We start from the raw sequence: 72089 nt of genomic DNA, 5'->3' as shown, positions 1-72089 counted from the left end.
TTTCAATTTCTTGCATTGACCAGTAGGTGGGAACATAATAATTTTAATCAGAATATGACAAGAATGCATGTAGAAATCCTGAGGGTAATCACTAAAATAATAGCAAAGTAATGTAGAATTAACAAGTTTATGAAGTATGTGTAAAATAATACAAACATGATTAATTTAATAGATGACTGAAAAAAGGAGAGGTATAGAAATAGAAAACAGTAGAACTAATACAACATAAATGACAAGATGATTTATAAATCCAAATACATCAGCAATTACATTGTATTGTAAAAGAGACCAAATAATTCTAGTAAGATATCAGTACTTGAGAAAAGGAGGGGAAAAGAAAAACTTCATACTCCTCAAAAAAAAGACATGAATTAAAAATAATGATACAAAATTTTACAAGTGAAAGAACAAAATATATACCATATAAACACTAGGTAAAGAAAGCTGTTGTAACTTTGTTTTACAACAGAGAAAAGTAGACTGTAAAGCAAAAATCATGAAATGTAAAGATGGATGTTTCATAATGATAAAAGGATCACTCCATGTGGAAAACTTAACCATTCTAAATTTATTTTTACCTAACAATAGTCTAATATATACATATATATATATTAGTCTGCGTGACCAACTGAATTTATCCAGAAGTGTAGATTACTTTGACTTTTGAAAAAACAATGCAGTCAATACCTGTCTTATAATTATTAAATAGATTCAGAAAAAAAATGACATAAAACTCTTAGCAAACTATAAAATGAAAAGAAGTTTCTTAATCTAATAAAGTACATTTAGAAAACTCTACAACATATGTAATGATTAATGGTCAAATGCTTCAATTTTCCACTGAAAATGGAAACAAGAAAAGCATCTACAATATTGCCACCTCAGTGTAACGCTGGGATGAAGTACATTGCCAATAAAGTAAAGTAAAATAAAAAGTTTAAGTAACATAAATAAATAATTTGTGTTTATAAATGGTGTGATTTTATATGTATAATATTCAATAATAAAATAATTAAATTTATAACTCACAAGATAAATATAAAACTGAATTTTACTGATATCCAACAACAATAGGCAATTAGAATGTAAGCTTTTGAGAAAAAGTGCCATTTATGATATCATCAAGAAACATAAAAATACTTATAAATAATAATAAAAATGTGCAAGATTTCTAACAGAAAGTATCAGATGGTTATTTAGCATAGTAAAAGAAAATATAAATAAATAGATGAATATATCATGCATTGATTAGAAAACTCATTATACTTTATTATATATTTTTAAATGTTGATTCTCCCAATATTGTAAAATATGTCAATTCTGTGTAAATACGATCCTCGGATTCAATATAGTATGAATTAAAATTTGATGCTCTTTTGGAAATTGAAAAGTTCAATGTGGAAACATATAGGTTTATCCAAGTTAATTTTTCATTCTTGACAATTAAGTTAATTGCATTATAAATTACAAGCACAATGTACCCAAATTTTAGGTGTACAGCTTGTTGAATTTGTAATATATATGTAACCTAAGAGAAATTAATTTTTAGTATCACAGAAGATCTCAAGTCCCCTTCCAGCCATTACCTACATGGTAATCTTTGTTTTTATCAGTAACACCATAGATCAGGTTTCCTTCTTTTTTGAATTTCATATAAATAAAATCAAGTAGCAGATGTCCTTTTTATATCTTACTTTTACTGAGCATTGTATCTGAGATCACATATGTTTCTTCATGCAAAGGTCATTTTTTTTCTTTATTATATGTGGTTGGCAATATTTCAAAGACCAGTTTTGACATAAAAATATATTTTTAGTTATCTGTAAATTATACTAAGTTGTGAAAGTTGAATTTTAATATTGTATTTCATTAACATATATTTTCAATTTTTTACTTTTGCTCAGTGACACTGTGTTCTCCTAGTCTCAAAATAATGCAGTTATCTTTGGACACCTTCTATTTCTCTTTCCATTTTTAGTCACTGACTAATGCTTCAATATATCCCTATGATTTCTCTTGCTTGGTAAATATATACTTATCTTTCAAGGCTCAAATCATGGGGCAGCACATCTCTGAAACCTTCACTGATTCAGAGTTGATACACTAATCCCTTGTGTTCCCACTCTAACGTGCACACTTCCAGTTTATGAAGTCATACTATTGGTATACTTACAGTATCTATCAAAATGAGAACTCATAAATATCAAATTAATGAATAAATTAATCAATAGTTGACTTTGATTTTCTTTTACAGCATACTATATTGAGCAGGATATTTTAGGGAAAAAGAATATAATGCTGCCATAGCTGAGTGTTGAAACAGTGTAGGATCCAAAAAAAGTATCTGGGAAGATATGTTATAAAGTCTATAAAGTGATTAACGTGCTACACACAGGAAAACCATAAACCGAATGTCTGATTTCATTGCTCACTACTTCCTTAAACACTAAACAGTTGATTTATTTAAAAACTTGAAACACAATGTGAACTTTCCTGTCTTTGAGCTTTTTGCAGACAAATCCCACTTGTTCCATTAAATCTTCCAAATACATCTCCACCAGTGGCCAAACCTGTCATTTAAAGATTGCATACAAAAAAATCATTATAATTCATCAGTGACAAACTATATGCTTACTGTGCTGTGGTATTTCTTACACCATTTCCTAGAGTCATATATTCCTTTTAACTAAAAATAATATTGGCTTATATCTTGCTTATACAATTAGATGGAAATGCCCTTGAAAGTATGACTGTTTTATGCCTATTGATTTCTCTAGATCAGGGAAAATATTCCGTTTATATTTGTTCCTTATTTTATTAAAGAGTTACAGAAGAAAATTGCGCATGTGTGTATAATGCATATAACTCGTATAGAAATTACCTCTCATGTCAATATAGACTATTTTTAATTACTGTAAAAATGTGACTTAGTTTTATTCTTGTTGGTTATGCATTCATTATTGCCAACTTGAAAAAAGTAGCATTCAATTTTCCTGATTATCAGTATTTCAGTCATTAAGGCACCATAACATGAATCCAGTAAAATACTCTGCAATGACACTGAACTAAGCCAATTACTTCACATTAAGTAGGAGTGGTATTACTTGGTATCTCAACTGCTGTAAAGAAAACATTATAATTAAATGGTCATGTCCATCACTTGCTTTGTATCTATCCAGAAAACTACACACATATTGCATACTACTTTACAAGCATTACTGGTATATTACTTAGTGTCTCTTTCTTAACCAATACATTTATGCTGCCTCTGATTAACAGGTTGCCATGCAGTTAATGAGCAGCATCAAATTTTTTATTTATTTTAACAATAATTCTCCTGTCTGTTTTTGTCATCTTTGGGCAATGATTAGCTATTTGTCATCTTTGGGCAATGATTAGCTATTTCATTTTCTACTTCATAGTTCTTTTCTTATTCTTATCTCTCTTGAGTATTAAGTCTAGTTATCTGATGCAACAAAGCTTGTTCCTGAAAAAGTTCCCCATACAATCATGACATCAGCTATTCTCTATATAAAGAAATATGACATAACAAAAAGATAGATTTGGACAACTCATAGATGCTCCATAGTAATAATATATATAATCAGATTGGTGTGACAGAATTAATTTAATGAAATGAATAGTATTTACTTTTGAAGCTTTCTTATTGAGATTTGTAGAACATTCACTCCACTCTGCACTCATTTTTATATTTTTTAAATGTCAAAATATTAAATTTTTTTAACTTTTGTTTAATTTTCATCTGTATAATCTAAACTGACCAACTAACCAACCTTCACTAATATAAACAATAAGAAAATCAACTTAAAACAAAACAAACAAAACACCAAACAACCAACAGTTGAGATTTTAAATGGAAGAAGGTTAATCAACAGTATAATTTTTTTAGAAAAATCAATGCTGAGTAACCCCTTATCATAATGATAAAAGGCAAGCTTTTGATTATTAATTTTCTCCAGTGATCAACCCATAGAGTTAACTTCTACTGCAGAGTAGCTAACACTTAAAAAGTAGTGTGGAGGATATCAATATGGTGGGATAGACCAGAATCCCAAAAAACTGAAAAGTCTTTGACTTTGTTTTATGGCTGAACTATTATTATCTTGTCTTACTTGACTGTTTTCCTTTGTTTCTGCATTTTCTCACTACTCTGCTTAAATTTGTTCTTTGGAACTCAGGGAAGGCTTAGGAGGCTAAAGCTTTTCCATAAACAAGAGTCAGGGGACTGTGGGAGCAGGGGGACAGTGTCTGTCTCCTGAAAGGCCCTACAGGGTCTTTCTCAGTTTCAGGTTTAGTCAGACACCTCCACTACCAATCCCCAGCTAGCTCACATTGAACATTAAAAATTTGTTAAGAGGTGGCATATACTATATACATACCACTTCTTCTCATTTATAAATAACTGAATGCAAAATGGGTGTTTTACATATGTCAATTGTAATTATGTGTCCTCTCTATTGTCTTCCTCTATTATTTTTCTGAGATTGTAAAATTCTCTCTCTTTTCTCTTCCTTTCTTTCCCTATTTCCTTCTTTTATCATTCATTTTTTTCTTTCCTGTTTACCTACTAAGATTTATTTTGAGTAATAATTTTCAGAGACTATCATTCTCAGTAATCTCTTCTTTTCCATAGAAAAGTGCATCATAGAAATGCTTCCAAGTATTTCAATATGCATATTCTTGTCTAATTCCTTTTACAGATTATATACAATTCTAAAGAGGAAATAAAAGCCAGTAACTGAAGAAATTTTTGTCTTTTTCACAGAGGTAGCCCCAGAATATGCTATGATACTTAAAATACTTTATAATTTTAGATGATTGTAAAATCTCACTTCTATTAGTTTACTGTAACTGTTTTATACCATCTTGACCAACTTTATAGCTGCATTATTTTAACGTGTGCATTCCTGGTTATTGTCCCCATATTTTCTCAATACTGGGCTTTATGATCACAGTTGCACTTGAAGTCAAGACTTAGCTTTTAATTACTTAACATGTTAAACATTCAGCATATGAAAATTTCTGGTATTTAATGCTTTACATTTTCTCAAAATTATCCATCTCTTTTTCTTTCTCTCTCCCTGTCTCTATCTCTTCCTCTCTGTCTACTCTCTTTCACTCTCTTTGTTTCTCTCTCTCTTTATCTTGTTCTCTTCTCTTTTAGTGGGGGTGGTATAGTGAACAATAAAGAGAAATGAGACAGGGGGAATTAATGAAGATACTGAATAAAAAGATGAATCTGAGCTGGAAAAGAGGTAATGGAGGCCATGGCCTGCACACCTAACAAATTAACCATACAACCACTTTCTTTACCTTTTATTCCACTCATGTTGTATTGTTCTTTCTCCATTTTACCACTGAAGACTTACTTTCCCTGCTGTAAAACACTGGCTTTGGGTCAATTGAAATATGATCCTTTCCATTTCTTATAAACACCATTCTCAGTATAACTACAAAAAAGTACAAATCAACAATAAACCAATATATAAATAAAATAATACACTCATAAATACATAAAACTGGAAAATGTTTATATATACATATATGTGTGTGTGTGTGTATAGATAGATAGATAATTGATGCTGCAAATTGTTATCTTTTTACTTCGAGTTCTCAGTACTCAGTTAAAATTTTGCATGACTGTTTAACTTCTGCTAAAATTCTCCCTCATTTGCTAATCCAAATTTTTTACTTAATCTTAAAATTTCAACTTCATTCTCATCTCATTCTGTTTTCATTATCAGCAGAGAAAATTGCTCACTAATTTGCAAACCAATAGCATTAAGCAAAATTTTAAAAATTCTGTTTCTTAATATATTTATCCATCTTAATTTTCAGTGACCCCCTTCTATTGTCATATAATTTTTATTTTTTTGTTTTTGTTTAAAAAGTACCTGTTTTTGTTTTCACATGGGTTCCTTAATTGTGTTTAGTTTTCAAGATCTTGGCTTCTTGAATCACTCTTCTTCTTTAACTTCAATCTCATCTGTAGTTATCTTTGTTTTATTTAATATAAAAACAGAACATCTCAGATAGCACTAGTAAAATTCTTATCTTCATTTAGCTTTTGTATGATGTCTCCTCACAGATCACATTCTTAAATAGGAGCCTACATTTCCCTTATTATCTCCTACTAAATAAAATTCATATAATGTTATCTATACAGTAACATTGCATAACACTCTAATTAAGATAGTCAATTTTTTATTGCTAATTCTGTTGAAAGTGTTATGTACTTCTATTGATTTCTTAGGACCACTGCATATCTTATTTATTATTAAAAATGTCCTACTTTATTGATGTAATCACTGTATCTTTTCACATTTTCTTTCTTTGTCATTCCTTATCAGATATCCTTTGTGGGGCCATCATTTTCCAGTAGTTTATTAAAAGCCAGTATGTTCTTTCTTCTTCTCTGTGGTGATATATTCAACCCTTGTCTTTTCTTTCACTCATAGCTAGATGAATCCCAATCTAAACCACTAAATTCGCCTCAGAATACATATTCAGTGTCTAATAAACATCATCAGCCGTTTTTAATAGAAGGCAGTGAAGAACCAAAGATGAGCAAAACAGATGTCTTTCTTGCCTGCATGAAGTACACAGAAAGATATGAAAATACATAGCCATGCAAATCAATTCATACTTCAAACTCTGATAAGTGCTGCATATAGATACATGGTAAGAAAAAATTTTACAGTAAGATAATTTGACCTAGTCAAGTGTGTATGGAAAGATTTACCTAATGAAATAAAATAATTTGAATCTTAAATATCCCTGGGCTCAATCCTGGCAAAAAGAAGAAATTTCCACACAGAGAAGAGTAAGACGTGTAACGACTCTGGGATAGGATGAGCGTGGTGCCCTATAGGATTTATGTGTTTAATATTAAGTTGAAATGATGAGAACAAAGAGGTGTGTTTGTTGCATGGTGAAGATGGGTAGAGGTAGGTAACAGAATATAAAGGCATGTTAAAGTTCCTTTATTCTCTACGAAACAATAGTAAATAATTTAAAATGTTAAAATATAGCAGTTATGTGTATATTTAAATTAATAACTTTGACTTCTGTGTGGACATTAGACTGATGTGGTTCAGAAGGACAATAATTAATATAGAGGCTATTGCTGTATTTTGGTGTGGGGAATATAAATTTCTGTTGGATACAGAAGTGTTCAGGATACAGAGAAACCTGTATTATCTGACACATATTCAGAAGTTTCTATTGAGAGGATGTGGTGATAAGTTAGATATGGAAAGTGATGGTAAGTTAAAATGTCATAAAATTGTTAGTATCATGTAAGTGAATTGTTAATCATGCCGTTGCTCAGATATCTGGAAGGAAAGTTTATTTGTGTGGGAAGAGGACACTGATGCTTGATTTGTTTTTGAGATTTCAAAGAAGATACGTAGGCATTTGATATATGTGTGTTTGGAATAGAGTGAAGTATCTGGGAAATATAAATAAACTAGTTAATTATTTATATGCAGGTGGTAATTAAACATGTGTGAATAAATGTAATTCCTTAGGCAAATATATTTCTTAGGCAATATTTGAGAAGAGAGACAAAGACAGAAACTTTAGGAATTTAATCAATGTTGGGGAAGAAAACAATGATTCTATAAAGGAAATATGGCAGTAGCAACCAAAGAGGAAGAGAAAGTGGGTCAGAAAAACTTTAAAAACACGTGTATTAAAAATGATGCAGCAGCCATAATGATAAGTGCTGCCAAGAAGATGAAGATTGATAAATGGTGTCTTGTTAAATACTATTGTCCTTAGCAGATACTGCTTCTTTAGGAGGTGATAAAAATAGATAACACAAGTGTAAGACTTAATATGATGCTTTTTAAAGTGCATTAAATATAATTAACAAATTTAATTCTTAGAATGAGATAAGAAGTACATAGCATTATTATAAAGACTCACTACACAGATGAGAAAATTATGGTATAGTTACTCTAAGTATATTATGAAAGGTCAAGTGGCTAATGAATAATTAGAAGCTGGGTACAAGCAATCTGTCCAATGAGTCCATGATCATGTGTGATATTAATAAGGGCAAGATAGTTTGGTGTAAAGTGTGATGAAATAGGAGGAGAGTACAGAAAAAGATAATTCTTCAGGAGCAAAATGAGCCACATGTTTGCATAAATGTAAATGAATATTGTAAAGTAGCAGTTAACATGTAGAAACAATTAAAACATACATAAAATGGCATGTAAGTCAAAGCGGTGTTGTATGTGAAATGTTCCAAGGTCTTTGTGTTTTCTGGGAAATGTATATTTGCCTTCCATCAAAATGTAGCAAGTGTTTTTTTTGTTGTTGTTGTTGTTGTTCAAACACTAAAATAATGATTAAAAAACCCCTCATAAATACTAAATAGTGGGATTGAATAAAATTCAACAAAAGAACAGAATAGGATGATTAATAACTAAATAACAAGGAGGTCAAATGGGGGAGAAACATAATTGATAGATTTAACCTCAAACATTAAATGTAATTGGATTGTATCCCTGGAAAAAAATATAATAAGCAGAAGCAAGACAGTGATCCTGTTGCCACACAGAAATACAGGTAAATTACAAAAATAATAATTTTAACTACATTTGAGAGCTATGGACAGAACAATAAAGTAAGATTCCAGAGAAAGAAGTTCTTCCTGAGTGTTATGGTATCAATGGCTGATTTCTCCATAGAGTATTTATTGGTCTTTATTTATTGGTCTTATGTTAGGCTTTTGAAGGATAGGTGAATCTACCAGGGAAAATGCAGCAGATTATATTAATCTCTTACATAATAAAACAGTAAAATTTATACTAATAGTTTCCCTTCTTTTACAACAAAATCATCCCTTTTCCCTATATCAAATGTTGTCATGGATTGAGGTACAAATCAAGTATTAAGTCTCAGTTAACTTTAGATTCCAAGATTCTTCTATGCATGACTATATAAGACTTTTTATTATTTTACTAAATTTTCCTATGTAAACAAGCATAGAAAAACATAAATAGGAAAATTCTGAGTGAATTAAATTAATGTAGCTAATTATGGATGATGTGCTATCAACAGACCACTTCACTAGTTTAATCAATATCTCATAGTTTGCTCTCTCTTTTTTTTTTTAATTTAAAACTTTAAACTGATCTCTGCAGTAACTATGAAGAGACACAAGGGAAAATAAATGAGAAGTAAGTATGACAAATTAAAACATCACCTGATTTAACACAGAGCATTGACATTTGTAAATAATTTGTCAGAGAACATTTGGTATAGGGTAAGCACATCAAAAAATACATAAATCTAAAATCAGCTAACACTAGAGATAGATAAAATGATAGGGGACTGAGCATATGAACGTTATAAAAAGGCAATTTAATTGCTTGAAATTTTCATTGAATATGGATAATACATGTCACTTTTTATTTGCAAGTATATTGATTTGGTTCCTTCATTGCTGTAGAATTTCATGAGAAATTATATATGATCATTATCATTTAATTTATAGAAACATGAACAATTTTGTGAAATATTTATATTATTCTTTAAAAATACAGCACTGAAGTTGTACCAATTACCAAATATTTTATTGTGAAAAATTCATATTTTTAAAAAGTTACAAAAGTACTTCCTGAATAACCGTTACACATAGATTTCCCAAATATTGTATCATGTTTACTTAATTTATAATTTATTTCTTCCTCTTTTCTTTCTCCCTCCTTCTTTCTCATCAATATTAGCATATGTATATATATATATTTATATATATAACACACACTATACTGTAAGTACTGCAATGAGTATATTTTAAAAACAGGAGACAGGAGACTTAAATACTGTATATAAAATAGATAAAACAATAAGTTTCATCTCCATAGCACAGGGAAATATATTCAGTATCTTATAGTAACCAGTAATGAAAAAGAATATGAAAATGAATATATATATATGTGTATGTATAACTGAAAAATTATGCCATACACCAGAAACTGACACATTGTAAACTAACTATACTACAATTTTAAAAAAGGAGACTTTTCACATTTTTCTCACTAATTTTTTTTTTCTGATCTAAGATCCAAAATAATATGTCACATTTTTTGTTAAAAAAAGACATACGTTAAAAAAAATCCTTGGCCTACAAGACAGTTTTCTATAGAGCTACATGAAGAGGGATCAGTCATTAAGCTTATGTGTGTGTGTTTACGTGTGTGTGTCCATATAAAACAGAAAGACATTTTGATTGTACACCATTTCCTAGTTAAGTACTGATTATGTGACTCCTGTATATGGGTATTTATGATTCATCATGAGAATTCTTTAATAGTAAGTAATTTTTAAGAGGTAAAATTGAGAAATATAACAGAATATAATTGAAAATCAAATATATAATGAAAATACTTATTCCAAATTTGTGTCAGTGGTGGTAGATTTTGCATTCACACCTACTAGGGAATACTTCAAAATCTATGTTTTTAATATGACATGCCCACATTCACTTTGAAAGTGTTACAGTGAATGAATGAATTGATCATTTGGCCACATAAGCAGAAAGCTACACTAGGCTTCGGGAGTTTAAAACACCTAATTTAAAAAGTTACTTTTGGAAATCATCTCAAAAATTTAACTGCTAAGTACATTTCTTATTTTTAATATTGTTGCTTCAATATGAATGTAATGAATGTGTAACAAAAAACACTGGCAATTTAGATATAAAGTCTATAAAGCTGTCAATTGCTTTCTAGCTTAAGACAATTTCAGCATCACTTTAATACAGTAGTTATTCCATTATTCAAAGTCTCAGGTGACTCATCCTTATGAGTGCATTTTTTTAGCAAAGTGTAATCAACTATTAAATAAAAGCAAGATGGGAAGTATAGAAAATGTATTTTAATCAACTGAAAATATACAAGACAGAATGTTAGAGTGCTCTTTACATAGATTTTTAAAAATAATTTTTAATCAGAAATTTGCCAATTTTCTATAATACCAATGATTTTACTGTTTATATTAATAAGTCGATCAATAATTTTCTTCTCTAAGCTTTTCATTTGTTAAAAGATTTATAAATGCAATTATCACCCTGATATCACAAATATGAAAGAATAATAATATTTAAAAATTCTTTATAATGACTATTACATGTTGGTATGTGTTTACAGTTTTATTAGTATCTTTTTTATTATAAGCTTACTGTGTATCACACTTTTATTAAAACAGTTTAGCTATATTAACACATTTAATTGCATAGCATGCTACTTTATGTCAATTATGAATCAAGCTCCACTCTAAAAGTTTTACATATATTAACTTCTTTAAATTCATGGTATACAATTTTTGAAATAAATGTCACTGTCATTAGAACACTGTTAGTCATATTGTATATTGGAGAAATTTTGCCTTTATTTTTTCATGATATGCAGCAAATTCATTATAAAAAATAAAGCATTCAAATGAATTATTTGTGAAACTTATACAAGAAAACATAGGAAAAAAATCTTCATGTTTTTAAGTTAGGCAGATTTCTAAGATATTATACCCCAAACACCATATATCATTAGAATAAAAAAAATTATGTTCCTCCAAAGACACTGATGGAAAAATGAAAAGACAAGAAAGAGACTGGAAGAAAATATTTGCAAAACACTTATTTGTTAAAGGACTTGTATCAATGGTATATAAAGATATCTCAAAACTCAATAATAAGAAAACAAACAATACAATAAATACTGGGTAAAATATTTGAACAAACACTTTACAAATAAGCTATATGTATTGCTGATAAACACATGAAAAACTGCTAAACATTAAAATCGTTAGGAAAACTCAAATCCTTAGACATATAGAGACATGTTAGTAAGACAAATAGCTGGGGAAATGGAATTTATTGTTGAGTATAGTTAAAGGGCAGACAGGCAATTTTTAAATTATATTCATATATTTCTGTAAGTTTTAAGTTATATCAGAATAAAAGATTACAAATATTACAAGTATTTTCCAGAAAAAGAATTATATATCACATAACATGTCACTTTTTACCACAGAGATTAGACTGTACATGACTAAAGAAAGATGCAATAATACTTCTATTTCTCTAAATCTCTACATTCTCTTCCTTTTTGTAAGATAACCATTCATTTCATTTTTATGCAGCACCCTGTTTTAACATTGCCAATTTATCATAAACTATTTAATCTCTTTTAATGTTTAAGGTTTACTTGAAAATTACCAAATATATTACATATTACTTCTTTTTCCTCCTAATCACTATGACATTTTTGGTTTTAAATGCAGTTGCACAGGAATGCCCCTAAACAGATTAGCAGCGATAAGGGATCTTAATATTTTATCATTGAAATATTCGGAGAAAAGACTTAATTTGGAATACATGAAAGTAAAAGCATGATGTTAAACAAGTAATTTTTTTTCAATTAATTTTCATATTGTGGAAGTGGTTCAAGTGTTATTTCAAAATCATTAACAATTATTTTCACAAGAGTTGTGCTCTTAATTGTTAAAAATTAAAACTAAATTTCCGATGACTTAGCATTAGAGTGAAGTATCTACACCAGGCTGAGAGAAGAGAGAGCTTCTTCTAGAGCCATGAAGAAGAGGGTGATATCCCACAATGTTTTTTTGTTGCTTTTTAACTAGATTGGGCTGATTGGTTCAGTTGAACTATTGAGTTGAAATAAATCCTAGGATTTACTATGAAAGCAGGTTTGTATGGATAGATTTATTCATAGAGATTTCTTAATGAAAAAGAGAGAATCATTGAGAAACATGAATAAATAAGTCAAAATATAGGGTAATTTTGTCAAAACCGTGAAGTCAAAACAATTTGACAGACTCAAATGAGATCAGTAAACCAAATCATCAGAACTAAAAGTAGGAGATTTACAGTGAAGCAATGAGTGCTGGAACTTTCTTGTATAAGAACACTGATCATTTTATGTGGCCTGAAGTTAGAGTCTGAAAGAGATTATCCTACAATTAATTCTTGGAAGAAGGGAGTCCAGAAACTAGTAACTAAACCACAGAGTGGTGTTTTAGTTTTGGTACTATCCAAAATAAACTCAAGACAGGGAATTGAGTCAGGTAGTTTGTTTTTTAGGTCAAATTTATTGGCTCAAATTGCAGTTATCAGTGTTCAGTGCTATCAGAAAAGCTGGATAATTAGCATGAGTTGGGGTGGAGAGTGTGACTTTGATGGTAAGAGAACTGTAGAAAGGGTAAAACTCCAATGCTGAGCATTAACTTTGCCCAAATCTCTGCTGACTACCAAATATGAATGCCTAGAGGAAACACCTGGGAGTTTTGCAAACAATCAACCAGAAAGCAAGGACTCTACATCTGAAAGACAAAAGTGCACCAGATGAGGTTTTTGAATTTTTGCTTTTATAGTGAATTCAGTTTTCCAACCTGAATGCATCTTAGGCAGCATCAAATTGAGACTTTTGTAGCTTAAGATGTCTAAACACAGAGCTCTGAGATGACAGGTCAGCTGGAGATTTAGGGGAGAACTGAACATCAGAAGCAAGATAACTGCAGAAGTACTGAGTTTTAAAATATGAAAATAAACTCAGCCCCAATCCTTGGCTGACTGTTAAACTAAACAGGCACAACAAGAACCCCAAGGAAACCCAGGCCAAAATATCAACCTCCAGAAGCCAAAAGAGCTGAGGAGATACATCAACTAATGCACCCTGTATGAAAGGCAGAGTTTGCAGTATGAGTTTAAGAAATATTAATTACCTAGTAGACATAAAATCAGCAATAGAGAAAAGGACATAACAGAATAGAATCGCTACATTATTTTAGCATTTACTGCATTGTCCAGTTGTGGTGGCCATGAAAATGTACCTTTCAGGTCTACTGCTGTGAAGAAAATGTTCACTGATAGCCCCTGCTGCCATTCGACTAAATTCACTACTGCATTACACAGCTGCCGTTTTCTCTCTAAGCTACGCCCAGCCAGTGTTTGAGCATGGTGGGGATAGTAATGGAGGCCCCAACCTGTGAAAGGTAGAACTCCTCCAAGAGGTATCTTTCATTAAGAACTCCTCATCAGCCTGGCCAAAACAAACTGAGCTTCTGCACCTCAATCTGAGCCTCTTAGGACACAATTCACCTTTCTTCCACATTTACTTTTACTAATGGCAGACCTGTGTGTGTTCTGAATGTCCCCAATACATAGTTTGGCTCCACCCTTTTCTCCATTTTTCTTTGATAGGAATTTGACAGGTAAATCTTGTGCATAACTAAATCTATCTGGTTGTCTGTTTCTCAGAGGATCTAAAAATGTGGCACCATGTGTGGTCTAAGAAGTCAGGTGGTGTGATGGAGCACTGAGACTGGCTCACCCACTGCCATAAAAATGATATGGTCAGTGATATGGTGAACACAGCCCACTGCTGACCTCATTAGAAAGCACACTGAAAGGAGGAACACCCTTGGAGGCATGATGATTCGGAAAAGATGGGGTTGAGCAAGGAATCCTTACAATGACAGCAAAGTTGACTAGTTATTTCTAATTGAAATTGATACACTGCAGAGGGATAATGGAAAATTAAGGGCCATTTAAGAACACATAAAAGCTAATTTTGAAAGTTAGAGTATCTTCGGTAGCTTCCAAAAGTCCTGGGTGGAAAAGTTCCTTCTAATCATATACTGGGAGGCATTGAAAAGCCTAAAAGTGCTGCAGGGCATGGATATTTGATTTTACCAAAGGGATGTAAGTGTAAATAATAATCAAATCTACCACCCTGTTATACCACAGCAAATATTTACACTAAAAATGAGTAATTATCAAAAAAGAGTATCTGGTTAAAATATACATTTAGTGCAAAAGAGCAACAATAAAACTGATGATATTTTCAACATCAACAAAAAATGGGATGAGGAAATATTATTATCACATCTTTAAATGAAGAAGCTGCAGTAATAAAATTGCCAATCTGGAATGCTATATTCGATGAAATTATCCTTCAAAATGTAGGCTAAATGTAGAAAGTTTTACAAAAAACTTAAAATAATTGGTCACTGGAAATTCTTGTACTAAAAGGGCTACTAAAAAATAGTATTATAGCCTATTTCTCAGTGGGAAAATGATCCCAGATGAAAGGGTAGAGGTATAGGAAGGCCTAAGAAGAAAAGGAAAAGAAAGGGAAGGAAAGAAGGAAAAGAGTAAATATGTTGGTAATTGCATTGGTTTAGGTTTAGTAATTTATATTTTTTCCTAGAAATTTCCCAAGTTCATCACAATTATCAGATTTATTTGCACAGAAATGACCACGGTTTTCTCTGTGTCTTTTACTTTCTGAATGTGAATTATAGAATAATGGAATACAGTCAATTATCTGTGGTGCATTAGTGATTCCATTATCTTGGGCAGACAATTTTGGGTTTTGGAAATTAAAGTCTTTCACTCCTTTAAAGGACATCTTCCATTTTATCTCTCAGTCTTTAATATTTCCTGAATTTTTGGTTTCTGAAGTTTCACAAAGTAGTATCTAATTGGAATTTCTTTTTATTTATTCTGCTCAGGATTCTTTGGGATTGTAGAATTTATGGTATTTTTCATTCTTTTGAAAAAAAACTCATCCATTAACTCTTCAAATACTGCTATTCTTCTATTCTCTCTCTTTTCCTGTTGGGTCTCAGATTAAACAAATATTAGACGTTCCTATTTCATGTATTTTACTCCCTCCTCTGTATTTTCTTTTTTATTACTCCAGGTAAGATTCTAGAAAATTTGTATACTTTGGTAAGATTCTGACCTCAAAGTAGCTCACTTTCTCTATTCCATTGTGCCTAGTCTGTTATCAAACTTAGTTGAGTATAGAATTTGGTATTTGTTACTGGATTTTTTTAGTACTAGAAATTCTCTGGTTCTTTTTCAAATCTAGTATGTGACTTTTTAATCTCTTTTTCCCAGAGATATTTTCAAGCTTGTCTTATTTTTTTCCCAATGTGTAATGGATTAGTACCTGATCATTCCAAAATCTCACATCTTTCTGAATTGGCTTCTATTGTGTATTGTTTCTGTGCCTCTCAGGTATGGCATTTTATATCCTGTGTGCCTGGTTTTCATTGAGTGTGTACTAGATATAAAATTTAAAACTTCATTCATACAAACAATTTTAGACCTAGGATGATATTAACTTCCTGCAGATATACTTTATTTACTTCTGTGCCAGACACCAAAATGGCATGGAGGCACTAGGAGACAAGGACAATCTTAGTCCAAGTTCTAGGCTTAAAATAACCTGCATTGTCCAGATGGCATTAAGCTAGGCACAAAGTCCCCAAGAGTACAATTTTACTTCTGTTTCATTTTCAGTCGAAGATGTAGTCATAAGGGATCCCAGAATACCTTAGACTCTCCCTTTAGGTAAGCAGGCCCTGCACACTGATGTTGTTCCCTTGCTTTTCACTCCTGCTCAATCTGAAGCTCAATCTTCTAGATGGACTTTTTCAGAATTGAAATATACCCTCAATATAAAAATTGCTTTATACTAGATGTATAAACATACATCTCTTTCTCTTCTCCTAGAATTTGGCCCAGTAACCCCTCAGTATGTTGTTAGCATTTCATGTATATCTTAGAATTAATAGGATGTTTAATTTTATTCACATTTTTGGTATCCTTAGTAGAGAGGTTAGCCTTAAGTATTAGCCTACTATTAGCAGAATCAGTTTTAAAATTTCGTGATATTTTGATGTTATTATAAAATGTATCATTAAAATTATACTAATTAAATAGTAAATTAATATAAAATTCCTTTTTGTTATGTAAGTCAGATTGTCTTTTTAATAGGATACATAAAAAAAGGAAAGCATTATTATTTTTCATGTTCATATTTTTTTTGAGTCACACATTAAACTTAACCATCTATGACTTAGCCCTACACTAAATACATTAGACTTAGGCATATACTAACAAAAAATGTCAACAGATATTTCTCACATATACCATCTTCTTGCAGCGTACATTACCAAAACACAGCTGGAAAATTAAGGAAGCTCTTTGGTAATATATAATAAGTTATGATACTGATGAATATAAATAACTTTGTCCACAGGAAACATTCCTACTACAGAGTTGCATGTTTTTACTCTTTCACAGATGTTAATTTACCTGACAAGAAAATTCAGAGGCGAAACACAAGATGTAAACTTTTCTAGGCAATGAAGCCTGAGCTTTCCCCAGTTTGCTTGATCACAGAGTAGCATCAGAATCTACAAAGCAAACTAGTGAGTACATTGTTGAGAATAACTTTTTTTTTTGTATTGTGAACAACTTAGATTAGAGAAAATGGCATCTTTTCTTTCTCAACCTCCCATCTTCCATTTTGTGTTTCCTAAATTACTCATGAATGAAATAACAGTTTTCTGCATTAACTACTTCAAGGGACTATGTAAGATAAAGTTTTGGCAGCTTTTATGATACCCATTCATATAGCATTTTCTATTATTAATCATTATGTTGTCTTTGGTAGGATACGTGCTCAGGGACAGAAGATTTCCCACTGACATGTAAGACCACTACATTTTAATAAAAAGTACATTTTTCCTTTACTGTAAGATACTTACCAAAGAGCGAGAGATATGTTTTATTTGCTTTGGGAGTTAATATTTAAAAAATACTTGGAAAAAATTAGGCAGGAGTTTTTAAATTCTGGTTTTTCACTCATAATTAAATACCTTGCATGATACAATGCTATCAGCTAGATGAATATGGATAATATTTCAGTGGAAAATTAATGTCATCTGCAGAATATACTTATCTTCCTACATTGTTTACTCATATCTTTACTCAGAATGATGCATACAGAGAGATATAATCTCTCAAGTTTGTATATTGATTTTTTCATGGCAATGCAAAATTTCATTTTAAAACTTATTGGGTTAAATTTTTTTTAACAGGATGGAGGGCTTCATCTTTTCAAGAAGTGATGATTTGATTTCAAAAATACAAAGATAAATATTAACTAGCGATTGTCTTTAGGGAGATTGTTTCTTAGCTATCCCTAGTAGAAACCATGTCAATTGATTCTAATTGGTTTATTTATATAAAGCTTTGAGCTTTGAGAAGCAGTTTCAATGCTTTGTTTTTCACCATAGAACTTGAGAATTGAAATTGGTCTTATATAACTTCTTGTTAAACTCCTTCACTGTGAGGTATGGAAAGTGAACACTAAAGAAATCAATTATCACTATTTTAGCAGGTATTTATAATAGCTATTATCCTGTATTTCCGTTATGTCATATTGACTCTTCCTGCATCCTTTGTTGTCAACAAGCATTTTTCTTAATCTGCCAGTGCTTAAGTTAGCATAATAACCAGGAACCTCCCTTCTATTACTTGCAATATAAGCAGATTATCAAACATGGCAATTACGATGATCACCTTATGACATTACCAAAATCAGTTGCTGCAAACCGGTTTTGTTCCACAAGTAAGATTTATTTGTCCCTCACAGTGTTGAAAGTAAGATTAATTTGTTGGAATAAAATTGAAATTTTGAAGAGCTTAAATAAAAATACAGACTTGCTAATTTTCATGAGGTTATTATACATGCACAAGGATAAGTGTAATGCAGCAGTCATGATGTAAGCATTCCACCTGTCACAGTCCTCACCACTCCATATTTTCTGGCAACCATCTGACTTTTCTTACTTACATGGCCTGCCTGCCGTCTGAAGGAGTTTCAGTTTGTGACTCCTAGAATGTCTAAAACAAGGAAAATTAAAACTTGAATTCTAAAGAGAGATATAACATGTAGTGTGTGTCTATTATGTGTCAGACATCCTGCTGAGGTACTTTCAAGGTTATTCTGTTGTATCCTTTACTCAGAAATTCTGAGTGGGGTTGACTTTTTCGTATTTTATACCTACAAGATTTGCTTTCATTTTTCTGTTTTCTTACTTAAAAATAATATAAAAAATTGGATGCAGTCTTTGTATTTTCAAATTACCTAAAATATTCATCTTTTCTCATTGGCTTCTCCTCCAGATTGCTATTAATCAATATATGAAAATGTAATATATATGTCACATGTATTTATTATAACGTAATTGTTTAACCTAATGCAACATAGTAATATTCAGTCTGTATACTTGTTTATATAAACAAATCATCACTTGGGTTTCTTTGAAATTTTTATTTTATTTTTTTCATTTGTTTATTGATATAAATGTATTTTAGAATAGAATACAATAATTCCCTAAAGCATATAGTTACCAAGTATTTTATTATGAAATATAATGAGGAAAAAATGCAGACATTCTATACCTAATTTTATATAAACTTTGCGGTCTGTCCTCTTTAAGTGCTACATGATTATCCATTATTTATTCAGCTTTCTTATTACCACATGAGAAATGTGACAATACCAAGTCACCTGGAGCCTAGTGACTTATTCAGACACAGAAACAAATGTAGGCTACTCTGTGTTTTATTTTTCTCAAAAAGTTGTCCGTCCTCTCTCACTGGCTACAAATGCAGAATTATAATATTTACCTGTAGTTGGCATGTCCACGTGTCTCTGGAAAGAAAGTGATTGGTTTAGTCATTTGTCATAGAACATAAGGAGATTGTTTTCATCAAAATACTCATAGTCTGACTTTTAGGTCAGGCACTTATGCTTCATCCAACAAACTCTGACAAATCTAGCAGTACACATGGTTAACTTCAGTGAGCTGTAGTAAGTTTCACTTAAGAAAACAGAAAAAAACCCAGAAATTATTGGCAATCTGTTTATTTTAATGTATTTCAATGTTATATTTTTGTCTAATAAAAATAAATGTTTGATGTGGCATGTATATTACTGATATAAAAGGGTCCTTTAGTGTATTATACAATCATGTGCTCTCTTTATAAAGTACTACTGCTATACCTGTGCTAGTACTGCTGCACCTGCTTTTTAAGGAATTTTTCTTATATATTTTTAACATTTTCAAATGTCTTCATCAGTCACATGTTTATGCCTCTTGAAAGATAAACTAGAATATGTATCTAGGTTTTAAAAATTTTATTTTGCAATTCACCTGTTTATAAAGATCTAGTTCATCTTTACAGGTGGATATGTATATATACACATTATATTATATCTATTACTGGCATTTTCTTTGTATTTTGGCTTAATATTTAATTTTTTGCCATTTTCTGTATATTATATTTTATTCCTACATATTTTCCCTAGTAATTTAATAATTTTACAGCTAATTTATTATATTATATATAAATTAAATATATATATTATTTATATATATTTATATATATAAATATTTATATATATATAAAGTTTATAATGAAAGAAAATAAATTGTATAATCAATGTTAAAAAGTGTTTATTTTGACTCCCACATATGCAAGTTCTATAATATAAGTAAGGGCATATTACAGTGTATTTAAATCTGCCTGCCCTAGTTTTCTTTACTTTCATTGACATAGGATATGGAATATGTCTTTGTCAGTTCAGCCTGTATTAGCAACATACCATAGCCTGGGTGGCTTAAACAACAGAAATTTGTTTCTCATAATTCTGGAGGCTGAGAAGTCCAAGATGAGGTGCCAACATGGCTAGGTTATTGGTAAGGGCTCTCTTACTAGTTTATAGAAGGGACATTTCTTGTTGTATCCTCACATGGAAAAGAGAGCCCTGTTTTCTTCATATCCTTATAAAGACACCAGTCCAACCTGTGGGCTCTATCCACAGGATGTCATCTAATCCTAATTACCTCCGAGAGGGCCCACATCCAAATACCCTCATATTGAGGATTAGGGTTTCAACACATGAACTGGGGGGACACAAATATTCAGTCTGTAATAGGAGATTATATACATGCTTTTATTTAATTTTTATTTTATTTATTAATTTTTTTGTTTGTTTATTGGGGGGTGTAATTAGGTTTGTTTATTTATTTATTTTTAATGGGGGTTCTGGGGACTGTCCAGGATCTCTTGCATGCTATGCATGCACTCTACAACTGAGCTGTACCCTTCCCCTTTATTTAAATTTATTAAAGAAAAGAAAAAAGAAAAAAAAGACCAACATAAATACAAAACAGAAACAGACTCATAAACATAGAATACAAACTTGTGGTTGCCAAGAGGGTGGGGGGTGGGAAGGGACAGACTGGGATTTCAAAATCTGTAGATACTGACAGGCATATGCAGAATAGATAAACAAGATTGAACTGTATAGCACAGGGAAATATATACAAGATCTTCTGGTAGCTCATAGCAAAAAAAAAAAGTGACAATGAATATATGTATGTTCATGTATAACTGCAAAATTGTGCTCTACACTGGAATTTGACACAATGTTGTAAAATGACTATAACTCGATAAAAAAAGTTAAAAAACATTTTTAATTTATCAACAATTATATTCATATATATAGTACCTGTAGTATATGTAAATATGTATGTGCATGCATTACATATTAATATTTATTTTTAAAATAGTGTATATTTTTATAATGAATATAAATTATTTTTGTCATAAAAAGAATAGATTCTGATGGTATTTATCATAATTATTAGACATCTCTAAATATTTTAATGCTTACATAATTTATTATGCAATAATTATAATGACTTAATAATCATTAATATTATAAATGATATGACAATCATAATCCTAGTAGATATTTTAAAATTTATTATTCACATCTCTGATTTATTTCTTTGACTACCTGTAATTAAATGTATAGCACTTAATTAAATCAGAAAGGTTAAGACACTACATTCATACTGAAAAATTGTCATCATACATATTATTCAATTTCTGTTTCTAAAAATACTTTATAAAAATTTTAGCAGTTATTTGCTAATGCTAATTTTAAAAATCTTCACTGATTTGATAAAGTATGAGGTATGATTATTGTTTGTGTACCACATTTTTGAGAATTTATGAACACCTGAAATTCTAATTTTTTAAAAATCCTCATTATATTTTGCCAGTATTATTCTATGGAATTCACATTTGTTTTATCTATTTTTAAAGTCTGTGCTAATACCATAAATATTAGTACTTTACTTGACATAATAAATATTCAAAATTACATTATTTTTGCATTTTATTATTGAAGTTGATTATAAAAAATTTAAATTATTCATGTTCTTTGTCATATCAGTATTTGTATTTGTGATTTGTTAGTAATATTTAATTTGGGGTGTCATTTTTATCCTAGGATGATAGAAATACATTTGTTACAGTGCCATTCTGTTGTTTTTAAAAATTCTCTTAGACAATCATCATACTTTGAAAGATTTTGTTATATATGTTAAGTTAAATTTATTTTACTTCCTAATAATTAAAATATAAGTGAATCATCATTTATGATGTAATTTATTCAAAATGTTTGTGTGGTATTTCTTAAATATTATATTCTTTTGTATTCTGTTTGATGTTGTTTCATTTTCACCACTTACATTTTATTGTGTAAATAGATTAGTAGCATGCTGTTCCAAACTTTGTAACTTTTACTTTACAATACATGCCATGGAAAAATTCCATCTCTATTATTCCTTGAATAATCCTTGTACGTTCTTTTTTGATAAATCTTACATGCACACACAGAAAAGTTATGACATGAGATAATTATTTTAAAGAAGGAGAGAATGTTAAATGAACTAGGAATGGAAAATGAATCATATAAAGAAGTTTTAGAGATGAGGTGTAGGTAATAGGAGACTATTACAAACAATGTTATGGCACTAGCTTTAAAAATATAGAAGAATTGAAAATATTCTTAGAGAAATAACTTACCAAAACTAACTCAAATGAAGTCAAAATATTCAACAATTGTATACTCAATAGAGAAATAAACTAAGCAGTTTAAGTCTTACACTTTCAGGATTTTAAATCCAGTTCTATCAAATACCCCAAAAAGTTACAACCTTGTAAATGTTGGGTACTATATATTTAAACAAAAGTCAGAAGACTGTTAAACCTTACTACAGCCTTGTATTCTTATTGTGAGTTTAATGTAATTCTGTGGATATTCTCTCATATAAAAGTTTTTTCAAATCTTATTTTCAATTACTCTAAGTCACTATTTTATGTATCATAATTATTTGAGGGAAACAAAGAAAAGCATGGACAATTATTGACAGCATCCTGCAATTTTGTGTCCCTATAGTATCACTCTTGTTTTAAAGCAAACTTCCAAAGTAATTGGGTGTTGTTGGGCATAACATACATGTGAATGAATATCTAGTTTAAGCTTGTATCATAGAAATATGAAATACTTTATAATTTTATTTTTTGGATAACTTACATAATTGCAAATATTTGTATAATGTTTTATATTCACTTATTACAGACAAAATGGGTGCGATTGTCTCATTTTTATGTGGTAAAAAAGTATTTAACCTAGTTTGAAATAATTAAATAGTATCAAGTGAGGATTTCATTTACTGTAGGAAAAAATCATGCTGTCTTCTATAAATGTAGTGAAAAAATTAAGTATTCTTTTTATACTCAGGACAGGAAGAATATACAAGTGATTTGGCATAGCTTTTATATTTTCATTAAATTCATAATAGGCTAAAATTATGTAAGCAGCATAGATGTATACTTTGGAATTTCAAAGCAGGAAAATTGCCTTTGAATATTGATATGTCAGAATTGCTTTAGAAAAAAATTCTATGTACTGAAGAGTAGGTCCTCAACTTTATTGTGTTTTGTATTTTCTTGGTTTTGTTATCATCATCATCATTATCATAATCATCATCACAGAATATCTGCTAAAAATTAAGTAGAAAATGCATCTACTAGGATACTAAACTGAAAATTACATTCGATTCACTTATTTTGTGTGTTTATTTTGTAAATTAAATAGATAAGCAATGAAATAAAAATGCTACAGTATGAAAATTAATAGAGTTTTAAACCTGCCATTAATTCTTCAGAAATAATATGTGTAGGATTACACAAGATGTACAAACAAAATAAAATTCAAACTAAAATCAGTACCAAAACCTAATTAACATCCACAAAAGTCTGCCTGTATTTTCTTTTTTCATTAGTCAGTATCTGATATTTTTATTTTTGAGTAGTGTTATACATGGAGTTAGATTTTTCTGGGAAAATCAAATATTTTTGGATATTGTTAAGTCAATTTAACACTTATCATAAAATTTCAAGTATTACTACAAAATCACACTTGACTTTGAGGTATATAAATGTCTAAATTTATCTCATCTATTAATATCTATCTATCATTTTCCTCTACTTCTCCGTCCCCTACTATCTCCCTTCCTCCATTCCTCTTCTTCCCTCCCTTTCTACCTATTTAAGGGCTAAGCATTCCAAGGATATTGTTTTTCCCAGCACTAATTACTGAGACAATCATTTCAAAAGAAGTGACAAACTAATGAAAATAAAATCATCAGCAATTTGCATTTGATAATGCTGCTTAACAGGGCAGGATGTTTGCTGTCCAGATTTTGTCTAAAAGTCAAAACAGACATCTAAATTATAACTTTGTAACATCTGCTTCCTCTTGGGGACTATGTGTATGGACTTGGACAGATGTGAGAACTGCAAAAAATGATTGTAACAAAGGAGACAACTAATAGTGCTGTCTTAAAAAATGCAGCCCGTTTGAGTTTATTGAAATGAGCTCCAGACTGAGATTGAGATGACATGCACCTGTTCCTCCAAACTATTGTTCTGGAAAGAGATAATGCCTTTATAATTATTATTTTCCATCGTGTGAAAAATAAAACACAGAATATTATAATTTTGAAGTAGTGTTTTCCTGAAAGTGTCTTCAATTTGTGCAAAATCATGGTGAATTTCATTATCTGGTGAATGTGTGATACAGGAATGAAAGTGGTGGAAATAGATTAGGCTTATCTACTTGTGTATGCAGATGATTGTTTACAAATGGTGGAAACAATTCTGTAAACTAAGTTTCCATGATTACACACCAGAATACAAAGGGACCGTCTTCATGCAGCTTTAGTATCTTAGGGATGGAAAACCTGTTAAGTAACCTCTAGATAGACAATCAAATATACTGGAGAATTAGAAGAGCACAGTTGTCATGGTGAATTCCTGAGGCCAAGATTGAAATAGTTTAGATTTTCATTTTACATAAAGAAATGAATTTTTAAATGTATGGTTTAAATTAAAAAAAAAACAAACAACATAGCCCGTTGTGTGCTCTTTGAGTTAACCATATCTGTAAATACTCATACTCCTCTCATAAAGAGTTAGAGTAGATGTGGTCTTCTTCTGAACCTTACCATACCTTGGTGAGTGTGCCTCAATGATTAGAATGTGGTCAAAGTGGTGCTACATGAGTTCTGAGACTAGGCTAGAAGAGAACACGCAGTTTCTGCTGGTTTGTCTTGGAATAGACTAAGGAGCCCATGTGGAGTAAATTGCCCTAGGAGATTCAGCTAATCCCAACTGTTTGAGTCTTCCTGACTGAGGTATGTGAGTAAGGAATTTTATAGGTGACTCCACCCAGCCACTCTCTGAATGAGAAATTGACCAATGACTGATTAGTTGAGCCTAGTTGATCCTGAGAACTGTAATACATGATAAAAATAAGGGAATGTTGTTTTTATGTGCCTAAATATGGGGTGGTTTGTTAAAGTTTATTCAGTAGTACATTCATGATACTTAATAAAGCATAACCCATCTTGTCCTTTGGAAAATACTCTTTTTTGAAAAGTTGTAATTTGTTTTATTTAAATGTAAAATGTGAAATAAAATGCATGCAAAGAGCTGGATTTATTCATAAAATCTTCTGTGTTCACTTTTGTGGAAATTGGATCTTGAATGCAGTCTTTTTAATAAGTGTGTATCACAAAACTATTTGCCTAATATTTCTCAACCTTAGTCTGTGCTATCTGAATTGAAATGTGTATCAGCTCACATCATTGCTGATCATTGTCTTGATATCCATGTAAGGGATTGCTCACACATAGAAAAGGGATATTGATAATTGATATTGTTTCCAGAATGTACATCCATTTGACTGTACTCATTCCTTCACTTGTGACTTACCCAAGTTGCCTTCTGTGTTGATCTGTTGTTCATGATTGAAGTTTTCAAGTGAATTGATTGTTTTGGTTAAGAAATGTGCAGGTAGCCATATTGTGAGTGGACTTGAGAAGGTCAGTCCTGGCCAAGTAAGGTCATATACTAGGTAGAGACCAGAAGTACTGCAGAATAATCTACAATGCACCATTATCCAGCACAAAATGTCAAACAATCTCTACCTGTAGTAACAAAAAAGCAAATCCACAGCTGCCTGGGGATAAGAGAAAAGGTTTACAAAGAGAAAAATGTGGGGAATGATTTATATGTTCATTATCTTGATTGTGGTGATGGTTATATGGGCCTATTCTTATGTCAAAACTTATCAACTTATACACTTTTAATGTGTACAGATTATTGCATGTCAGCTATGTCTTAAGATGTTTAAAAAGCCAGTGTATAACTGGGAATCTGAGTCTAGCAAAAATATTAAATAATGAAAAAGAAGTTAGAAAAATCGATAAAGAAGGTCAAAATAAAACTGAAGGAACTGAAAACAGTAAAATGACACACCTAAACCTACTCATATTGATAATTATATTAAATATGATTTTATATGTATATAAATGGATCCATTAAAAGTCAGAGATCATCAGACTTGGTGAAAAAACAAGGCACAACTACAGAGTTGTGCTTTAAATATTAAAATTTAGGTAAGTTGATAATAAAAGAACAGAAAAGCATGTGCCATAAGAAGAGCAGACATCATAAACAAAAATTAATTAAAGGTGAACATAAATGTGAAAATCAAAATTATGTTCCTAGAAGATAGCATAGCAAGGTATAGTTGCAACTGGTGTATAGACATAAGTTCTAAAACTGAGACCAGAATACAATGACTATAAAATTTTTTAAAAAGATGTATTAGATTTCATAATTAAAAACTTCTTTATGAAAATAAAGGAAAAATATGTCCCATTTGTTGTCAGTAAGAAAATTAATAAAGACACCACAGACTGGGAGAACAAATTGCAAAACATATATCAGACAAAGGACTTGTATTCTGAATATATAAAATATGCCAACAACTTCATACGAAGATAATAAATAGTCCTATAAAAATGTGGGAAGACTTTGGAGACAACAGGAGGATGGTATACAAAAGATCAACAAGCACGTAAGAAAATGTTGAACATCATTATCCTTTAAGGATATGCAAATCTCACACACATTGCCATCAACCCTATCACAGTATTTGCTGAGATATATGGCAAGAAGAGTGAGGAGCAGGAAAGCACTGGAAAAAGTGAAAAAGGAGCAGGGAGAAAAAAAAAAAAAACGCATTAAACTAAACTACACATCCACCAAAAAGGTGAGCAGAGAATAGAAACTCTTGTACATTGTTGTGGAAGAAAAAATAGTACAATCACTATGGGAAAAGTCTGGAAGTTTTTCATAAAATGTAATATACACTTAATTGTGGAATCAAGAGAAATGAAAGCACATATCCAAAAAGTTTGCACAGGAATGCTCACAACAACTTATTTATAATTGGTAAAACTTGGAAATGTCTCAGGTCTCCATTCACAAGACATTGAACTTTTCTTTAAAAAATGGCATATTCATCAATGGATTATTACTCAGAAATAAAAAAAAAGATACACAATTACATGGAGATAATTCAAAATAATTATGCTGAATAAGAGTCTCATACAAAAAAAGTGCATGCTTTATAATCACATTTATTAAAATGTGTAAAATAGGAAGGATTAATCTATTTTTTAAAAAGATTGAAAAAATTGTCTTTTAGGGATGAAGGAAAGACATGAAGGAACTTTCTGGGGTGATAAGGAATTCTTTTTTATTTAAATCTTTCTTATTAAAGTATAGTCAGTTTACAATGTTGTGTCAATTTCTTGTGTGCATTGTAATGTTTCAGTCATACATACACATACATATATTCGTTTTCATATTCCTTTTCATTATAGGTTACTACAAGATATTGAATATAGTTCCCTATGCTATTCAGAATAAACTTGTTGTATACCTATTTTATATATAGTAGTTAGTATCTGCAGTGCTTATTTTCTCCCATTCCATAGGCTGACATTTTGTTTTGCTTATGGTTTCCTTTGCTTTGCAAAAGCTTATATGTTTAATTTGTTTATTTTGCTTTTACTTCTATTGCCTGGGTAGACTGCCCTAGAAGAACATTGCTAAGATCTATGTCAGAGAATGTTTTCTTCTAGGAGGTATATATTGTCTCATATTTAAGGCTTTAAGCCATTTTGAGTATATTTTTGTGTATTATGTGAGATAATGTTCTAACTTCATTGATTTGCATGCAGCTGTACAGTTTTCCCAATACCACATGATGAAGACAGTATCTTTTCTCCATTGTATATTATTGCCTCCTTTGTTGAAGATTTATTGACCATAAGTCTGTGGGTTTACTTTTGGGCTCTGTATTCTGTTCCCTTGACCCATATGTCTGTTTTTGTGCCAATATCACACTATTTTGATTACTGTAGCTCTGTAGTATTGCCTGAAGTCTGGGAAGGTTATTCCTCCAGCACCATTCTTTTCTTTAGTATTGCTTTAGCAATTTTGGAACTTTTGTGATTCCTATAGATTTTAGGATTCTTTGTTCTAGTTTCTGAAAGTGTCATGGGTAATTTGATAGGGATTACATTGAATCTGTAGCTTGCTTTAGGTAGTATGGCCATTTTAACAATATTCATTCTTCCAATCCAAGAGCATGGGATGTCTTTCCATTTCTTTAAGTTGTCTTTAATTTCTTTAATTTTTTTTGTAATTCTCAGCATGTAAGTCTTTAAACTCCTTGGTCAGATTTCTTTATAAGTACTTTATGTTTTTGGATGTAATTTTAAAAAGGCTTGTTTATTTTTCTTTTCTAATATTTCATTGTTAGTGTAAAGAAATGCAACTCAATTTTGTATGTTAATTTTGTATCCTACTACCTTGTCAATTTCCTTTATCAGCTTCAGTAGTTTTTATGTGGAGCCTTTAGGGTTTTCTATATATAGTATAATGTCAAACCCATATAGTGACAATTTTACTTCTCTTCCTACTTGGGTGTTTTTTATTCCTTTTTCTTATCTGATTGCTGTGGCTAGGGCTTCCAATACTATGTTGAATAAAAGTGGTGAGAGTGGGCATCCTTGTCTCGTTCCAGATTTTAACAGAAAGACTGTCAGCTTTTTGCCATTGAGTATTATGCTGGCTGTGGGTTTGTCATAAATAACTCTTATTATGTTGAGATATGTTCCCTCTATACCCTCTTTGGTTACAACGTTTATCAAAAATGGCTGTTGAATTTTATTAAATCCTTTTTCTACATCTATTGAGGTGATCATGTGACTTTTGTCCTTTTTTGTTTGTTTGTTTATGTAGTGTATCAGGTTGATTGATTTGCATATGTTGAACCATCCTTGTGTCTCTAGGATGAATCCAACTTGATCATTGTGGGTTCTGTTCATTGTGGGTTTTGTCCAGCGAAAGTCCCACTGCAGAAGAATGAAATTACTCAAGACTTTATTAAGACAAGGGAGTGAGAGGGAGCCAGAGACCAACTCCCTGAGCTCCTCCAAAGCTGTTGTATTTGTTGAGAATAATCAGAGTCAAAGTAAAATATGTCATAGAGATGAGTAAGGAGCATGGTATACGTGCAGGGTTGTAGGTCAATAGTTTCAGTTTGTGAAAAACAGAAACATTATAATCTTAATTTATACTTAGAGAAGGTTACAATATTGATAGTACAAACGGTTATCTTAAGCCTCAATCATGAGCAAGGTTACAGTGTTCTGAACAATTGTTAATGAAAAACCAGACCACCACAAAGTCTCCATACAATGATCAGAAATCATCTAAGCATGCAAAGCAGCCCAGCCGTTCCCAGCTAAGTGCTAACCCACAGTCTTCTGTGAGCAAGAGCAGCCTACACTATCCACCTGTGCCTGAGGAGCGAAGCACGTCCTGCAGGTTAGGGCAAGGGGCGAGTTATGGTTTTCCATAAGCACAAGCAGCCCTGAATCTATGACCTTGAACTAATAAGTAAAGCAAACCAAGCATGTCTCTGCTTTTTATGGCGAGGAGATAGATTATCGCAGATTCCTGCTAGCAAAGCAGCTTCCAGGCAACTAAGCTAAGTTCCATAGATAAGGTGGTGACTGGTATTGAGAGTTTAGTCTTTTGTGCTTTTGGACATTTTGCTTTGAAGTAGAAGTATAATCACAAATATAGAAAGCATTGGTTTTGATTATACATTGCTTATGTGTTTACATGAAGGTGAGAATACATAAAGGTGAGAATATTATTTGGTAAAAGCAATTATTACAATATCAAAGTTTGTTAACCCAAGTTTGCACTCCCACAGATCAGAGTGTACGATCTTTTTTATGTGTTGTTGGATTGTGTTTGCTAATATTTTGTTGCAAATTTTTGCATTTATGTTCATCAATGATATTGGCCTGCAATTTTCTTTTATGGCAATATCTTTATGTGGTTTTGGTATCAGAGTGATGGTGGCTTCATAAAATAAGTTTGAGAGTATTCTCTCCTTTTCAATCTTTGGAAGAATTTGAGATGGATTGGTATGAGATCTTTGTTTGGTAGACTTCCCCAGTGAACCATTGGATCCTGGACTTTTGTTTGCAGGGAGGTTTTTTATTGCTGATTGTATTTCACTTCTTGTGATCAGTCTGTTCAAATGATCTCTTTCTTTTTTATTCAGTTTTGGTGGACTATATATTTCTAGAAACTTGTCTATTTCTTCTAGGTTGTTTAGTTTTTTGCCATATATTTGTTAATAGTATTCTCTTACAGGTTTTGTTTTTTTTTTTTTTTTGTATTTCTGTGGTGTTGGTTGCATTTCTCCATTTTCCTTTTTCCTTTTTTCTTTCTTTCTTTCTTTTTTTCCTTTTTTTTCTCTGTTTGTTTTGTTTTGTTTTTTGTTTATTTGTATGCTCTGTTGTTTCTTTTTGGTGACCCTGGCCAGAGGTTTGTTGATTTTGTTTACTCTTTCCAAAAAAACAGCTCTTGTCTTGATTTATTTTTTTCTTTTGTTTTTTTAATCTCTTATTTATTTCCTCCCTGATCTTTATTATTTCCTTCCTTCTGCTGACTTTAGGTTTTGTTTGTTCTTTTTCCAATTCTTTTAGGTGATAAGTTAGACTGTTTACTTGAGATTGTTCTTGTTTTTTGAGGAAGGCCTGTATGGCTATGAACTTCCCTTTTAGGACTGCTTTTGCTGCAGTCCATAGATTTTGTTTGGTTGTGTTTTCACTGTCATTTGTCTCAAGGTATTTTCAAATTTCTTCTTTGATTTCATCGTTGACCCATTGGTAGCATATTGTTTAGTCTCCATACTGGCTTTTTCTTCTCATTTTTCCCCCCTCTGTTTGACTTCTAGCTTCATGCCATTATGGTCAGAATAGTTACTTGAAATAATTTCTATCCGCTTAAATTTGTTGAGGCTTCTTTTGTGTTTGAGTATGTGATCAATCTTAGAGAAGGTTCCATGTGCACTTGAAAAAAATGTATATTCTGTTTTAGGGGGATGTTATTCCTAAAAATATCAACTAAGTCCAATTGTCCTGTTGTGTCATTTAGTATTGCCTTATTGATTTTCTGTCTGGAAGATCTGTCCAATGATATTAGTGGAGTGTTAAAGTATGCCAGGATTATTGTGGTCCCATCAATTTCTCCCTTTATGTGTGTTAGTGTTTGTTTTATATATTTAGGTGTTCCTATATTGGGTGCACATATGTTAATTAGTGTAATATCCCCTTCTTGTATTGCTCCTTTGATCATTATTATATAATCCTTATTTACCTTTCTCTGTAGCCTTTGTTTTAAAGTCTATTTTGTTTGAGTATTGCTATTCTCACTTTCTTGTCATTTCTATGTGCATGAAATATCTTTTTCTATCCTCTCACACATCCTAAGAAGAATGAAAAAAAATCTACATTTTCTTGCTCCCCTCTCCCACATTTTATGATTTTGTTGTCCTCTTTTATGTCTTCATGTTTATTCTGTTATAGCTCATTGTAGCTGTCACATATCCGATTACAGTTTTTTCTTTTCTATAGCTTCCTGCTTTTCTATTTAGGGAAGGCCCTTTCAGTATTTCTTTTAGTATAGCTTTAGTGTTGCTGAATTCTTTTAGTTTTTGCTTGTCTGTGAAACTGTTTATCTCTCCTTCTATTCTAAAAATAGCCTTGCTGGGTAGAGTATACCTCGGAAGATTGTAGATTTTTTTCATTCAGGACTTTAAATATATCTTGCCACTCTTTTCTGGCCAGCAGTATTTATGTAGAGAAATCAGCTGAAAGCCTAATGGGGTTCCCTTGTAACTAATTCTTTGTTTTTCTCTTTCTGCCTTTAGAATTTTTTCTTTAAACTTGGCCATCTTAATTATAATATGTCTTGGTGTAGGTCTGTTTGAGTTCATTTTGTTTGGGACCCTCTGTGGTTCCTGTACTTGGGTATCTGTTTTCTTCTTTAGGTTTGGGAAATTTTCAGTCATGATTTCTTCAAATACTTTTACTATCCCCTTTTCTCTTTCTCCTCCTTCTGGGATCCCTATTATGTGTAGATGGGCATGTTTTATATTATCCCATAGATCCCTTATGTTGCTTTCTTTGGTGTTCATTTGTTTTTCTGTCTGCTTTTCTTACTGGGTGATTTGTCTTATCCTCTCTTCTAAATCACTTATTCATTCATCTGTGTTATTTAGTCTGCTTTTGACTGCCTTTATGTTGGCTTTTAATTCAGCCATTGAATTTCCTGATTTTAATTGGCTTCTCTTTATAGTTTCTATTTCGTTTTTATAGTATTCTGCATTTCTATTGATAGTCTCTCTTATTTCCTTCAGTGCTAATATCGCCTCCTTTTTGAAGTCATGATCTAGTAGACTGTTGAGGTCTATTTAATTGTTTGTTCTTTCAGGGGACTTGTCTTGTTCTTTTAATTAGGAGTGGTTCCTCTGCTTTGTTTTACTAATATTTCTCTGATGCTATGAATTTAGAAGTAAAAGTTATCACTGTAGTCTCAAAGTACTGTTTTTTTTTTTTTAAGTGGGAGCATCCCTGTGCAGGCTGTATGCATTTAATAATTTTGTCATGATGGCTGTTTTTAATATGAATGGTTGCTATGTCTTTCCTCTGTGTGTGCTGGATGTTATCGCCTTGATGGGGAGTTTGGTTAGTGTTGTGGTGACCAGAGCCTGCACTGGTTGTTGAGTGGGGCCTCTTCTTTGCTCTGTGGTTGTCACAGCACTAACAGGGGCTGGGTCTGCTCCCCTGTTTTTGGAGTAGAGGCTTCCAAACTGTTTCTGGGCTGTGATGTGTGGTAGGCAAGATTGGAGTGCTTCTGCTGGAAGAGAAGACAGTGGAATAGGAGCTCCTGAGTATTCCTCCAGAGGAGATGTCCGCTAGGAAGTGGCCTCTGTGGTGTTGTCTGTCACTTGTTATGTGGGCTTACAAAGTACAGTTTGTTGGTGCTGCCCTTGTCACCTGCCTCAGCCACAGAAATGTCAGCATTCTGCTCTGGTGTCCCCCAGGTTCTGCACCTGCAGAGCCACCAGTGCAGATCTGCTGACATCAGTCACTAGGACCCACTGTATTGAGCATGCAGTCATACACTTGGATCCACCATGTGCCACAGGGTCAGCCCAGACCCCCAGCCCCACATCCATGTATGGTATGCAGGCCTGCTGTATACAACAAATTCACCCTCTTTGTGCACCTGAACTGCACTCCTTTGCCTCAGAGGTGTGGATCCACAAAGGCATGAGCAGAGCAAATCTGCCACAGCCGCCTGGGGCTAGAATCAAATCTCAGTCCCGCCTGCAAGGTCTCTGGACCCCTGGGTATGGATTCAGGTTTCAGCCCCACCTGTGTTGGGGAGATTGTGTGTACCAGAGATTGTGCCCCTCCAGAGCAAGCTGAGAAGATGGCTCTGTCTGAACCCCACCTCTCTTCTCATGAAAATGTGCACCAGCGATGGGGCTGAGCAATGCCCTCTGGGCTGGAAGAGATGGTTGCTATGGCTGGGCTGCCTTATGCCTCTCCCTGCTGAGGCGCACCAGCAGTTGTTCTTTTTATAGGGGTCCCAGACTGTTCTGTTCTGCACACCTTCAGCCTTATCCTGTACCACAGCCCAGTCCCCTGAGAACACCTCTGTGCAGTCAACCCCAGTCCTCTCCCAAGTTCATCCACGGAAGCCAGAGATCCAGCACTCCTGCTCAGCCTGCCCCCACTTGCTTGTGTCTTGAGCTGGGGATCTCAGGGGCCTTCTGTGCTTATTTCTCTCAGTTCTGTCTCCCAAACAGCTGCTATTTTTTTCCTTCAAGACTTTGAAGCTTCTTTTCTGTCCCTGCTCCCTGCTGGAGCAGGGGCTTCCTAGAGTTTGAGTGCTTTTTCTCCTTTGCCACTCCCTCCTTGGTGAACAGGTCCTACACCAATGTCCTTTTTCTTCTTTCTTCCCCCCTACTGGGTTTGTGAGGTTTTCCTTGTATTTCCAATATAAGAGATACTCTGCCAAAGTTCAGTAGTAGTCTAGTGATATGATCTGTATGTAGGTGTAGATCTTGCTGTATTCATGGGAGAGGGTTAGCTAGGCATCCTACTACTTCACCATCTTGGCCCAACCCCCTGATGGGAGTTCTGTAGCTTAATAGCGATCTGGGCTACTCAGATGTATGCATTTTGAAGACTCATTGAATGATACATTTAAGAATAGCATGTGCATTTTACCTCAAAAAATTGTAAACATGTACTGAACTCAAAAACAGTATTGAATGCTAGTTAATAATAATTTACCTTTAGTTAATAATAACCCTAAACTGTTTTGGAGTAAAGGATACTAACATCTACAACTTTGAAATGCATTAATATTTAAGATATATTATGAGTTAGATAAAACTATTGATAGATATATTGCTATGCAATAAAGGAGACATGGCACAATTACTGTGGTAAAGATATGGTTGTTTACTCTGCAATTCTTTGAACTTTTCTGTTTATTAAATTTCTCCTAATAGAAGATTTGAGAAAATATCTCTGAAGAATTCTGTATGTTTACTGATAAAAAAGTTCTCTAAGATTTTACAGATGACATGATAAAGAAAATTTATCAATTGTTTTTGAATATATTATAAATTTTATAGTCACTGTGGACTTTACTTTTTTCAAAATATTTTATTTTTTTTTGCTTTCTTCATTTCTAATTTCATTGTTAACTACTTATCAAGAATGTGTTTGTCGCAGTCATAGGGCTTTAACATTCTGAATATTAAGTAAAATTGAGTTGTTTATATTCTATTGCTACCCTGCATTTACTGATTTATAAGCAACTTTTAAAACAACTGTCTAAAATTTCCCTGGTAATTTTATGCATATTATCTTATTTAAAACATATATACACAGTAAAACTCTAAGATAAGAATTATCTACCAGGAGGGAGGGAAATAGCTCAGTGGTAGGCCTGCATGAGGTCCTGGGTTCAATCCCTAGTACCTGCATTTAAAAAAAAAGAAAAAGAAAATAATGATTTTTAAATATTAAAAAAAAATCATCAACCAGAATTTAGGTTTATATGTATATAAAATACATGGTATGTTTTAAGTTTATTATATGTTTTATACAAATATACAAATATATATACAAATATATTTTATATATTTAAGTTAACCAACTCTTAAGGACTTACCTCTTAAGGAGCAGATCTGGGCTTCAAACTGAGTTATTGAATTATACCTATTAAGATGATATTGTGAAATATAAGCAGTACTCTTACAAAAGTAAACATGAATAATTGCTGCATATAGGAGTTCAGAAGTAATATTTAAGACAATATAAGATATGAAAGAGCACTGAGAAACCAGTAAAACAGAGAACAACAGAACTCAAGCTGTCTAGATAAGTAACCAGAATTAAGAGCAATAAAAAAAATTGTTATACATGAAGATGGAATAGTAAATATATTTCCCTTAGTAGGAGAATAATGGAGCTTAAGTCAAGAATCATGTGGCTGAAAGTACTGGAAAAGACCATATTTAATTGTGAAATGACTGTTCTGTGGGGCTGAATGAATATTAGACAGCAATTCTCCAACCTTGATTAGATTATGGTCTTTTTTCCCAATAAGTACTTTTTCTTGTTGATGAATATAATGAAATTAACATTTGATCAGTTATTATATATTAAATTCATGATAGGAAATATTCACTAAAGGTAGCTACCACATCACTATATCTAATTCACAGTATAAAAGAGACTTTGAAATACCTTAAGAGCCGAATCTTTTAGTTCCTACATTTAAAAAATTTAATTTTACTTCTCTACAGTCTAATTTCCTCATTCATAAAATAGTCATATCTCTCTACTGATCTAGTATGGCATATAGTTTTTGTATGAAACATCCTTGGCAGATTTGTGTTTGTCACTCCCTCTTGAGTTTTCTTGAACTCACAGACTATAGGTAGTTTGTATAGTCTTACCTTTTGAAATAAATTTTTTTGTAATGGTAGGTGAGAGTTGCTCAAAATAATGATTTGAATTATTTCAGATTTGACAGTAATAAATTAAATTTGATTTTCCTGTTTAATTGTTACATTGATTTAACACCATACCTATTTCAAAAAGCTAATGCTTTGGTGCTTTGGGGAACTCCTACATTATTAAAATACAGTACATTAACCTATGTTACCACATTCATAGATTGCTGTTTGGCTTCCATGGAGACTGTCATGTTGTTTAGTGGCTATTACTTTAAGAACTGTTAAGCACTAGGTAAGATTCTCAACAAAATGCCATCAGTCTTATACTACTTTTTGGTTTTTTTACAATATGAATTATGAGTTTTAAAACTCATTTAATTAATGCATAATTAAAGTAAGCAGCTATTTTCCCTATGAGAGAGAAATAAAATAATCTCATTTCCTAAAGGACCTCAGATAGCTTGAACCTGAAAAAACGTAGATTGAGACACATTATAATTAATTTGTTAAAAATCAAAGACAAAGCATTTTAAGACCTGCAAGTGAAAAGAGACAGGTTACATACAAGGTAACCCCCATAAGAAATTTGGTGGACTTTGCAATAGCAACTTTTCAGGGCAGGTAAGAATGAGTTGACACATTTAAAATATTGAAAGAAAATAACTTTCAGTTAAGAATTATAATGTCAAAGCTATCCTACATAAACAAGCAGACAAAGACTTTCCTGAACAAACAAAAGATGAAGGAGATTAACACCAGACCTATCTGATAGGAAATGCTAAAGAGAATTCTTTGAGTGAAATAAAAGGATGCTAATTAACATCAAACATTATTAAAAGGTAGCATAAATTTTGCTGGTAATGGTAAATATAGGCATAGTTAGATTCTGCAATGGTAATATGGAAGGTAATTGTGGTGCAGAATTAATTTACAACTCTATTAAAAGGTAAAAAAAAAGTAGCAAAAATAGCCTTAACTACAATAATCTATTACTAGTTACACAATAAAAAATATACAAGTGTTAGGTTAGCAATAACCTAAAATATGAGAGGGAGGAGAAGTAAAAGTATAAAGTTTACAGATTCTATTGAGATTAAGTTGTTATCTGTTTAAAAATAGGCATTACAAGTTTAAAATATTTTATGAAAAGTCTCATGATCACCACAAGGGAAAACCCTGCAGTAATTACATGAAAGAACACAATAAAGAAGTCAAAGCATACTGATACCAAAGTACATCAAAATGCAAAAATGAGGATAGCAGGAGAAGAAATAAAGATCCACAGATCTACAAAACAACCAGAAAATGATTAATCAAATGAAAATATTACGTTCTTACCTATCAGTAATTACTTGAAATATAAAAAGTTTAAATTCTCCAGTTGAAAGACAGAATGTCTGAATGAGCTAAAAAAACAGGATCCGACAGCATGGTGTCTGTAAGAGACACACTTCAGTTTTAAAAACACACATTGACTAATCAAAGCATGTTAGCTATACTTATATAAGATAAAATAGACTTCAAACTAAAAATTTTAAAAGGAGATAAGGTCATTATATAATGATAAAGACTTCAATACATCAAGAGGATATAACACTTATAAATATTTGTGTAACCAACATAGGAGTATGTAACTTTATAAAGCAAAAACTAACAAAGCTTAAAGGAGAAATAAACAGTAATGTAATAACAGTTGGGGACCTTAATACCCCCCTGTGAACAATGGACAGATCATCCAGACAGAGAATCAATAGGGGAGCAGAGGGTCTGAATAACACTCTAGATCAAATACGGACATATACAGAACATTTTGTACAACAACAGAATAAACATTCTTTACAAGTGCGCATGGAACATTTTTTTGGATAGTGCATATATTAGGCTACAAACAAGTCTTAGCAAATTCAAGAAAATTGAAATCATATCAAATATCTTCTCTAACTACAATGGCATGGAACTAGAAATCAACAATAAGAGGGAAACTGGAAAATTCATGAGAACATGGAAATTAAGCAATACTTCCCTGAATAACCAATGGAACAAAGAAATTAAGGGGAAATTTTTAAAAAGTTTCTTGAAACAAATGAAAACGGAAACATAACATACCAGAACTTACAGGAGATAGCAAATGCAGTTCTAAGAGGGAAGGTCATAGCAATAAACACCTGCATTGAAAGGCAAGATAGATACCAAACAAACAGTATAACTCTGTACCATAAGGAGCTAGGAGAAAAAAAAGAGCAAACGGATCCGAAAGTTAGCAGAAGAAAGGGAATAATAAAGATTAGAGCAGAAATAACTAAAATAGAGAACAAAAAATTAATATAAATGATTAACCAAACTAAGAGGTGGTTCTTTGAAAATATAAGCAAAATTGACAAACCCTTAGCTAGACTGAGGAAGAAAGGAGGACCCAAATGAACAAAATTATAAATAAAAAAAGAGACATTATAATTTATATCACAGAAATTCAAAGAATTATAAGAGACTACTCTGAACAACTATTCTAGGAAAACCTAGAAAGAATGGAGAAATTCTTAGAAACATAACATTTACCAAGACCAAATCAGGAAGAAATAGAAAATTTGTATAGACCAATTACAAGTAAGGATTTTGAACTAATAATCAAAAATCTCCCAAGTAAGAAAATTCCAAGATCAGATAGATGGCTCCCTAGTGAATTTTACCAAACTTTTAAAGAATTAACACCAATTCTTCTGAAATCTTCCAAAAAATTAAATGGGAAAGAATACTTCCAAGCTCTTCTTATGAGGTCAGCATTATCCTGATACCAAAACCAGAAAAAAACACTTCTAGAAAAGAAAATCACTGGCCAGTATCCCTGATGCATATAAATACAAAAGTTCGCAATAAAATAGTACCAAGCCTAATTCAACAGCACATTAGAAGGATTATTCATTATGGCCCAGTGGAATTTATTTCAGAGATTGATATCATATAAATTCATATGCATATCAGTGTGATACATCATATTAATAGAAAAAAAGGAAAGAATAATGTGATCATCTCAATACACACAAAAATAAACTGACAAAATTCAACATGCATTCATGATAAAACTCTTAAATTAGATATAGAAGTAACATATCTCAACAAAGATAAAATCATCCACAAAGAGTTTAAAAAAGGTACAGTGAGAAGAACAAAAGTTAAAGGCAAGGCCTTACTGAAGGTGAGGAACGACTGAAGTTTTCCTATGCTAAAGAGTTAAATAAGGGTGCCGGTGAACACATAGAAGATAACAGATTTGATTTCAGAACTCATATTTCAAGAACTTTTAGTTATTAGACTTAATGAATCTGGTAAATTTTCTATTCTTTGAGCACAACCTTCAGAAACTAATTCAATATACAGGATTAGGATACACGTAGTTGGAATTTTTAAGAAAAATAATTGATTCTGGTATCAAGTTATGTGATACAGATGTGATTGCCTTTGAAAGGAAAAAAAATCCCTCAGATATTTAATGCCTGGCAGATTACCCATGATAACTCTAATCATGGTGGGTTGTGTGCAGAATAATTCCCCCTCAAAGATGCCACTTCCCAATCCCTGGAACTGTGAATATATTACCCTACCTGGCAAACGATACTATGCGGTTGTGATTAAAGTTGAGGATATTAAAATGGGGTATTTTCCTAGATTATTAGAATGAACTCAGTCTAATCTCATGTGTCCTTAAAAGGAAAAGGAAATGGCAGAAGTGTAGATCAGAGAGATGTAACATGAGAAAGATTTGTCCTTCTTTTGCTGTCTTTGAAGGTGGACTAACAGAATTATGATAGGTTTTAGAAGCTAGAAAAAACAAGGACATGATTTATCTCCTAGAACTTTCAGAAAGAAATGGAACCCTAATGAAATCTTGATTTTTAGCCCAGTGATATTCATGTCGGACTTTTGATCTAAAGAAATGTAAGACAATAAATTTGTTGTTTTAGTCCATGAAAATTGTATAATTAGTTATAGCAGCATTAATAACAATAAATATAATAATAGTAACACGGATTGTCAGATATGGGTTCACTCTGAAATACAAAATCCAAAAAAAATTGTACATCCAACTTGTAGCACAGTAACTAGCTCATTTTATCAGGTACTTAATATTAATCCTTTAAGTAAATAAAGTTAAAAATGTACAAAATGCTTAGAAGTAATAGTTGAGGAGAGGACAGGATTACAGAAAGCAAACATAGGTAAGCAGGAGATAAAGTCTCCAGTTAAGTTATCTCCAGCTAAGTAAGTTTGAAATAGAATTTGGGCCTAAAATCAAAGTTATTGTTAGCTCTAGAATTTGTAGAGTCACTTAGGTAATCTCATGGTTATGCTGGTCTCTGATGGCATAAATATGTATATTCTAGGAAAACTTCAGGTTCTTTGATTATTCTTATAAATTAGAGTATATTTGTATTAGTAGAAATAAAAAAGTTAAGATGACAATGGCAGTCTCATGACATTTATTTGTTACCAATTGATTAATTCATTCAACATAAGTTTTGATGTTCATCTAACATGCATAAATTATGCCATGTGCTAGGAATAAATCGTCAGTGGAACAGTCATTATCTTTGCCCTCAAGCTTAAAATCTGTTTGGTTAGTAAAATTTTAATCAAATACCTATTCAAATAAAGATTTTAAAAAGGACAACTGTAATGAGGCAAATACAGGTAGTTATGGGTGTGAATGAAGGAAAGGATGATCTGTTCATAAACTTAGGCCTGACAGTAAGCAACAGAACTTTTAGTGAGAAAGTACTTATCTTATTTAATCTCATGCACTTGGTGCTCTCATTTTCACTAACTGTTGTAAAGCTTGTTTAAATATTGCTTTTAACCATAGTTGCTTTATTGAAGCTATTAAAAATTATCTCACCATTTCCTCTGTTCCAGCATCTCTGGCAGGTTGTATGTATCTCAGAAACATTACCCATCTTGGAAAAGGAGAGTAGCATCACATCTATGGCTCTGCTTATCCTTAGGAATAATATGTTGGATTAGGCAAATGCAGCTTAATTATCTGAGAAATGGGCTTAACACATGTGATGTAATTTTCTAATGGCATAGATTTGTTCAAGTGCTTTGAAAATTGTAAAATATTGCATAAATTTGAAGTATAATTACTATTAATTTCTCAGTGCTCTGTTCCCAGTTATCTATTCACAGGAAATTGCAAATGGGTATTAACAAATGAATGTGTAACAAAATGGCCAGGGCTGATCACAACTTCATGAAGTATTTGTATCAAAAAAAAGCCCTAACATAAATAACTTTTTCTCCAGTGGGAGCATGTTAGAAAATGCATCATGTCTATTGGAAGATACTGTTACCGAGTCCAAACTTGTTCTGCTCACCACACAACAGACCAATAAATCAGGAGATGAGGTGTTGGGGCAAGGAATAGAGACTTTATTCGGAAAGCTGGCAGACCGAGAAGATGGCAAACTAATGTCCTGAAGAACCATCTTTCTCAAGTCAGAATTCAGGCTCCTTTTATACTAAAAAGGGGTATGTTGGTTGTTGCAAATTTCTCAGTGTAGGAATTCTTTGTTCTTGAAATCCTTTGTTCTTGCAGCTGTCCACATGGGTCAGGTCATGGTGTCCCTGTAAAACTCCAACAAAACAATTGTTATTTTTTCTGCAATATTATCTTTATATGAATGGAAAAGTGTTAATATCTTTAAAGATTAGAGCCTTGAAAATAAGCTATCCTGTATATTTCAGACTATAGGCAACATTCTTTTACAAAAGTTACAGAACCAGGAAGACCTAGCCTGGGAAACAAAGCACAAAGTCAAAGGAACAGATCTAATAGGACTCAGATTTATTCTTTTCTATTACAATATCTGTGAACATATGGACTGTACTAATTGTCCAACTGATAGAAAGAAGTAAACTATTTAATCTATTTCCAGGAAGGCTGATGTGGCTGTTGCCATGACTGCTTCATAAGACTCTGAATTAAATCAAACACTAAAGATATTGGCAGAAATTACCATATAATATGACCCCTCCTAATAATTAAATGAATATGACATTTTTCCTTAATGACAAGAGTATTGAGTGTCCTGAAAAATAGGGTCAGTGAAATAGAAATATTAAGAAATCTCTCCCTTTTAATAGTGGCATTATGGGACCACAGCTGAGCCTGGTTTTCAACTTAAGTAGGAAAAAGAAACATTAACCATGGTTCTTTTGTAGATGTCAGGCATGTCTGTATTTCATCAATTATGAAAAGAGCATTTTAATGTTTATCTAATAGCATTAAGCAGCGTAAAGTATATTTTCACTAATACTACCACCAAAGTTCAAAATAACATGTTTGTTGAAATGAGTAACACATAGCTGTTACAGTATATGCCAAGTTTCTTAAAGATACATTTATGAAAGAATAACCCCTCAAAAAATAGAACATTAACTGGCATGACACTTCTGAAACAATCAATAATGAAGAAACAAGACATAAGTGGAAGAAATAGAACTTTCATCAGCTATCAAATAAAAATACTGAGTTCACACAGCTGTATATTTTAAAAGATATTCCCTGACCAAAATTGCTAGCTGTTTCTATTATTACATGGTTTACTGTCTGGGGTCATAGTAATTTATAAAAGATTGTACCTGCTGCTTTTGAAAATATAGCTAAAATTGATTTATTTCTACTCTGTTTATTTTAGTCTTTATTGTTTGCAGACCTCTTTTCTGCAAGGAGCTGAGAATTACATGGAGAATATGGCTACATTTTGGAAGGTAGGATTTCAATAAGAATCTGTATATAGAACATTACAGATAAATACACAAAAGAAGGAAAGTACTAGAGAAATACGGTGCATTTACTCACATAACTTCAATATGCAATATTTTTTCTCCTTCTCTAATGTATTATTCTTTGTGTAGTTTTCATATTGCTCTGCTCCTGTCAAATCCCATGGATTGTTGGAATAGGGAACTAGTACAGAAAAGAGAACTAAGAAACATTTTCTTCTTGTAAAATATCTCAATAAAAGAAAAAATGATCAATTTTTTCTGTCAACTCTGAATGCTTCTGTTCCATTTAGCTCAAAATAGATTATTCAGTTTTATAACTTAATTAATCAATATGATATAAACAATTATAATTAGCATATTATAGCATATTCCATGTTACATATATCATCTTTATAATTATATTTTGAATAAAAAGATGTTTCATTGTAGTGATAGTAAAAACCATCATTTTCTTGTCCAGCATTTAGATTATTCTCAATATTATGTTATCATATGATGAACTGTCTTGTGAATATCTTTCCCTCTGGTAAATTGTTTTGCTAGAATGAATTCTTACCTCTTTGAATTGTAGGTTGGAAAAATATGAGCATTTTCGTGACTTTTGAGTCATTTGACACACTGATTGATCAAAGGAGTAAAGTAGTGATTTACATTGCTGCTAGGAGTATATGAATTGTCAAATTTCCATAATCTTATCAACAGTGAGGGTTATGAAAAAAAGATTTGTTGGTTTTAGGAAATTCTCATATATATACTCTTTTTGTTTGCCATTGTAAGCCAAAACATCAGTTGTCATGAATTAGTTTAAAATTTGCATTCCCACCTATGTTAAAATTTTGTCATATTGTTTTGCAGTTTATCTATTAGATACATCTAAACACATTCTTTTAAAAGATAATTATATCTATGTGGTTCATATTTTAGCCAATTATTTTATAAATAGATTTTTTGCTTTCAATTTTTATAGAAAAAATATATACTTGTATAATACCTATTACCTCCACACAGATATAATACCCATTTTCTTCTAGCTTTCTATAAATTTATTTAAATATTTAGCTTTTAAATCTTTCTGTACATGTGTTTTATTGTATGGTCAAGTGTAGATTATTTTTTGTTTTTTCAAATAGCCTTGCAGTTCTCCTCAAACCACTCACTAAATTATGTTTCTTCTCTTATTTGAAGTCACTTACTTTATAACATATTAAGAACTAATTTTAAGAATTGCTAGTTTAAATTAGAAGCCTGATCTCAGAAACTCTTTAAAACATAAATTAATATATCAATATCATTATTAGTAATAAAAATTAAAGCAAAGTGAAACCATATCAGTCTTATTTTCAAAGATATAATCCTGTTATTCTATTCCCAAAGGAGATAACCCAAAGTCAGTCAGCATCCAAGAATTCTTAGTGGTAGTCTGTCTTTTCCATTACTCTACAATTGGCTTTTTGTACTTTGACAAACTAAGAATTAAAACAGGTTATTTGTCCCCACCTTTAGTAACAGATATTATACAATGGTGAAGCAGCAAATAATGGGAAAACAACGAGTTTCCCTTTTTTATAAGGGGAAGAAATAAAGTCTGGTATGCCAATAATTGAAATCCTACTGGAAAGCATGAAGAAGTCTCTCTCCGGTGGGAATAAAAAAATTGTATTGTCACTCATCTGTGACTTCAGATAACTTTTCATCCCGCTTTATCCTTTTGTGTGGCCTGGGAATCTGACTTGAATCAATGGGTTTCTTTCTTTGATAGTTTCTCCTTCAGCCAATGGAAGCCAAAGCAGAAGTGTCTATTCCTTACATTTTCTTTCTGGGGAGGCTAAATGACTTGGCTACATCCTTCAATTATAAGTCACAGCTCTTGTCAGGAAAACTTTAACACAAAATTCTCTCATTGTTTAGGTTCTGATTTTCTCTTACTCCACTCTTCTTCTCAGGCACGGAAGGAGTAGTAGCATCTGCTATTTCTGGCTTTGGGGTGACTCTGCTATTTATTTTTTTGTTTGTCTTTGTACATCTACACTTTTGTGAATGGTCTCATTATTAAAATCTTGTAAAATCACTCACTTTGAATATGCAGTGTGTTTCATTGCAGTCCTCTAATTGATTGAGTAATTGGTACTGGAAATGGTCCCAGGAAACAAACTTTCAAGATGAGATTCTTGGATTTGATTGATCTTGTACATATTTGAGGAGTGCAGAGGTCTATGATAAATGCCATTTGGTTCTGAGAACCAGAAAAAAAAAAGGATTAAAATATTAAGACAAAAAATTCAACAGTAATATTCAATAAAACCTGAATTCAGGTTGAATAAAAGGGGTGCTAAAAATAAATTGAGAAATAATACTAATTTCAGATTTGAAGTACTCCATTCACAGACAGTAGGGATTCTGGGGAAAGAGGGGATTTGAGGGAGAAAGTTGAGTTAAATTTTTGACACATTGAGTCTGTGGAGCTTATAGAATATCAGAACAGAAATTGTATCGGAAGCTGTTGGAGATATAAATCTGAGGACATGAACAAACTCTAGGTTGAAGAAATATGTAATTCATATGCGTAAAATCATCCCAGTTGACGGCATGAATGTAGATTAATTTAACCATGAAAGAGTGAATAAAAATTATGAAAATAGAGATAATAATAAGAGTTGGAAATTTTAGAAGGGCAGGACAATGCAAATATAAGACTTAGAATGAGCAATAGTGATATCCTTATGATTTAAAGATAAGTGTTCTCAAGTAAATGTGTGTTAAATTGTCAAGATGAGTATGCATGTTAGCTTCTAACCTGATTTAATGGTTTAATGCATATTTTACAATCACCAAACCATAAAAACCTTTGGAGGAGTGTAAGTACTGGTTTAAAAGATTTTAGTTTCTTTTTAATGATGCTCCAGAGCAAAAGTCTATTTTCAATTTAGGGAAGGAATAAAACATGAAAGACCTTTTATAGAAAATTTTAGTCACATGCAGTTTCACATTTCCAAGTTTCACTTGTCTAGTTAAAACCCCATTTATATTGTGAATCAAGACTTTTGTTTCTGCATGCAATACTTAATTTGCTTCACTTGCTCTGTTCATATTTAATAAAGTAATTCTGTCCATCTTATGTCAGTAAGTATGTGTAGTGCAACAAAGAACTCAGATAGAACATAATAATTCTCTACCTTCCTGAAGCTAATGAATCTTACTTCACTCTCATTGTTCTATTTTAAATATATGACCAATGAGAGATTGGAGAATGATAAGTCTCATGAAATTTAGAGGACTTTGAGCTATTTTAGTATTTCTTTATAATTCCTTGTGATAAGAAGTACCTGATTATTGCTAATGTATATGACAGAAATATCTGAACAATTTACTGCTTTTTAAAGAGTATTAAGTATACAGTAATGTTGCATGAAAATCAATTTTTCAAAAATTTTTATAAGAGTAACTATCTCTTTTAACATAGAATTTATTAATAGAGGACATTTATTGTACTTCCAAATTATACTGTCTGATGCAATTGTAATTTAGTTAAGTATATTTTATACTGAAACATGGTATAGTGAAGAAAATAATGCATTAATGTTATAAAAACTTTTATTAAAATTTAGGCTCTGCTACTTAGTAGCTGAATTATTCTGTGAACTTGCTTTAATCTCTAAGCCAGAATTTCCTAATTTCCATATGGGGCAGAAAACAATTATTATCAAAAGCTGTCTGTGAATAATTGGTGCTAAAGTGCTCAATAATGGAGGAAGCTCTAAAACCTTTTTAAATAAATAAACTTCACTGAGCTAATGGGTAAATATCAAATTTTAAATTATCTTGATGTTTAACCTATTACTGAATGTTATTTCAGATAGACAGTAAAGTGAACATTAACTACTATTGTCTAGCATTTTTGATGGAGATTAGTTTTGAACTTTTTGCAATTGTTTTAAGAAGTTTTGATCTCAGGGAAAATTTTCTTCTCATTTAAATGGGCTTAATTATCTTCCATTAAAAAAAAAAATTCCTGGATGTAGGAAACTCTAAATGAATTTGTATTACCTTGAAATGGAATTGAATCAGTCAGTAATATAAATATAAATATAAATACCAGTAGATTAATCGTACTTTTTCTTTTGTATGTCAGAGACAGATACTGTCCACTCATCATAGATTCAGAAAAACCTATTTTTTCCCTTAATATAGATTTATCATCAAACAGCAAAAAAAAAAAAAAAAAATTGGTCTGTCACCTTTGCAATAGGTGGGGCATGTGATTAAATCTCAGCAATGGAATGTTAGTAAATTGGTGTCATTTATTGGATATCGTAATTTAAAAGTGGGAGTACTTTTCCCTTCCCTGGCAGTTTTAGAAGCCATGGATCAAATATGGTGGAGCAACAAGATGGAAAGAGACTTATTACCAAATCAAATGTGGAAGGGTGCCCACCATGCCACATGTGTGAGAGGCATATATTTCTGATTTGTTACATCAATAAATATTTTGGAGCTTTTTTTATACAGAAGCTATCACTACTTTAAACAAACATTGGTGCCAAAATTTGTGTTCTGCCATGTAAAATATCCTAAAACATTAGGCAGTTACTTAGCAGATATTGTGAGCAGCAAGGAATGTGATATTGAAAGCTAGAAAACTAGAGAATTATGTGATAGGGTGGCAAAAAAATTAATTGGTACACAGATTGATTCTAAGTGTAATTGTTACCACAAACATACTGAGTCTATACCTCTGGAGAAGAATTTGGGCAAGAATTTTCATTGTATTTTTGCTTATTAATAGCTGTGTTCAATAAGATATTAGAAAAAAACATGTGAGGTATAAATCTGTGTTGTTATAAACCATTCATATTTTGGGAACCTAGAGTATTATGATTTAGTCTAAGCTGATTGACATAAAAGTGAGTTCAAGAAATTAGGTGCAGATCTTATGAAACACCAAAATATGTGTTGTCCTAGAGAGTGGTGTCATAGAACTCTGTTGGACATTGAAAATCAAATCACATTTTAAGCAGTAGAGCAATATTTGGTAAAACAGTCTCCTGCATTACTTTATGGTTGGATATGGTAACTATTGATCTTACACACACATACATACACATCAGATTACCCACAATGATCCAGATATACTGTGGAAATGAATCTAAAAGACTAAAAGGCAAACTTTTTAGGGCCAAGGAGCTCATAACCTATGAAAAGTGATGAAAAAATGATAGAATGTGATACACACTGATAAAAGTAAGAAATAGGAACACAGTGAAGCAGAGAGAAGTAGATTCTGGTTTTTGCTGAGGATGTGAAGACATGTTCAGGAGTATTCAGAGAAAGATATCAAATGGTGAGAGACTTTAGTGGAAAAGTTATTCCTATCATGCCTGAGAAATAACATCCAAACTTCCAAATCATTCACAATTTTGGCAAAAGAAGTAAGTAGACCTGTAGTTATACATAAAAGTACTACTTTTTTTCCTTTATTATTCTTAAAGATTTCTTTGCACTTTGGGTCAAGTTGATGCAGGAAAACAGATGTGGGGCATGAGGAGAGCTGTGTCCCAGGTCTCGGTTGAGCCCCTGGGACGTGCCCCGCCAAGTGTGGGTCCTTGGCTTCACGCAGGAAAGAATTCAAGAGCGAGCCACAGTTGAGTGAAGGTAGATTTATTCAGAGAGATACATTGAAAGGCAAGAGAAAGGCCACGCGGTTTGGGGGTTGGGTGCTCAGATTAAAAGTAGGTACACACTCCATAGACAGAGTGCAGGCCATCTCTAAAGAGGGAGAGAGAGGCCACCTTAAGGCGCCATGTTGCTAGTTTTTATGGGCTTGGTGACTTCATATGCTAATAAGTGGAAGGACCAGTTAAGCAGCCTGGGGAAGGGGCTGGGATTCCCAGGAAGTTGGCCATTTCCCACTCTTTGACCTTTTGTGGCTAGCCTTAGGATTGCCGTGGTGCCTGTGGGCATGTTATTCACCATGTTAATATATTACAATGAGCATATAATGAAGCTCAAGATCTACTAGAAGTTAGATCTCTCATCATCCTGATCCTCAAGGCCTACTGGGGGTTGAATCTTTCACCATTTTGATGTTAATTGCTGTGGCTTTCCTTGAATGGCTTTGCCCTGCCCCCTTCCATCCTGGCTCATAGTATCTTTAGCACTTAACATACTACCTAGCAAATGGGAAGCTCATATTAAGTGTTTGTTAATTAAGTTCATGAAGTAATGAAACTAGACATTGATCTTTTTCTTCCTAATAGTCTAGAAATATGCTAATTATAATGAAATTACATTTGAATACCTTAGCAAGTCAGATAGATAACAATTTTAGTGACAATGCCAATTTCAAACTGTTGCAATTCAGAAAAAGAAGCAAAAAGATTTCCTGAGTCTCATTTCACATATTATATTAAAGTACCAGTTTTGTATTTTGTCTCTTTTATTTTTATTATTTTATTTTGAAAGTAGATAATTAATGCCCAGCATATCTCTAAAGGAAGGCCCAAGCCCCTGGACTTACAGTAAAACTAGTGTATGATTAGGGATAGCACATAAAGTGCTGATGATTTACAAGTTACCTCTAAACTAGTTCTAAGTGATTTACAAGGGATTGCCTCACAAATCCCTAAGAGTTAAATATTTCGGTTCACATTGACATTCTGAATAACCTTATTTTGCAGATCAAAAGCTCACACATGAGAGGTAAGATAATGTGCTTAATATCACACACTTAGTAAGTACCTAAGCTGCAGCTTGAAACAGACCATTGGACTCAAAAATATATGTTCTTAATAAAGACATTATGCAGACTTAATAAGGGATTGAGGTAATTATATTAAAGCCTTTTATTACAATTCCATATATATAATATTTTTAAAAGGCACTCTAACCCAAAATATAAAACAGAAACTAACATATACAATTAAATTTGTGATACTTAAGGAAATATTGAGTTATTGTTTCAGTCAATTAATTCAGGTTTCTAAATGTGTCCTAAAAGATGGACCATACTTACAGCACATTTCTTTCAAAGTTGTTATGGAGACTGTAAAACTTGAGAACATTGACTTTGTAAAACTTAACTGAAAAAAAAAAAAATCTTTCAAATCAGTTTGACAATTTTTAGAGATATTTAACCATTAATTTTCAATTAAAAAAATGCCCAAGTTTTGTTTGCTTACTTGTTTTTTAATCTGCAGATAAATTTGAGTTTTATTCTTGGGCTAGAAAAAGTCATCATATTGCAATATTGTGCAATGATCAATACGCTAAAATTAAAATTAAAGAGGCAAATAATATTTTGAGTAAGGATAGGAGATAACTTATATAAAACAAGTATCATATATACATTGATAATAGAGTGGCAGCATAACAAAAAAGGAGAAAAACAGTATGAGATTGTATTTTTGTTAATCCTTCATCTATAATATTAAAGCAAAAGCTCTAACATTTCAAATAACCATTCTAGGAATATGTGTAATTGTTACTTTTCATATTTATTGTCAAGTGTGTATTTTATTATTTAGACTAACATCATCAAATGTTCCTGTGGCCCAATGATTAATTTGATTCTATGAAAAAATATTTAATTAAAAAATAACTTACAAATATTACCAAAAGTGGTAATAATACAAACCAAAAAAACTCATTGTTTCAAACACAATGGTCACAGCAACACAAACACCTCTGGGAGCATATGGATTTTTCACTTTCAATAACTATATGACCTTTACTCACCTAACAGTTATATTCTGATAAATATATGTTCTCTAAGATTACACCTATTGTGGAGAATACCATATAAATATTTATATGTGTAATTGTAAAAAAAAAAAAAAAAAGCTCAAGAATGAGAGTGTTGCCTGTTTTAAAGTTAAGTCATGGTTGAGTTTCTTTAAGTAAAGAGCGTGATCCTTTTGTAAAATTTCTTCATATATTACTTGCAGTCCATTAATTAATATCATTAGCTAATTGTTATCATTGGGTGTATTCAGTGAAACAATACAAAATATAGCTATTTCTGTTTCAGTACATTTGAGTTTACGTTTGCCAACTGAAATAAATGTGCAGCCTAAAAGTTGAGAGTTATGTTTTATTTGGCAGGAAGATTCCAGCCAGGGTGACAGCCTCTCAGATTGCTCTGAGGGACTGCTCCGAAGAGGTAGGGAGGGGCTAGGATATACAAGAGCTTTACAACAAAGTCAAGGTAGTTGGAACAATAAAAGATTACTTGTTATCTAAAGAAAACCAGGCATCTCAAGTTAAAGAATTTAGTGCTTTTCTTTGTATGGGAGGAAGCAAACATTTGGGCTCATTGAATTCATTCCTTTGACAGCCATCTATCTACCCAGGGCCATTATCTTGTCCTTTATTGTTCTGAGTCCGCTCAGAGTGCACCATTGTGAGTGGCTGCAGAGGCTGGGCTGCAGGCTTGTCTTCACGGGGCGTGGTGGGCGGTGGTGGGGGGGGCAGCAGCCGGTGATGACTTGGTTTCAGCATTCTTTGTTTACTGATATGGTTTGCAGTATTTTTTGTTCACACGTTTGAGGTACACAAAATTGTAACAGAGCTAATATATGTTGAATATTTGCAATTTCATTAAAAATTTAGGGTAAAAAATCAAAATTTGTAACTGAAAAAAGAAATAAGTGGAGGCTACTTTACTGTTTTTTCTTCTTAAATATCTAAATTTCCTCAATTCTTCTTACTTTCCTTCTCAATATAATACAGTTAGCTTCCATCTTTACTTACTCTAATACTTTTTATTAAAGTCGCATATTAAATAAACTAACAAGAACTGAAAGATAAAATGCATATACAACATACTTCCCCTTACAAATTGGCAAATAATAAGAGACTTTAACCACATAGTAAACAGCTTACAACTGATGCTTGTGTATCATTGTACCTAACAACTGCAAAGTACAATTTTTTTTAATTAAATACGTATGGATTATTTACGAAAGGTGACCTAAATTTTATATAGTAAATCTCATCAAGTTAAAAAAAACACATTCTATATATCTAAATTCTAAATATCCAGAGTCAAAGTAGAATAATAGTAATTACAACATGTCCAAACCTAACGAGAGTGACAATCTTACATGTATAAACTCTGGGTACATGGCAAAAGGGATATCTAAAGGAAAGTTTCTCCTTATATATTTATACTTTTCACACATAAGAATGATTTAATTACTTCACATTAAATAGAAAAAGAGATAGTATTTGCATACATTTTATCATCCTCAGAAGAAGAGAGTACTAATACATTATTATTTATAACTAAATCTTGTTTGTGGTTATCATATATTTGGGAAAAGCAAACCTAGAGCAGCATTCTCTATAACATTATTATCAGATACGTTTATCATTTCTATCATTTCATTGTACCATGCATCTAATATGGCATGTAGAAAAATTCACCATTTTATCAGGCAAAGCAGAACAGGCACCTACATAGTCCTAGTTGTGAAAAAAGCAAATATTTAAGAAAATTATTGTGATGTTATAACTCATCTATAAAGGTAAGTTGCTCAAATCCCAATGATCTCCATCTCAGCTAAAATTGTTTAGATTATTGATATTGAAGGTGGGTTTTTATAAAACTTGTAAGTAAGCTAAAATTTGTTACCATTTGTAATGAGACAGAGAAAGAGTAGATGAAAGTGTGAAGAACAGGGAGTAAAAGCACAAACTGCTAGTGAAATGGATGACAGAATATCTTGATAGTGGTTTGGAAGTGTTGGTGATTAGAATAGTCAATGTTACTGAATATGAAATATGATCAGACTCCCCTGAGGCAGCACATTTTGTGAAGTATCACTCTGGCATTACCACTCTTAAATTTATAAGTACTGAAAAGGTCTCTGCCCCATGTAAGGATAATAACATGCTCTACTGCCAATAGCATGAGAATTAAGATGGTTTCAAATAATGATTTTAAGCACAAACATTTTGTTTGATTTTAATCAATACTACAACTTGTTTGCAAGTATTAAACATATCTACTTTAAATATACTATAATTTTTTATTGTTTTTATTTTTTCCAGCTGTAAAAAATGATATTCTAGCAAAATATAACTGTTCCTACTAACCATATGAGATAATTATAGGCTATAAAAATGTAGACTCGGAGGAGACAGGGTCCTACGTTCCACAGTCATTTGATGTGCCAAATTCTTTCTGACTCTGGCTTTTAACACTCCAGATCTTTTGTTTGTTTTCACAGCTTAAAGCTGTACAGATAAATACATACACTAAATATGACACCCCAAACAAGCCCAAAGCTCTTTTGGCAAAAAACAAATTAGAATAAAGAAAAGTGCCTAATGGCAGTAGGTTATAAAGACAAATCCAAACTGATTTCATTTTTCCAGTTTTCCAGTATGAGGTATGAAAAGTTAGAATTTCTATTATTACAAATAATGGTTTTGAGCCTTATTTGGTAATGGATATATAGCAAACTGAGGAAATAGACTATTCTCTCCAAAGGAAAACATTGCACAGAAGTATATGTATACAAGTATAAAGATTTTATCAGAATTCCTGAAGAACATTCATAAATCCCAAGAAACCAGATTAAAAAGGATTTCTTCCTGGATTCTGCAATTTATATATAATTTTATATAATATATATATATATATATAAAATATATAAAACTATAACATACATATTATATATGTACATGCATACATATTTATGAACATTTTACATAGGTACCAATATGCTATATATTGATTATTTAAATCTTTAATAATAAAATATTCTTAAACTTTCAAAACCATGAAAGTATCTTTAAGGAAAAATTTTAAATGATTTTGTTACTTTAAAACATTTTGCTATTTTTAAATTGCTATTGATATTTGTAAGTTCTTCCACATTAATATGGAATCACACAGAGAGATTTCATTAATAGAATAAATTCTAATTTTAGTTTTCTGCTTACATGAATTCCACATCTTTAATGTCACTTTAGGCTTCTGCATTAAAATAGCAATATTATTGTAAATGACACCAAATTGTTGCATTCAGTTCTAACCAACTTTAAATTCCAAAATTTCAAAGAGAAAAAAAAACACAGAATACTTAAATATTAAGTGTTACTATTATAGACATTTTTGATTATCATACAGAATATCATATAAAATATAATTTCATTTTGATGTGTTCTGTTTAAAACCTTAAAATACAACATAATGAATACTTGTTAAATTTTCAAATTATCTTTTACTAAAAGGAGCTCTTAGTTGTATAACTTTGTTACTCACTCTCCTCTGTAGATCAGAATTGCACTGATGTCCTTGAATTGGGAAATCTAAATGCAGTGGGGATAATTAGATCCCAGGGTTTCAGGAGCCAAGTGGCTGCACTTAACTGCCAAAGGCAGATGTGCGTGGTTATGGAAATGGATGACAGAGCAAATCAGTAATCAGAATATTCTGACTTGCAGAGATTTCTGGTGCTGGCTAGTTTGGACATAGTGTTTCTAAAAGTGAAATAGATGGATAGGCTACTAAATTCTTACTTCCTCTGCATAAGCAGAATTCTCAAGTCTAATTTGAATTATAAGAAGAGTCACAGCCTCTCACTGAATTCCCAGTGTTAAGCCAGTTCACAGACCTACAACCTCTGGAGGAAAATGTGTGTCCTTACAGAAGGGAATCCACTACTCTGCCAAAATTTATATTTTTAATCTTTCTTCCAGCTTTCTCCAAAGGGACCTACAGACTTTTACAGAGTATGCATTGGGGAAAGAAAATGACAAAATGTCAGGAATACTGGACATTTATTTGGTCTAACAGTAATTCTAGGAGCCTGAAATTGTCACTGTGGTTCACCAGTCAAATTAGGAGCTTATGGAGAGCAGATGATGAATAAAATTTTAACTCAGATCAGATCAGTTCATGGGTCCACAAACATACTCTGTTGTTATTTTTTCACTTCTAGAGTTCATAATTAGAATAGACAAAATGTACTGGCTGTGTGATTAATCTTTATTACCAAGGGAAAATTGGCCTGCTACTACCCAATGAATGTGCAAGAATATGTCTGTAATATGAGAGATTCCTTGGGGAGTCTGTTAATATTATCATACTCTGTGATTAAAGTTAATGGAAAATCACAACAACCTAATTCTGGCAGGACTGCTAATAGATCCATTAGGAACGAAAATTTGGGTCACATCCCAGGTAAATAGCATGCTCATGTGGTAGTTCTATTTTTACCTTTTTGAGGAATCTCCATACTGTTTCGTATAGCAGCTAAACTATTTTGCATTCCAGACAACAGCATACAGGGTTTTGATTACTACATATCCTTGCCAACACTTACCTCCTTTTTTAAAAATAGCCATTCTTACCAGTGTGAGGTGGCATCTCATTGTGGGTTTGATATGCATATCCCAGATGATTAGTGATGTCAAGCCCCTTTTCATATATCTAGTGACTGTATGTCTTCGTTGGAGTAATTTTTATTCAAGTTTTTTGCTTGTTTTTTAATTTATTTACATATTTTTTGATATGGAGTTGTTAGAGTTCTTAAAACATTTTGAATATTAACCTCTGTCGGATATAGTTTGTAAATTTTTTTTTCTGATTCCATAGGTTGTCTTTATTTACATTTTATTGATTGTTTTCTTTGCCATGCAAAAGCTTTTAAGTTTGATATACTTCTACCAGTTTATTTTTGCTTTTGTTACTTGTGCTTTTGGTAACATATCCAATAAGTCAGTGCCAAGATCAACGTCAAGAAGCTTTTGCCCTAGGTTTTCTTCCAGGGGTTTTGCACATTAAGGTCTTTCATTTAAGTCTGTAGTCCATTTTGTCTTGATTTTTGTGTATGATGTGAAATAAGAGTCCAATTATATTCCTTTTCCTGTGGATATTTATTTTCCCACTATTTGTTGAAGGGACTACCCTTCCCCCATTATATATTCTTAGCACCCTTGTTGAAGATCATTTGACTGTATATGTGTGGGTTTGTTTATATATTCTCTGTTCTGCTCCATTGGTCTATATCTCAGCTCTTATATAATCTAGCAATTCTACTTCTGGGTATATATATCCAAAAGAATTGAAATTGGATTCTCAAAGAGATATCTGCACTTCCATTTTCGTTGTAGCATTATTTCATGATAGCCAAGATACGTAAACAATCTAAATGTCCACTGAGGATTGAACAAATATGTGGTATATACAAACAATGGAATATTATTCAGCCCTAAAAAAGATACTCTGCCATACACAACATGTATGAACCTGGAGGACATCTTATTAAGTGAAATAAGTGAGTGACATAAGGACAAATACTGTATAATTCCACTAATACAAGGCATCTATAGTAGTCAAAATCCTAGAACCAGAGAATAGAATAGTGGCCGCCAGCGTTCTGGGTTGGGGACATGTGATGTTGTTGTTCGACATGTGTAAATTTTCAATTATGCCAGATAAATAAGTTCTAGATATTTGCTATACAACATAATGCCTATAGTTAACAATATTGTAATATATACTTAAAATTTTGTTTAGAGGGTAGATTTCATACTAAATATTCTTACCACAATAAAAATGCTACAGAAGCAGAAATCTAAAAAAGCCAGCTAAAGTGGTTGCCAAGTGCAAAGGGAAAATAGAATGGGCAATAAAAAAGGTGGTTTTAAATAGCAGCTATACTTGTGTGACTAGTTGCAGAAACAAGAACTGTAATTGTTCTTAGTATTTCTTTGTTTTTGTGAATATGTTTGTTTCTGTGTGTATGAAATCATACTGTTTCCTTGCCTTTCTTATCCCCTTATATAACAAATATTAACTTTATATCACAGTATTTGAGTTATAGGACAGCAGGGAGAAGGATGGCGTCACCCAGGACTTTCTGTCCTCTGCTAGAGAAAGGATTAAGTTGTATGCCGGGTAGTTGCATCATGCTAGTCAGAAGTATGACTTTGTTACTATCTTATTTGCAGATCAAGAATAATTTAGTGAGGAGTGTGTGGGTGCTGAATTGATAACAGTGTGATCCAGTTGATAACAGATATCAATTGGAGTGTGATGGTTAATTTTATGTCAACTTGGCTTGAATAAGGTGCCCAGTTTATTGATTAAACACCATTGTAGACGTTACTGCAAAGGCATTTTTAGATGTGATTAGTATTTAAATCAGTAAACTATGAGTAAAGCAGATTAACCTTCATAATGTGGATGGACTTCATCTAATCAGTTAAAGGCCTTAAAGAGCAAAGACAAATTCCTTCAGATAGGAGGAATTCTCCTCAAGACTGTAATATAGAATACATGTCTGCATTTTCAACATGCTTCTCTGTGGAATTCAGGCTCAATCAACTCTTACAATTTCCAGCATGCTGGTCTGCTCTACAGATTCAAACCCACCTGCTCCCAGAATCATATGAACCAAATACTTGAAATAAATCACTTTCATATATATATATATATATATATATATACCCACACATATATATGTGTGTACACACACACACACACACACACACACACATATACATACATATAAAATCTTATCAGTTCTGTTTCTCTGGAAAACCCTAACATAGTCACAGTTACTGGCTGCATCAATGAAAGTAAAGAGCTACGTTTGAAATTTCATCAAGAATTTTAACTAAAAAGATAAGTTTTATTACATATTGATTGGTCAACATTTTTATACGGTAACTGCTTTTTGAAGTTAAGGTTTTTGGAGCTAAAAGAGCTTACATTTTAAAAAGTAGTATTTAAATCTCATCTCTATAAAAACTTTAACCATAAAAAGGCCTGAGAGGGGAATAAAAGCAGGTTTTTTTATTGTTATTTTTCTTCCTTGTGTTGCCATTCTATGGGCATTCTAAAAATATTCTACAGCAATATTCTCTGCCTTTTGTAGAAAATATGTACATTCAAAATGTCCACAACAAGCATTTAACATCCTCAATAATATCTCTAAACTATATCTTTCTAAAAACATCTGTTTTCACACAGGAACGTACATATAAAGACAAATACACCATACAATTTGGAAACCTCCACTATTTTCTGTAACCATTTTCCTTTTCCCTACATCTAAGCAAATACATTTTTTTTTCCCTTCGCATGGCTATTTGCATCCATTCTTTTTATGTATTCACAGAAAATCACTCTAAATCAGCTCTTTCAATTCTCTCACTGTTTCTTTTCACTGTTTTGACAAATGGAACAAATTTCATCCATATGTACCACACATTCCTTTGCCAGTATCTTCCAACTTTAGATGCAATAAAGAACATGCTGGCTCCAATTGCACCACAGTTTCTTATTCTTATCAAAGTTAAACCAAATAGGTACATGAGTTGCAATTCAGGCACACTGGTTATAACATTTTTTATATGTAAGTCACAAAATTCACTACTTTTTTTAGTACCAAATTTCTTAATAAAGATATTTCAACTGATTGTGATACCACTGATTTGAAACTTCCTGGATAAAACATCCAGGTGTTAACTTCTCATTGAAAAACCCTCCTCACTGAGTTTATAACCTGTTTGGCTGGTTATAAAAATGGTTGTAAGTTTTAATTGGGCAACTGTCATTGACAACATTAGTTACTATCTTCTGAATAGTTTTCCTTATGCTGTGTTCCCAATTAAATGACCTTTCCTATTCTTCTTTTCTGCAATTGAATCATTTCACAGACTTCGAGAACAATCTTCCCTGTGTAAACTTCTGCATTGTAAATCAGGAGAATTTTACAAGAGTGTTCATAATTCAGTTTGTATTAATAAAGACACTGAAACCACACAAATAACAACCAGAGAAAAGTAGATAACAAATTGTTGTGTATTCAAGCAATGGCAGACCATATATGGCTGTGAACATGAATTGATTAAATCTACAAGCATCAAGTGTGGCAGACCCCAGGAAATAGATGCTGAGTAAGAGAAAAAAGTCTCTGAAGAAAAGATACAGTATAGCTGTATCCATACATTTTAAAACATGCAAAGAATAATTATTTATGGATGGAAACATAAGGAAAAATAATAAATAAAAATGTTTTTCTTTATGTTTGTTTGTATAAATAATGTTAGTGAGAATTATGCCCAGGAAGTATCCTCAGAGAAAATGACAATGTTCTTTTTCATTAGGTTTGTGGTGCATAAATGTCACTTTTTTATGATGTTTAATGAAAACAGTGTCACACTGCTTATAGTACGTTAGTATTTTCACATGATCCTGCTTGATTTTACAGGTCTGGTAATTTTAGTCTTCCATCAGTCCAAGAAGGAAGAATGACATGGATGTTGTTGTTCATGATACTTTCAAGAGTGATGAATTTTATATGTAAAGAAACCTATATCTCCAAAATAAGATAATTAACACATTGAACAGGACATTTCTGTAGGATGATAATGATATGTGGTTTACCCTAACAGCTTAACTGTATATTGTCAGTACTACTGATAGAAACTAAATTTTCATTCACTGTTTTTATATTGTCTTCAAAATTCAAATGAAACCACTGGAATAGATTTTGATCTGATAGTTGAGCATATTTGCATCATTGGTTTATATCATTCATCTGATCAAATAAGTTTATTGATTTTCTATTCAGTTCAAGGGCCTAATCTATTGCCGGAGGTTATGGTGCTTGATGAGCCAGACAAAAATCCTTGACTTTTGGACATTACATTCTAGTGGATAGAAATATTAAATAATAAGCAATTAAATAAACTACTATACAGTTAGCCTTATTTATCTTAGGATTATTTGTTTTAGTTAATTTAAGAAATAATTTAAATACAAAAGGATTGGTGTTAACATGGTAGTTGCAAGGAAAAAATAGATGTCCATCACCTTGCCTTATAGTTTATTCCTTCCTCAGTCTTTAATATGTTCACGTTCCTCTTGCTGCCTTCTTTAGTTACTTGTACAAATCAGCTGTCAGACATCACCCTATGCTAGTCACCCAGACTCAAAGTGATTTCTATCAGGAGCTGTAAGTATTGTCAGCTTGTCAGGAGTGCCATTGCCTTGTGCTTTTCGACTTTGCAGTTGCTGTTTGATTGACACTTTTGAAATTCTGTCAGCTTTTCTTTCCTTTGTTTGCTTTGTACAGAACAGAAAAAAAAGATGCAGTTCTTATCCATTAGCTTGGCAAAATCACAGCCTCTCTTAGAGGGAAAGTCGAATCTCTTAAATCATGTTATTTCATAAGTACAAAAATAAAGATGACTGAATAGAGACTACTGAATCAGTTGTCAAAAGGATTATTGGTCTAAAAATTAAACACTTTAGGTCTCAAATATCCATGTATAGGTTAAAATACCATAATGAAAAACAAAATATTATGAGATATTTACTGACATTCTTCAGTGTACAATAATAGTATCTTTATTTTTTTGAAGAAACAAGTTTTATTAAATAGGTGAAAAACCAATAATCAACAGTAGATTCCAAAATCTGTGAACTAAAATGAACTATAAACCAAGTATATTTGATATTTATTTTGGTTTTGCTTATTACAATATTGTAGAAAGCACTAATTGTTCCAAGCAGTATTATTGTCCCTTTAGAAGTCATAAATAAACTAATGTAAAATGTTACTCTTTGGCTTAAGAAGTCTAAGTGTCAAATCTAAGAAAATGAGAATGTTTTACTTACTATTATTAAATGAAAGTGAGGAAGACATAAGCAGAATTAATTATATTAAAGTACAGGTGTTCAAAATGAAAACCTATATGACATTATAAGTAATAAACAACTGGTAATATTGAAATGCTTTCACAGCATATTCTGTCAAAGATGTTTAAAAAATTTTTCAGTGTTTTCCAGGTTGAAAATTTTACTGAATAACTATGGAGATATTTTAAACGCATAGAGTAGATGACATTTGCTTCAAATCTGAAAGTAGTCTTGTTAATAACTAAGAGATGCAGATAGTATTAAAATGAAGGTTAGACAATAGTTAAACAATGGGCAAGCTACCAGTTAAACAATGAAAAAGTAAGCCTATTGGAAAGGAGAGTATTAATCAGAAAAGCAAATATTTCACATTACACAATATAATTCTAATTTCATTTTTTATTAGTAAATAAATTATATCATAAAATAGCATACATGCCACATTATCAAACTTAATCAAGATATAGATCTACTATGCTATAAGCTAAAACAGTGGAATTCAAATTATTTCTAGGAATGTAATTTTCTTATTAGGAAGGAGACATAGATATCAACTCAAAGTTGGTAAAGTGAATGAAAAATCAAACAGAAAAACAGGTGATATAGAGTAGTGAATAATACAGACAAAATGCCTACTCTTATGCCCTCACAGAGTTTACTTGCTAAAGGAAGGAGACAGACTGTGTATGTATGTATATGTGTGTACACATATACTCACAGATATATGCACATGCACACACATACATGGACAATATAAATGCTATTTATGATATTATTTTCTGTGAAGGAAATGAAAGTGGCTTAAGAGGGTTCTACTTTAAGCAGAGTGATCAGTGATGTTTTCTGTGAAGGAGTGACTTTTAGCTTCAGCTAGACCTATGAAAAGAATCTATGCCAAGAGCTTTGAGGGGTTAGGATAGAAAATGAAGGCCTGTGATGAAAAGAACTCAACTGGTTTGAGAAACAGGAAGCAGTTAAGTATGGCTGTCACAGAATGAATGGGAAAGAATGTGGAGCAGAAACAAATGAGGAATTAGACAGAAGCCAGGTTGCATAAGACATTTAAGTTCACAGTGAAAAGTTTCAGTTTTCTCTTCTGTGTGTTGGAAAGCCTTTAAAGGCTTCCAAACTAAATTCATTTTGCTTTTTAAAAGACCACTCAGGATGCAGTGAAATAGGGTCATAATAAGTGGTAGGAGTAGAGGCTGCAGTAAGCTGGTGCCGCGGTACACCAGGTAGTGCAGGCCATGTTAGGATTTTAAAACATTCTTAGAACACTGGGGAGCACTAACAGTTTTAAAGCTATGGAGTTGGATTATCATTTTTGTACTTATTTTCTAACACAGAATATAAAAATGCATTTGCTACATATTAAGTATGCCAAAAAATGGCACAAGTAACTTCTTATGACTAAATATAACTTACTTTTACTTAATTTACTTAATTTACCAAATGTATATATTGCCCTTAAGATTTGATTGATGGAAGAAATTATAATAATAAATTATGATATAAATGTGATACTTTCTTTAACAGTATATAAAAAACAACTCTAAGTTCTATCATTGTGCTAAAATTACTTAAGAATTTTAAAATGCAAGTTCCAAATAATCTGTATAAGTAAAGGTAATAGTCATTTTTTTAGGAGGGGAAATATATTCTTTTAAAAATACACACGATATAAGAAGCATATACAAATAATTATTTGAACTTCTGCTCCAGTCTGTATATTATTTGCTGGGAGAACCATAGTTTTAATTCTGTAATTCAGAATTGTAATGTTTGTGTACATATGGAAGAGCAAACAAACTGAACTAGAGTTGAGGGACTAAGAGAAAGAGCAAAAGGGAAAAAGTGAAACAGAAAGTATAGAACTGGAGGCTGCACAGAAGTCAAATAGGAAATGAATTTCAATATTAGAGCACTTGGGACATTTATCAAAATATAACAATCGTAATATACTCAATATACTGTTGCATAAGTATTACTCTTTTTAGCAAAGTAAACAAGGTTTACAATAAAATGTTATTCAGAGTTATTTATATTAAAACATATTAACAAATGCAAATGCACAAACATAAACTGAATAATTTAACATTTTCTAAAACAAAGCTAGATATGATTAAACTAGCAAAAATGATTGTCTCCTACCAACATCTTTCTACCTAAAAGACAAAGTTAAACTCCTTCTTCTGATTTAAAAAGGTGCTAGACCTGAGGATACATAGATACTTTTTAACACAGGCTGTTACCTTTCAGAGCAAGTAAGCCTTAAAATGAATTTCATATTCAGCTGACAGTGCACTTTATAAAGCACAATTAGGCATGTAACAGCCTTCATGAAACAAAAGATAATAATAATTCAATCGGTATCATCAGGGCTTTTGTTTAATTCTAAATATACTAATAAAGATATTTAAAATTTTTCAGGTCTATCTTGCTAGATATGCTAATGATTATTTTTATGTTTTATTTTATTTAATTTTAATAATAATAGTTGTCAGCCCCCACCTTTTTTTTCAACATTTTTTATTGATTTATAATCATTTTACAATGTTGTGTCGAATTCCAGTGTTCAGCACAATTTTTCAGTCATACATGGACATATACACACTCATTGTCACATTTTTTCTCTGTTAGTTACCATAACGTTTTGTGTAAATTTCCCTGTGCTATACAGTATAATCTTGTTTATCTATTCTACAATTTTGAAATCCCAGTCTATCCCTTCCTACCCTCCACCCCCCTGGCAACCACAAGTCTGTATTCTCTGTCTATAAGTCTGTTTCTGTCCTGTATTTATGCTTTGTTTTTGTTTGTTTGTTTGTTTGTTTTTTAGATTCCACATATGAGCGATCTCATATGGTATTTTTCTTTCTCTTTCTGGCTTACTTCGCTTAGAATGACATTCTCCAGGAGCATCCATGTTGCTGCAAATGGCATTATGTTGTCGGTTTTTATGGCTGAGTAGTATTCCATTGTATAAATATACCACTTCTTCTTTATCCAGTCACCTGTTGATGGACATTTAGGCTGTTTCCATGTTTTGGCTATTGTAAATAGTGCTGCTATGAACACTGGGGTGCAGGTGTCATCCTGAAGTAGGGTTCCTTCTGGATAAAAGCCCGGGAGTGGGATTCCTGGGTCATACGGTAAGTCTATTCCTAGTCTTTTGAGGAATCTCCACACTGTTTTCCATAGTGGCTGCAGCAAACTGCATTCCCACCAGCAGTGTAGGAGGGCTCCCCTTTCTCCACAGCCTCTCCAGCATTTGTCATTTGTGGATTTTTGAATGACAGCCATTCTGACTGGTGTGAGGTGATACCTCATTGTAGTTTTGATTTGCATTTCTCTGATAATTAGTGATATTGAGCATTTTTTCATGTGCCTTTTGATCACTTGTATGTCTTCCTTGGAGAACTGCTTGTTTAGGTCTTCTGCCCATTTTTGGATTGGGTTGTTTATTTTTTTCTTATTGAGTTGTATGAGCTGCTTATATATTCTGGAGATCAAGCCTTTGTCGGTTTCATTTACAAAAATTTTCTCCCATTCCGTAGGTTGTCTTCTTGTTTTACTTCTGGTTTCCTTTGCTGTACAGAAGCTTGTAAGTTTCATTAGGTCCCATTTGTTTATTCTTGCTTTTATTTCTACTAGGAGAAAATTTTTGAAATGTATATCAGATAATGTTTTGCCTATGTTTTCCTCTAGGAGGTTTATTGTATCTTGTCTTATGTTTAAGTCTTTGATCTATTTTGAGTTGATTTTTGTATATGGTGTAAGGGAGTGTTCTAGCTTCATTGTTTTACATGCTGCTGTCCAGTTTTCCCAGCACCATTTGCTGAAGAGACTGTCTTTATTCCATTGTATATTCTTGCCTCCTTTGGATTAAGTTCATCAGCAACTGTGGTAGTTGATTTAGTAACTCATCTGCTTTCACTCTCTTCCTTTCTCTGTATCACTTCTCTCCTCTTCTGCTAATTTTTTTTCTGTGCCTCCTGGGTAAAGAATCTAGACTTGAATATTTGACTTAGAATCTGCTTCTGGGAGTAGCCATACTAATTTGGTACCAGACTTGGGACAAAGAATTAGATACTCATGTAGAGATTGTTAAATTACTTACCAGCAAGATAACAGCAAAACCATATTTTGGTGGTAAGTGGCGTGGTTATGTTTTGGCACTTTGTAGCATTACAATCATTAAAGTTCCTACATGTGTGAAATCAGGATGGGATACAAGTGAAGAGTTGTGCTGACATATGTAACCTTTCTTGCTTTTGAGAAAATGATGAAGATGGTGGTTGTGAAGATACTAGCGTAGGTGGTTGGTTTTTAAATGCCATTGATGCATTCAAGCAAGAAAATGACAAGAATGACAGCCATAAGCCAGCCAGCCATCAAATTAGTAGATTATGTGAAAATCCAAAATTCTGTGAAATCTGCAAGTCTTCTATGAGAAGATTTAAAGATATCCATATCGCATTGAATGAAATAAGGCACAGGGCCTGATTTCAGAGAACAATTTTTTGAAGATTCTTCTTCACTAAAGACATAGCTCTGATAGACCTGTTAGACCCTGATACCTGATATGGGAGCATCTAGTCGGATGTGCTTAACCTTGATTTCTTAACCTTCTTACGTTAGGATAGAAGCTTGCTCATGCCTTGACAATATGGAGTTGCCTCAACTGGCTTTTAAGTGGATACTTCAAATAATGATATTTGTCCTCTTAACTTTTGCCCTCATATTCTGTAGGGTATCTAGGTCAATAGCTAGAATCAAATCTCATAATGGCCTGACTCAGCAATAATTACATGTTTCAGGAGTAAAGGTATTAGCCACCAGAAGACCTACACAAGTTCAGGCTAACATATGCATAAAAGATAGGGAAAATATGATTGGAAATATATCTTGGGTTATTCAAGTAAAGTGATGCAGCAGATATGTCAAAATACAAGAAAATTACTAATAAGAATTATCCTCTTGTGATGTAAGATATAACATTCTTGAGCTGCTCTTAAGATGATGCTTGAATGATTTCTTGAATCTTGAGGAAAAAGTCAAAAAGCAAACAAACAAAAACAATGATCTGCAGTAAATGAGTTGGAAATGCAAAATATATCTTGGCACAGTAAAGAATGAGGTCAAATCTCTATTTGGTCTCATGCCAGCAGAGATTTAGTTTATAAGACTAGAGAACTCATTGGTTAACTCTGTTCCTTTGGTGGGCACAGAGGATATTTCTTTATCTAAGCAATAAGCAATGTGCTAATGAGAGAGCTCCTGGAATCTTAAAAAACAATAGTATTTTCTGTCCTTTGTAGACCAAAATTGATAAAAGAAGAAGTTGTTATGCAACTGGGCTCCTAAGTATCAATAGTGATAATAAGATTTCAGAAAGCAGAAGCCTAATGACAGCATTTAACAGTCAGAGACAAGATGTATACAATTACTAAAACAAGCAGGAAAGCTGAAATGACTCGCAGCAATCTATGGGGGATGAGTAATAGACCATGGGGTTCCTAAGGATTAGGTATACAAGCTGCCAGGGAGGATATTGCTTGATCTGTAAACAAAAACTGTTCAAGAGCTAATGAACCAAAGTCTACTTTCGGCTGCCTCAAAAGAAAATTATGAGCTCTTAATTCAGTTTCCAGGTCTCAGGACTGGAGAACATGAGTTGAACAGAAGGCTAAGTCACATTGAGAAAGATCACCAAACATCACAGCAACTGTATGTGAAGTGTTTCCCCAGTTATTCTCTAAAGGCATCCACAATCATTATAGTAGAGTAAATATTCACTGGGGAAAAATAAGGCCCGGCATTTTTAAGGATTTTTACATAAAGTACAAAACTGACAAAGCAAAAAGAAAACAGAAGCACTATCATAGTACTACAGTAAGTATAGGGACATATAGAAAAGCCAGGTGATAGATGGAATGAGGAGAAGACATCAAATGGAATCTCCTGAAACTCCAAAGTTAGAAGCAATGTTACAACTTTGGTGACATAACAGAGATTAATGCCACTCTTGAAAGCATAAACAATTCAGGAATGATATTCTCCATCATAACCCTTTATAATTCACTAGTCTGACTGCACAATAATCTTATGGATTATAGTGGCTGCCAAAGGACTATGGTGAACTTAAACAATGTGCTACCAATTATTGCAGCTTTTCCAGATGTGGTGTTTTTACTAAACAGATTAATTCTGTGTCTGCACTCAGTTTGTTATTTATTTGAAAAAATGCATAAACCATGTAAATTAGACATGGGAACAATAATAGCAGGTCCTTTGGTTGCCCTGGTTAGACTTATGAATGCCACAGGTGTGATATTGTAAATAAAAAGATTTAAGCGAATTTCACAGTAGTAAATATTTAAAGGTCTGCTGCTCTTGGGCACATCAAAAAATTCCCAAGTTAAAGGATATATTATTACACCTTGTCCTTTCTACCACCAAGAAACAAGTGGAACATATGGTAGGCCTTTTTGGATTTTACATATAGCAAACATTGCTTTGACACTTGTCAGGTGACTTAGAAAGGTATCAGTTTTGAGTAGGTCCAGAGTGAAAAAAGACTGTCTAGTAAGTGGCTTTACCACTTGAGCCAGTTGGTCTTGCAGGTCATAGGATTATAGAAATAATGGTTGCAGAAAAGGATAATGTAGAGTTTCTGGAAAATTCCAGTAGAAGAGTCATGGTTCAGACACCCAGGGTTTTCTAACAAGGTCATTTGGCTACATTAGAGAGCTGCTCTTTTATGCTCTTGCAACTAGTGAAGATCGATTTCCTGACTTTGGTCCAATGAGTTAGCTGTACATCAACTGGTGCTAGGTTATTGTCAATCCATAGATCATAATTTCAGACAGTCACAGCAGCAGTCCACCATATGATGGCAATGGCACATTCAGAATTAGTCACCAAAAGATCAACAGGGCCTAGCTGATATATACCAATAGGAACTGGGGGAACACGAGTGTTTTTGGATCATTGAGCATTGATGCAAACTCAGAGAGCACAGTAAGTTACAGAGTAAGTGATACAGACATATGTCTCCTATGTCTAATTTTCCAATGCCTCTCCATAAAATCACATCTGTTGTGCTTTTTCTACAATTAACTGTTGTCAGAAAAAAAATGGCTTGGTTTTGTTCAGAGATGGGTTGGCTTGGTGTATTATTGTGAGCTGAAATGGGCAGAGGCCACTCCACAGCCACCTCCTTGGGGCAGCCGTGAAAGTCAGTGTTGAGGGAAAATTCTCTGTATTGAGACAACTTACAAGTCTGGGAAACATCATGTTGATAGAACTGAGAGTGAACACAGCATTTATGGATCCATTTTTCTTAAGTCAATGCCCACCTGAGAGCGTGCATGACAGGGAAGCACTGAGTAACCTAGGAATGAGCTGAGTTCAGCTAGCCTCTCCCCTGGGTTATCCCAGGCTTACAAAGAAGATTTATGAGTAAGTTAACCCCAGTTGTAGAGCTCTGGTAGAGTCATTTGGAGGTAGAGTTGTTTTCACTATAACCATGTGTAGTTTCAAAAGCATGGAGAAGTATTGAGATGATGGCACTGAGTTGTTGACACTGAGATGATGCTTCTTTTGGCTAATATCTGGGCTCTATGGTCTGCAAGCTCTCCTCATCTCCTTTATGTCTTGCCCCATTTTCCTCCCAGGTGTTCCATTAATAAGTCTCTTACATGTCTTATCCCAACTTGGTGCCTGCTTCTTTGGCATTCCAAACTGGCTCAGTCTTAAAGAATTCTTTTGAGTATGAGAGACCAACAGGGATGAGCAATGAGTAGATGAATTAAAGGATACTTGTATTATCATAGGGAGAGGAAAGACAGAGGCAAAATAATCTATTTGAAATGTATTTGGGGCTAGAGTAATTTTGCAATGCTAACATTTTTTGTGGTCATGTTTTAAATAAAACTAAAAAAAAATTGGTTTAGATTTACAGAAAAGTTGAGAAGATCGTGCAGAAGGATTCCAAGTATCCCATACACAGATTCCCCTCTTAGTCTTTGCTTGTACACTCCAAATAATGCCTCATTCTACATACAGAGTAAGATTTTTCTAAATTTGAGATATGACAATGTTATACCCTTGCTTAGAATCTTTGAATTACATCCCTTGTTACAATACAAAATTTTAAAATTAGCATTATTTTAAGAATCCATATGGTTTGGCCACTCATCACTTTTCTAATTTTAATCATAGTTACAGTTCTCCTCATTCTCTACTTACACTAACCATCCTTGCATTTCTCAGTCAGGCCTTGTCACTTTGAGATTCCAGAGTTTCTCCAGAGAAACTGAACCAACAGTGTATACACACACACACACACACACACACACACATACACACACACATATACGCACACACACTCTGGATCAAGTGCAGGCTAAGAAATCCCTTGGTCTGCCACCCTTAAGCTGCAAATCAGGAAAGTGTAGTGTAAGTCAGTCTAAGTCCGAATTCCTGAAAGCCACAGGAGCCAGTAGTGTAACTCAATCCAAAGTCAAAGGCCCTAATATCTAAGGACAAAAAAAAGATTGACATCACAGCTAAAGCATAAAGAAAGCAAATTCACCCTTCCTTTGCCTTTTTTTTTTTTTTTTCTGCCACTGGAGCCCTTAGTGGATTTGATGATGCCTGCCCTCATTGGAGAGGGTGGATCTCTTCATTCAGTCTGCTGAATCAAATGCTAATATCCTCCAGAAACAACCTCACTGACACACCCAGATATAATGTTTTAACTGCTATCTGAGTATCCCTTAGCCCAGTGAAGCTGACGCATAAAATTAACCGTTACAAGTGTCTTGTTTAAGTTTTTTTTGTTTGTACCCTCTGCCTACCTGGTTCCCCTGCATTGTCCTTCCTCAGCCTACCCTCTGCTTCACCTAGTAAATTCCCACTGTAATTTTAGATGACAAATAGGCACTGCATTCTCAAGGAATACTCTGAGTGTTACCTGTTTTACCAGTGTTTACCTGCAGTGCTTGTGTTCTCTCAGTTTTATAAAACTAAATTTTTGTAAAGCTGAATGAATTCATATATTTTAAATGTGTGTGTTCAATACAAGATGCTAAGATACATGATAGCGTGTCTGTCTTTCTTCTGTTACATAACCACAGTGGCTAGCACATAGTGGGCATTTGTGAAAGAAGAAAGAGGGCAGAAAGGAAGGGAAGTAAAGAAGAGAAGAATGGAAGGAAGGATTTCAAGCTACCAAGCTAATATAGGAAAAATACATGCCAGTTGTGTTAATGTCACATCCTTTTCTTTTCTTCCAAAGAATCAAGTCTGTAAAGGAAGGGATGACAAAATTTTTGCACTTGTTTTCATTTGAGTGACAGTTATTTTGGCATATATCTTACCTCAAAAATGTACAGTGCATTTGGGCGAAAACTTGGATATAATTTGCTCTCTTTTCCAGGTTGCTCAATAAGAGTAATTAAGTTTCCGAGAAGAACTCAAACATATTTCCTCACATAAATGGAGTAATAAATTTATTTGACTCCAAGGGCTAATAATTTTTCAAAATGCATTTAGCTTCTTGTATCAACATCATCTGTTAAAACATACAAATATTTAACAATCATATTAATTTATTTAATGTTAAGTATTTAGTTAATTAATTGGCTATAACTGTGATTCACTTTTCAAAATACCAATAAGTTCATCATACTTTCTATGGAATTGTAATATGGTTTACACTCTTTAAAGCTGATAATTTTTAAAAAATATTTCTATTGATTTTTCCTACATTCTTATTTGGGTACATTTGTATTTTAGAAATGTGTAACATTTACCTAGTTAAATGACCTGTTTACTTTATAACTTGAGGTAGTTCTCAGTCTTCTCACTCATCATATTTTACTTTGCTCATTTTAAGTAAGAATGGTATTATTATAACACATGATTTCACAAAGTTATATAGTGGGTTATATTTACTAGGAAGCCTAGAAGTACTGTATTTTTCCTTTGAGATTACCCAATTGTTATCTACGGCAGTAGCTCTCAAACTCCTTTGTCTTAGGAATTCTTCATGCTTTTAAAGATGATTGGGGTTCCAAATAAAGCTTCCTGAATAGACTCTTGGGTAATAATGTAATGCATTGTAAAATAAATCTGAGTAAACACAAAATAATTGATTTACAAATACTTTATTTAAATATATATGTACATATATTTAATATATATAGTGAAGACTCACTAACACTTTTCAAATTACAGACTACTTCAGAGAATACATCAAAGTCCACTGGAAATATGAGAATATGCCTCTGTCCCATCCCAGAGTAATTCATCAATATCCCTAGGTCTGGGCCCCAGGCTGTTGTTATTTGATTGTTTGTTGTACTTTTGTTTTGGTTAAGGTTTCTAGATGATTCTGCTTCACAGGTATGGTTGAGAACTACTAATTACTAATTTAACCATGAAACATTGTCCACAGAATCCATGCTCTTGATTAGTACTATGCTCCAGAGTAACTCTGTCTCCAAAGCTATGGTAAATGTACTTTGTTGCTATACACAAAGATTCTTCAGAAGAAATCAATTTCAAAATCCAGAACTTCCATATGTGGTGTTTCTTAAAGCTCATCATCTGACAGCCTTGTTCACAATAATCCACTTCCTATTTTATTAATGTAAGTGCATGTACACCATATATATATACACACACACACACAACACACACACACACACACACATATATTGAATCTAATAGGTGAAAGTGCTGTCTTTTACTCTCATGTTTCAATGTGGAGGTACTTAGAGTAATACTACTGCATGACTTCAGCCACCTGAATCAATCTTCACAGGTTGGTGTGCTAGAGAGAGGAAGGAAAAAAAGAACATGTTGTTCATCTCCTTCTTAGTTCTTCTGTGATGTGATGTGACTGTTGAAATAAGTAAGTTGTCAATTTTATGTACTGCAAAGATATTTGGACTTCTTTATGACTCTTTTTATGGTACCACTGATGATTGAAAATTCTTAATTTTGCATATTTTAATTTATCCATTTTACTTTTCTTTTTGGTGAGTGCCTCTTCTGGTCTTGTTTAAGCTTCTTTTTCTCTTTTC

This window comes from Camelus dromedarius, chromosome 1 (assembly GCF_036321535.1).
Source record: "Camelus dromedarius isolate mCamDro1 chromosome 1, mCamDro1.pat, whole genome shotgun sequence".
In the NCBI taxonomy this organism is placed as follows: domain Eukaryota; kingdom Metazoa; phylum Chordata; class Mammalia; order Artiodactyla; family Camelidae; genus Camelus; species Camelus dromedarius.
The sequence above is the reverse complement of the archived record's forward strand: the minus strand, read 5'-3'. Positions refer to the sequence as shown.